Genomic DNA, 60,948 nt, shown 5'->3' on the forward strand with positions numbered 1-60,948 from the left:
TTATGGACCAGAGCTGAATAGTGCTGATGTCTTGACACTCTTAGCAAGTTCTTCCTGCACTGCTCTGCCTGTGTCTGTCTCTCTTTGCCTTTCAGCTTTACAAGGACTGCTGCTTTGGACAGTGTTGTGTAGGGGAGAGAGGCAGCAGGAAGATCCCTCAGATATATTTTCACTTTGTAACTTAATCCCAAATACTTCTGAAAAAACATTAAAGTAAATGAGTCAGCACATTTCAGCTCTGTCCTGCTTTTTTTATTCTCAAGTGCAAAAGCATGGGAATGATTTTTAAAAGATGGCCTGTGGTGTTGGAGAGACCAGCTAGTGTTTTTCCAAAGTGTAGTGTTATTTCAGAGCCTTAACCACCTGTGGAGAGGAAACAGTGGTTGTTTCAGCACTGTGCACAGTTGCACATGTAATAGCTGATGTTTCTTAAGGGCAATGTGAGCTGAGGTGTGAATAACATCTGGTGGGTTGTATAGCACAAAGAGGTTGGCAACAGATTGGTACTCCCACTTAATTGTTGGAGGTGGGACCTACTTTTACAGGTGAACAGCCCTACTTCTTTTCCTGAAGTTCTCCTTTGTGCTGCCAAGAGTTTGTCGTCTTTGGTGGACTCTTCCTCCCGGCAAAATAGATTATAAAAAAATAGAGTAGAAATGAGTAGACTTAAGAAAATATGTAGAATTTAAGCAATTTAAAAATGAGACAAAGCTCAGGTTGAAAAGAGAAAAATAAGATGAAAACACTGAAATGAAATTTATTACTAAAATAATTATGAAAATGTAACTGAAAATTCAAAGTACATTGAAATCCCAATAGAATAGTAAGTGAATCAACATGGCTATCGAAATCTGGATTTTTGACTTCAAAGGTAAAGTAATAAGCCTAAGAACAAGCTCCTAATAGTATGAAGACAAGGAGATGACTGTCACGTTTATCTGAGCGTCACTGTGCTGGAGTTACAAAGCCAGGATATTACTACTGTGAATGACACTCACACCACAGTTGTTAAGATGCAGAAAGGAATGCTATGTTCTGTGGTCAGTAGGAAAACCTCTTCTTGTGCTGCTCTTCTCTGCAGAAGTGCTATGGTCCACAGGTTCTGTGGATCTGGGAGCACAGATGGGTCCAGTGTGTACTTAAGACTTTGGTGTGATTAATGGTGGTGGTGATGATGAATGGGGTCAGACCTGCCAATGGTATCAAGGTGATGGTAATCTGCACAGAAAAAAAACATCTTTATGGGGTTGGTTTTGGAAGTCAGTAGTCAGGAAGACTTGCTGATGAGACATCACATACAGTGCAATAGATTTGGAAAAGAGAAAATGAAATGCCAAATCTGTCTGCAGACATCAATGGAAGCAAATGACAGCAAAATTGTTCAAGTTGACTAGAAATGTGAATCACTCATAAATATATACCAATGATTAATAGATACTGTAGAGAGGGAAAAGATAGCACAGAGATAAGGACTGAAAGTCTGAAGGGGAGGACACTCTTTAACCACTCCCCTTCCTATCTCCTAGGAGAGACATAAGGACATAAGCAGCTCAGACAGATTAGACCAAAAAGATTAGGCAGGAATCACAGGAGAAATATAAAGAACAACTGCATATAGAAACAGCAAGTGGTGAGAAAAGTGTAAAATAGGTCTTAAAAATAGGTGGTGACAATGTGTAAGCACACACTGTGGTAATTCATAGCCTTAGCCAGGCCTGAAATAATCTTTATATGTAAAATATTTTTAAGTGGAACCTGTTATTTAACTTGTGTGTCATGCAGAGTTGCCTCCATATCATCCCTGATTCAGCTGAAACAATTGGTATGTTTAGACTTAGATTATGCAAAAGAATTGTGTTCTAAGTCCCACTGCATTTAATACAAAATTGGCACATACTTCAAGGGTTTTGCTGACCCGTGTGTTTGTAAAAACAAAGTCAAAGACATAACTGCGCTGAATATTTCTGGAGTGGCTTGTACTACTGAAGAAAATTCTAGATCTAAAAAGAGATTTTAATGTTCTGTTTCAGAGTAGCAAAATTATTTTCTTACAACTGCACATCTTTTCAGGAATATGAAAACCAGTCTACTGCAGAGGCCAGGTTTGTAAAGGAGTTGGATCAGTGTGAGATGATACTGCAAGCATTTGAGTACGAAGAGTTGGAAAACACACCTGGCAGACTGCAGGATTTTTTTGATTCAACTGCTGGTATGACATTTGGACATCTTTTTTTCCTCTTTCATAAATGAAATATATAAATTGATTTTGTTTTTCTGACAGACTTTCAGAGCAACTAGTTATTTTACTCATTGCTCAAGTCCCCTAATATTTCTGGGGAAACTTAACGGAGTGTGAACATACCTGACATTTATCCGTAGGTATTAAACATGAATTTCATTTACGCCAAATTCCTTTTACGTCACTTTTTACCTAGAGAGAGGCTCAGCTTTCATTACACTTGCATGTGTATAAGGATCTCCCTGAAACATCAGAGGGTTGGTTCATAAAGGAGTCTTCAGTGTTCACCGATGCTCTGACAGCAGCTTGTTTCTACTCTGTCAATGTTTCAGGGACCAGTGAAGTAGAATTTGTTATCCCCACATGAGCTGTGTGACCAGCCCAGGCTTCCTGTGAGAACCACCTCAGTGAAAATGGTTAAGGTGCAACTGTGTTACTTTTTATTCCATCCACTGCTTTTCATCCTTTGCAAAATAAACTGGTAGTTGAAAGCAGAGATAGGTAAAATAATCATCTTTATAATTTTGGCAAGGGAGTTGAACACCAGAGGAGGACCGTAACTAACTCATCCTGTCCTGGTAAAAAAACTAGGGATGGACAAATTCTAGGGATAAGAGGACCAGCAGTCACCAAACAGAGTCCCTGACAAGTCCCGTTTATACTTTGGTAACTCCTCGGGGGAACAATAATCTCTGTGGAAAATTTAATACTTTGATTAGTGAAGGAAAAAAAGGACAACATGACGAAGCTGGGCTGCTTTATTTTCTAACTGACATCTTTGCTCCCCTACCAGAATTCAATAACTTGAGCTGGTGTCTGAGTAGATTCTACAGCATATACCCTAACTGCACCTGTAATAGTGGTTTCCTGTAGCACAATGTGTAATATCAGATTATCTTGGTCAGGGTGCATCCCTTTTTCCGCTCTTAGGTGTCTTAATAGAGCACAAAATACAAGTTTTTTTGGGAGAAGGGATGTAACTACTCTTACTCCATAGTTAGATTGAACTGAGAGCATTCATTTTCTTAAAAGAATAATTTGACATTTATTCTGAGCCTAAAGTGACACTGCTGCTTTCGTTCCAATGCCAGCCTTTCACACGTGGCAAAATGAGAGCATTTTTCATTAACCTTCCCTTTCTTTTGTTTTGCAGGAAAGTTTGTTCACCCAGAAATACTCCAGCTTGTATCTCTGATTAATACAGAAAGGAAAAAAAGAATAGCTGCCACATCTCATCCACATTCCTGAGGTGTTCCTAAATGCTGTAGCCATAATAAATACTTTGGTTTATATTCTGGTCATTATTTTTCCTCCTATAATGTCACTGATTCTGCTGGCAGACTTTTTTTCCTGTGCATTCACTGTGAGAATCCCAGGACCACTTAGAGAGGAGCAGGTAGTGTAGCTGCCTCCCAGATCAGCGGTTGTGTCAGGGAACAAATACTTAGAATTAATTAGTATATTTGGGTTTTTTCTTCTTTTTAATCAGTCTCTGATTAATGCAGTCTCAGTTACAAATAGATTCTCCACTGGGGAAGTTCAGGTACATTTAAAAATCAGTTGATTGCAATCTAATCTGTTCATGTAATGCACTGTGTGGGGCAGGTGGTCTTGTTCCGTGATTTCTAAATATGTATGGACTTAAGTACCTTCAAAATGGGTTAATATCCACTCAGTGCTACACAGAAGCGAGACCAGTGAACAGGTGTCTGTAGAAGCTCTCGACTAAGCTTAGAGATGAGATTTCTTTGGAGTGCATAAGCCTTAAGTGATGGTGGATAAAACTGGTAATCCCATTAATTATATTTTCTCTGTATCTTCCTTGTTTCATACAGCTTTTCCCCTGTTCATGTGTTGTATCAGGGAATGGTGCCAGTATTTCCATAAGGTCTGTATTCCTCACTCCCCCTCAGCCCAGCCTGACAGTTTTACAGACACCTTCACAGGCAATTGATAATCACAGAATCCCTGAGGTTGAAAGGGACCTTTGGAGTTTGTGCAATCTAATGCAGAAGCCTGTACAGTCACATAAAGCTTCTCCCTTCTTCAAGCTGTCACACACTGGTACCAGTTCTGCTGTAAATGAGTTTCTAGCAGAGGTAGTAACGCTAATGGAGAAGTACAGAATGATTGTGAAGTAACACTGTGGTGGTGCTAAATGGCACAGTGGGGCCAGTGTCTGCACACCCAGCTGTTGAGTTGTGCACAGCTGGAGATAAGGGCAATGCCATGATTACCAAATAAGCAAAATCTGCACCTGGAAAAGTTACGTGGTAGGGACCTGGAGTTCTCTGTCTTCTGCCTCATGTCAAATGAAGCAGCATAAAACTAAATTCAATTGTCATACCCTTTAAAGGTAGGTAATGTAGCTGAACACACCTTTTCAGGCACCGTGACTCAGGAGATGCTTTGACTGAAGCTCACAAAGCGCTCTGCAGCTGGTGCCTTTCCTAGAGCACAGAGTGCTGTGCAGAGATGCTGGGAGCTTCTTGCCTCAATGGCTGGCACAGTGCACAAAATCTGCGGTGTATTGGTCTGGTTCAGAGGAGATGTGAGATGCCCACTCTGCTCAGGAAATGCCCAAGGCAGCACTTGAGCCCTGTGCAAACCCTGGAAGAACAGGTTGGACTTCGCTGAGCTGATTAGTGGTTCTTGGCAACAGATTGCCACACTGCAAAGAGGGATGGAGTGGGGCCCACCGAGCTTTCATCAGCATTTTTATTCCACCTAGATGCACTCAAATCATAGTCTCCATTAGCTTGCACTGAGTGATGAGTGTGAAAGAGCTACAGATACATCGAAGGGCAGAACCGAGAACATTCTTGACAAACCAGAAAAGTGGCCTTGAAGAGATGTTTGGTAGAATCACCCAGCACAAATACTGCCCTAAGCAGGAACAGGCCATTCCTGCAGCACAGCAAGAGGCTTCCCCATTCTGCAGGGGATCAAGGGGACAGAGTGTGGAACCCCATGCACAGTAATCATAGGGTGGTTTGAGTTAGAAGGGACCTTAAAGATCATTTAGTTCCAACTCTCTTGGCAGTGACAGGGACCTTCCACTAGACCAGGCTGCTTAGTACTACTGGTAAACACAGAATTATAACAAAGGGTAAAAGAGTAAGAGATTTATTTTTAATATCAAGAACTTCATTTACACAAACTAAGTTGTCCATTAATATCTTCCATTTTAAATAAATTCACATTTATGCACCAAACCACGTAAAATAAGCTAGAAAATTGTCACAAGAATACTAGAAAAACAATTAGATTTGCTTCCATGCTAAAAATCACACTAAAGAGGCATGTGATATAAATGTCCAAAGTTAACTTATGTCCAATAGAACATTACAAAAGGACTTCCAACTTCATAAAAACTAACAAAAGCCACACAAGAGAAAAGGAAAATCACTTAAAGCCACGTTTTCTCACAAAAATTTAAGCAGTTGGTAATGTCAAACTCACTAACACTGATTTGAAGCTTTGGCGTATGCTCAAAAAAATGCATCCATTTTCAAAGTAGCCAGGCTCTTTTCCATCCTGTTTACTGATAACATTGTGCCCACCTCAGTGTCTGGTGAGCTGAGCAACGCACCATGCGGACTGACACGTGCTCACTGCACAGCGAGGTAGTGTCACAAACGTGCCACGCTTTCCTTGGAAAAAATGTTAAAGGAATGCAATTCTGAAAACATGCTGAACCAAAGCTGAGAGACGTCTGGCTCTTGGCGATTGAGCAGATACAATGCGGTTGGTGGAACTGCATCCTGGAGCGAAGCACAGCAACATTTGACACCAAAAGTGGAGTTCTTTTCCTGCGTATTCTCAGGTAACAGGGTCTACGCTAGCAGCTCTGAAGGCATGGGCTCTCTAACCTATGGCACGTCTGAAGCCAAATGCTGGGTTTGTATTCTTTCACTTAAGGCTGTATGTTGACTGAGGCTCACAAATACATCTTCCCTTGGTTTTGAGGGGAAGATAGGGAGGCAAAAAAACTAGACATTCCCTCCACTCCACTTGATTTTGTAATTAATTTCACTGCTGCGTCTTACCACGCCCGAGAGAGCAAGCAATGGTGCACATTTTGAAACTCAAACTTTTCCAGCCAAAATGACCATCTGAAATCAGCAGCTGTGATAGGTTCAGTTTCTGTATGAATAACCAGGTGGCTCTTCCTGCCCTCCTTAACTCTGCTGCCTAACGGGCATAGGGCAATGCCAGACTGTATCAGTGAAGGAGAAGCAACTTTTTGTGACAGTAAGTGATTTTAATTCTGTTAGGAAATAGATCATGTACCAACACTCCTGAGCAAGGGGCACCTGGTATGGATGGTAGACAGCTGGTGTATGGGCTACTGCTGGCAGTTGAATGCCTTGCACAGCTCTAGGTCCATCTGTCTGATGTGGCACTGAGAGGGAAGCCAGAAACCAACGGATAGAAAAGAGTAAACCAAAATAAATACGAAACGGAGACTGGGAGATTGTTAGGAGGGAACTCATATGTAGCTGAAAACTATTTTAGTCACTTAACACAGAATTTAGTGCATTATAGCCAGTGACTTGCATGTGGTTTTGATGATGTACAAAGTACCTGGTGATAAAATGGCCCATCTAAAATAGAAATAGGGAGAGGAAACATTTCTCCAACACAAGGACAGGATAGCAATTTTCCAAAGCTGACAAAACCTTGTTGCACAAGTTGTGTGGGCAAGTCTCTGAAGAGAGGCATTTGGGGCTCAGGAGGGGCTGCTTTTTAACACTGAAGCTCTTCTTCACTTTCAGGGAGTCGGGTGCCAGCAAGGGAGCTCTGAGCGCTGGCATGGGCTGTAGAGCTGAGAACTTCTTCAAAACTGCCTCCTGTGTGGCTTGTCCCACCAACCTTGGTCTGAAAAAAGGCAAAGACACAACAGAAAGTTCCTCTGCTCACATTGAAGCAAGTCCCATTTCCATTCCACCCCATGGCCATGGAGGGCAGGGAACTGTTCAGGCAGAGAACACATAGGGATGGGATTTTCCTAAGAACAGCAGCTATAAAACCAGTCAAATAAAGCAGCTTCTTTACTCCACAATTTCTAAGCTAGGCTGCCATCATAGAATCTGCCAGTGGCATGTCTCATATGCTTAAAGGAACCAGTCCCTAAGTAGATGCCAGGTAGGATCCTAGACCCTAGCAGTAAACCCAATGTGGTTGTTTACCTGAGTAGCTCACACTGGTTTCACTGTTTTTTCCAGTTCTAGGCAGGTTGGATTAGAGATGGATATTAAAATGAACTGGTTAATTTGCAGAGTAAAGTGGCCTACATGCCAGCAATGGCAACACAGCTGCTCGCAAAATACATAAACCATACTGGGATTTTGCACAGCAGAAGGAATGTAGTAACCAAAGGACAAACCCAGCAGCTTGAATCCCTTCAGGCATTTGTAGCTACCTAGATACTGGTATATAAAACTGCCAGCAGCATTTTCATGGGGGAAGGCAAGGAATAGGTACCAAAATACATTACTGAAATGTATCCAATGTGCTTGCACATCTGCTTCCAGAATGCTTCAGGTCACTGAATTTGTAATAAGTATTAAAAATAAAAATCAGTAAGACTAAATCTCTGAAGAATTTTCCTAACCAAGATGGAGCTGCATCTAAAGATTTGGAAATGACCAAGACTAAGTGACGAAGAGACAAAGCTGTCGTGATTAGGCTGTCTTAGTAAGAGAACATTCTTTTGTGGCTCTGCTTGCTGATATGTCCACTCCAAGTTGATTCAAGCCTGAAAATAGGACAAAACTTTTTACTCCATCCTAGAATTGCAGCAGAACTCAAAGACAAGCTGACATTTTTTCAGCCTTTCAGCCACTGAATGCTTAGGAAGATTATTTTAATTAAATGAACTTTGTGTTCTAAGTTTCCAAAGGGTTAATCCTATGTAATCCTGTTTCTTTAGCTAGCACAGCAGCTTACCTAGCTTGAAAGTCCAATAAAACATTTAATTCATCAGAGTTCAGATTTTCAGAAAAGTTGAAAAGAATGAGGCACCCTGGTCCTGTTTGATTTCCAGGGGAAAATGAACTAGTATACTCTCCCAAGAAAGCTGCAACTAAAGTTCAAACTCCAAGAGCAAATAAAATCTAAATGTTATGAAATCTGAACATTGGTTTTGGCTGACTGCAGAACATTGTAGGACCACTGAATATTTGTAGCTAATATGGGGGCTGGGAGGAAGATGATAAGACTACTGCTGTTCTTTTTTCAGAGGCCTCTCTGGGTAGTTCTCCATGTTTTGAGACCACAACAAAATCCTAGAATTGAAGGGTAACTCCATGATTTCTTCCCCCATCCCCTGGTCTTCCTAATCTTGGAAGCCTTGGAACAGAGGCAGGGAAAAGGAGGAGCAATGCTGAGACATTCCCGTTTGTCCACAGTCTACGCTGGATCCATGACTCCGTTCGCACAAGAAAATGAAAGAAAGAGAATACAAAAAGAAAATGTTTCAGAAAATGTCAGTGAGTTTGCCAATAAAGATGGACACCGAAAGTTTCATGAGAGGTGGAGGATTATTTCAGACTCAAAACTTACTCTACTGTCCTGCTTAACTACAGATTTCTTAAAGGATGATCTAAGAGCACTCTGAACACAACAGGCTGAGCTGGCATGACAAATACTCTCCTCTAGAACACCTTTGCTTAATCAACAAAATAAGATCAGGCTCCTCAAGCAGATCACTGAGAGGAAATGGTCTTCAGAGCTGTGCAGTTCGAATTACCTTCTTCTATTTCTGAATGACACATTGAGGTGAGTGGGAACAGACACTCCTTACCACCACTATTTTTGGTATTTCTGAGACCACTTGCTAACTTTGGCAGGCAGCAGGAATAATTTCGTAGCAACAAAGCAAAGAAAGACAATTTCTTTGCATATTGCCTTCATTTTCCATTAGAGCTCTTGCACTACCATGAAATTCTTGATAGAACAAATTCAGTCTCCTGTACAAATGATAGGGACAACTAAGCTGTCACACTTCAACACACACAGCCATGCAAGTCTGTCCCTAACCTTTACCTTAAGGCTTGTGACAGTGGTTTCAACCTTCTCCTCAAACGATTTGAAAGTTGGAGAATTCCTAGGAGAAAAGAAAAAGGTGAAGGGAGGAAAACGAGTCAGTTGCCAACATCATGGGATCATGCCACTGTTTGATCAGTTCTTACCAGGCAGCACTGCCAGGGCAGAATGAAGGCTGGCTGGCAGCACAGGGCTATGAACACTCACTTGTGCTCTGTCAGTCAAATCCAATTATGGTAATTGGATGAGTATTTTTAAGCTACAAATTTTCAAAAGCAGAACCTGCCTAGTAATTGAAACCAAATGATAACTGGCCTGCCTAATCTATGATACATTTGTCATGTTCTCAGAAGAACAACAAGACAATGCTGCCTGTAATGCTGCTTTTCTATGGCTTTATCCATTTGTATTGTTGCTGTCAAAAAATAAACATTTTTTTCAGCTGATAAGCAAGTTCATAACCTACATTATTAAAAAGATGCCAAGTTTAATGTCCTAAGGCTGGGAAGAAGGAGATTAGAACTACATGGGAAATGGGTCCCAAATGCCTTTGAGGAATCCTGACCCCCTATTCTGTGATTTTGTGACTGCTGCTTTTAAAGATAAAGACTTTAGATAGACTGTGTTCCTAAGGTGCCTCTCTGACTAAGCTAAGCTTTTCTCTGTGTTCACCCAGCACAAAGGAGACTTGGACAAGTCTAGCATCCATCATATAGCTGGGAGTTTGTTTTGCCCACATGTTTGGCACAGAGTGGGGATACTCTAAATACACAGAGTGTATTTAGAGGCCAAGGGAGTAAAAAGAAAGCTGGATACTAATTTTATTGAAAACAGTCAGAGCTTTACTTGAACAGACGTCAATATTTGGCTGCAGTCAAGTAAAGCGTGATTATAGCCATTAAAAATATGAAAGCACTCATGTAAAATCCCTCTGTAGGAGTGTGATCCAAAGCCTGTTGGAGTGGAAAGCATCTCTGACGTTAATGGGCTTTGGATGATGTTCTAGAGACAGCAAAACAACTGAATTTCAGCTTCAGTAATACAAACCCGATAACAATCAGCTATCCAAATACATCTCAGAACTGCTTCGTTTCCTCAAAGGCTTGTACAAGAGATTGAACAGTTAATACAATTAAAATGGAAAAAACCCACAGCTAGCCTGTCCTGCAGCTCTCATCTACATGAATAACCTTAATTGATTGAAGTGAGACTACACATCCAACTAAAAACTGCAGGATCAGGATCAAAGTATGCAAATCCTCCCTCATTACTCGGCTGAACATCACCACAGCACATAGAATGTGGGTAGCACATTACCTCATTGCAGGCATGCTTATGGAATGGCGAATAGAGTAGCTGTGGGATGAAAGCAAAACATAAGAAAAAAAAGCTGTAAAATCCAATTTCCAATATGATTATAGTGTATTTTTTAAACTTAGCTTTAAATATACATACACATATTTTCCAGATTGTTGGTGTTCTTCCTCTCCTGATGGCAAGGGATGTCAAACTCCAGCTTACTCTCAGTACTAAAGATCTTACTACCACATTCTCAGGTCAACTGACCTGCAATAGGGCTCAAAAGAATGATGCAAAACAGCTCCTGACAAAATCTATTTAAATGGTACAGCCCCCTGTTATCGACAGAGACAACGTGAGAGGGGCACAGAGAGCCACCTCCCTGTCCCGCAGTGACACAGGATGAGCTCTGTGTTAAGCAGGAGGGATATTTCAGGTTTGTGCACATCAGCAGAGCTGGTTCAGCTGACTCCCAATCTCAAATGGCTCCTGCACAACTGGCTACGTAAACAAGAGGTTTCTTTAACCAGAAAGGCAGCACTCACTTATCCACACCTCTCCAGGACATTTCACCTCCTCCTTCGCTCCTCAACGTTCCCAAAGATAGGGAGCTATTTTCCACAGCTCTCGTCCAGCTCTCCTTGTGACACTTCCCTCCTCAGACTTCCCAGCAGCAGAAGTACTGGAAGGTTGCAAGCAGAGGATGGCGCCTCTGCATTACTCAAAGATCCCCAAATCACGCTGCACACCTTTAGCCCTACCGATGCCACCCACTCTGACTGCCTGACTTACATGAGCCAAATTTTCCCACCTGAGCCACCAACTCTGCTTTCAGAGCATCACCTGTTCCCCGCTCCTGGGAAGCATCAAACTTGATCCAAGTAAGAATCTTCATTTGAAGTTTAAGAACTTTCCATAAGCACGTTTAGATCTGAGTGCTTTAAGTAAAGTGTGTGCTGCAAGAGTGTGTCTTTTTCCAAAAATCCCTGCACTGCTACTTTCAGTGTTGACTGACAGCTGCAGCCTGGTCTGACTGAGAACAGGGAGAGCTTTACTATAAGGGTCACCAACACTTGGCTGCAAGCAAAGCATGATTATAGCATTAAAAAAATAAAGCTCTCATACAAACAGCACGTGTGTTTGTTTTAAACTATACAAAATCAGAGCAGCACTGAGTCTATACACAGATTTTTTTTCCCCCAGATTAAAGATTCAGAAATAGGGTGGGGAAGGGATAGAAGAGCTATTTGGCAAGCAGGTGGAACATGAATTCTAATACAAACTGTTTCTTGTTGTGTATATTTTAAGGTTTCTGCTAAGATCAGATAGACAAGAACTGACAGCAGACAATGCAAATATTTCATGTTCGAGTTTTCACATAATTTTTAAGACTTATGAAAGATTAGCCCAAACATTTCACAAGTGCAGCAAATCTTTAACAATGCTTGTTAAATTAAGCAAGCATCCTTGCCATTTTAGTCTTGTAGCCCACAACAAATAGGCAAACATAGAGTTTGGAAGTATTTCAGCATAGACTGCTCCTCTTCTAATAGCAAAACATTCCAAATATAGAGGTTTAAGTCAGAAGATTAAATTCACACAGCTGAGAGATGGCACATGACAGACAATCCAAATATTAAGTGCACATTTTTTGAGTTCATATTTTAATTTCTCTAAAGAGGTAAGAATGCAAGTTATAGAAACAGTGCAAATATCTTCTGTTAGTACAAGCCTAAAAAAAAGACATGTATGTCTGTGATGGTGATCACTGCAGAGAAGAGATCCTTCATGACAGAGGTAGGTAAATATTACATTTTAGTTTCATGTCAGAGTGAGTTAAGAAGGTCAGCCTGTGCTGTACTTTGAAGTTTACTCAATGAAGTAAGAGTCCTTGTTAACATAACTTAGCTGAATGGAAAAAATGCTCTTGAGCTTTTCCATGCACTGAAGATACAAGGCCAGAGGGACTGGCAGGGCATTCAGGGCTGTTCAGCCTCTCTTCAGGGTGAACTGATGTAAAGCCAGACTGCTTATGGAATCTTTGAGTAGATATAAAATTTTTTTCTAATTCATCATATATTCAACTGCTTTACAGAATCAATAAACTCAAACTCTAAGTATAAAGAACTCTTTTATCATCTTCAGAACTTGGAAATTTCCCCAGGACTCAAGGCTTTTAAAAAATCATGACCAAGATACTTTTGCTCAATTTAAGAGGAGGTAATTAAATACTTCATATAATCTTTACAAAACTCAGCTGAATAGAATTTTTACTCTTTGTTGCTCATGTTCAACCCTCTGACAAAAAATATGGTTGAGAGAATGGGATTACATATCAGTAGGTTTTCCCAAGACCAATGTCTTTTGAATGCATTCATTATTTGAATTTGAGACTAATCTACTCAAGGCAAACACTTAGTCCAATCCTTCTCTTTCTACACTCACCACGCTGTAAAAATGAGGCATAACAGTTCAAGTACCATATGCTTTTATTCTATATAATGATGCTGAAAGGGAAGAGGTTACTGCATTACAGCCCATAAAACAAATCCTGTCAAACACAGAGGCAGTATTCAAGGAGAGTAATGTGTCTTACCCAATTGAATGCGATCTGTGGTGGATGCGCAAGGAAAGAAAAGCAAGAATTAAAAGTATTAGGCAAAAGCAATAAAATTAGACATATATATCTGTAGCATGTCAAACTACCCAAGGAGAAAAATAAAACAATTTGCATTTAAATCTTGATGCTGGAATTCACAGTAGAATGTGGATGAATTCATATCCCTCCAAAGCAAAAATTTTCACACAGTCCTTCTCTATGCAGTTACCTATACTGTACGCATAGAAGCACAGAAGTTCTGTCTACTAAATTTTGTGTTCTCTTCATTAGATCAGATTTAAACAATGCTAACTGGTTTCCTTCCCTCATAGCCTCCCTTGGTATCATTAAAAAAAAGTATAGGTGAACTGGAATTGTACATGTACATAAGAGCAAATGTCCTGTTTTCCCCTCTGAATTCCTTAATCATCTCTCAGTAAAGAAAGGTATGGAAAAAATAAGGAGTTTTTAATTCTTAAAATGACATCTTCTAAAATACCTGTTCCTATTGTTGAAAACAATACTTGAAACACTTTGAAACTGTGTTGGAGCTCACAAGAAACTTAATTAAGGCAGAACTGGGAGAGACACACTAATATACAATATTCAAAGAATGTCATTAATGTTCCAAAGTCAAGAAATGATGAGGCAGACAAGCCTCTCCTTCATCTGTGTTACTGATGTAGTCTTTAATTACAGACCACTTCAAGGGAACACCTGCCTCATGCAGCGAGCCAGATAGATGGTGCACACTTAATGAACATCTCTTCAAATACTTATTTTTCACATCCTTTCTCAATGTGTGGGGTGATGCATTATTTACTGTGCAGTGTTCAAACTTTGCTCCAAAGAAAAGCATTGATTTCTTCAGGTTTATTTACAGGGTTACAGACATCATCATGCATATAGGTGCTTCTCAAACATTCATGGGTTTATCTTCACAACACATTTCTGCTTAGACCCGTTTAAGTGATACTGTTGCCCTCCTTTTACTGCCTGCTGGCTCCCAGTAACAGCCATCCCCTTCTCCATGCCAATACAGATACTTGCACAGACATATGATAAGGAAATCTCTTACTGCAGACCTCTAAAAACCAGCACAAATGAAGGGGTAAATGTCTGTGGAAGTAAGAGGCAACAACTGCCTCATCCATCAGCAAAATAAATGGTTATGAAATTACGTTCTGAAGCAAGGTAGTATTGCTATGTCCTTTACAGGGGTATCAAAAGACAGAAAGGTTTGAGAAGGGTAGTTTCAGGCATGACATCTACAGCATCTGAAGGAATTCAGATCCAACAACAGTTCTGAGTGCCCAGAACATCCCTAGAGCACAGAAACCCTAAAAGGCTGTGCAAAAACTCCATCATCACCACAAAAAACAATGACAAAAAACCAAAACACACAACAATAAAGGCACACCAAAAATCAGCTCCCAAAGTGGTAAAGCAGATTAATCATACCTGAACCATCCCCCAAAAGATTTTGGCTCAACCTGCTTCTAGAAACTTTAAATAAGAGAGATTTCATAGCCTTCAGATATAACCCTTCTTCAGCTGCACCCATAAGCCCCCGGGCTAGACTTGCTAGCCCTTCTCTGCAAAGCTGCCTGGCCAGTGCCCCCCATCTCTGCTTTTGAATTTTTTTTTTTCATTTGTCAGTAAAGCGTATTACACTTTCCTACACTGAATTTTATAATTTAAAATAATGTGGAATCCTAATCTTGGTGCCTAAAGTGATTACATACCCTGCCACTGTAGTCATAAGGGAATTCAAAGTGATACCATCCTGACACCTTCATCTAACCCAGCAATGAAAATGCTGATGAGTAACAGACTCAGGACAGATGCCTGCAAAATCCTGCATTATGGTCAGCTACTGAGACCTATTCTTTGGATATAATTTTCAGTTCCCTATGCTCTCTTCCTGCTAAAATATAACACCTAAGCCGTATTTCTCCAGTTCTGCAGAAAGAGTACAGACAGCCTTATCAAAGTCAAGCTCTATCACATCTACCTCCCATCCATCCTCTATGACAGGTGCTGTCAGTTCAAGATAATTGTTCTTGACAAACCCTTTTATGTTTTTGCCATCATGCCATCTTCTAGAAGCTTAGAAAATAACAGGTTAATGCATTCCTCCAGTATCTGCTTTGTAGTTCCCAGAACTTCTCTTGCCCCTCTGGGGACAGATGAACTTTGCCTTTCTCCACCCCTCTGGTGCCTCCTCTATACCTTCTGTGCTGATCTCTGAGGAGCACATTCAACTGCCACACTCATGCCCCCAGGCTCTCTCTTGCTGCCCTCTTTTGTGTCTTTCCACGTGTGCCTTCCAATCCCTGGCAGGAATGAGGCATTATATTACCTTCATTCATCTTGAGAGCTGGCTCATCCCAAGCACTGAATTTGAAAGGGGTCTGTGTGATCATGTAATTAAAGAAAACGTACCAGACAGCTGAATGAAGGAGCTATACAAAATGTAACTGCTGACATCCTAATTTGCATGCATGCCTTTGTTAGCTTAATCTTTAAATACCTTTACTTCAGTAGCAGCAATGTATGTGGTAGCATGCATATAGAGTGTAGTGTAGGTAGTTTACTTTTTCTTTCTTCCCTCTTTTTTTTTTATTTTTAAGCAACCCAAAACCCAGAAAGTCTCTCACTTGGTATCACAACTTGTTTCTAAAAAGGTCATCAGCAGGGATGAAACATAGATCCATATAGACAGCTGCAGAAGCAGGGATGAAACAGATCCATATAGGCAGCTAAAGAATAGTCCAGCACTATAGCATGAGCATGAAAAGATCCAAACTTTAGCAGAAAGCAAAGGAGAAAGGGATAAAGATCCTCAACTTTATCCCTTCTGTGCTCTTCTTAGCAAGAGCCAGGTTAAAATGTTAGTGCAATCTCTTATACTGAGAGATCTGAGCCTCTGATCACTGCCCTGTGAGTGACCTGGGACTATCCCCTTGCCCTTCACCTTCCATACCAGAGAAATATTAAAGGAGACAATATGAGCTGGAGATGTAGGAGCAAAAAAAAAATCTTGCTGGCATATAATTAATCACAAGACCTATTAATGAAGAATCTATTATCTTAGCTATACTGCTAGTGTCTGGTTTGTATTCTAAAGCAAAAGTATCTGTACACTGGTTTTATATGCATTTCTGGTATTTCTAGAAACACGATATTAAATAGGATGCATTATGACTGTAAAGAGACCTTACAGGCACTATTAATTAATACAAAATGCAGAAAATGTAAAATGCTATTGATTATTCATGCACAAAATGAATTAGAGAGTTGTGACACTGGGAGGATGGGGTGGGGATGAAAGAGAAGCATAGCAGCTGCACGAAAAGCACTTGGTCCCCAAAGGGTGGCACCTCTGTTCTTTCAAACATGCAGAATTTTGTCATTTTTCTTTCTTATAGATTTTATCTTCTTGAATGCTAACACAGCAAAATAGCACATTCGGGGGAGTCTATCTGGCCTATTGTTGTTATATGATATTTTAGTAATATTTTTAGAGATCAAACAAGATGAAAATTAAGACCCAGCAACTTCAGAACAGAAAAACGTGTTGCACATAGTGCTCTGTACAGTGGACATAACAGGCAAAGTAGAAAACAGAATTTTGTTTCATGAAGAAGGCAGCCTTCAGTATTTAGTCAGTCTGACTACAAACCCTTTCAAAATCACCATCACCACAGGCAGGCAGTAAGGCTGCTGAACATACTGGGAATTATGATGACATCTGGATTTTAGAAATCAGCTTCAAGTTTCTGCTCTGAATGAAAGCAGAACAGGGATTTGCATCTGGATGTTATTGGTGACTATAAACCTTAATGCCTAACCAAGAGAATTAAGCTAGAGTCTAATGTTTGTTTAAAAGGGCATTATGGGAGGGGGTGGTGATAATCCATACACTAGATCACTGAAATAAAATTATTTGGATTAGCAAAAAAGCCAAGCCAACAATGACACAGAAAATTCTTGCCTCTTTACAGTTTACTTCCCCAAACGCAACTGGGATTGGAAAGGGAGGGGGAAGATTTTTAAAACCTGGTTATTTAAGTGATAAGGTTTGTAATGTGACCCTACACAGAACTGCACCTGCCCAAGCTGAGCCAAGAACTTAGGCCAGCTTTATTGCTCAGGGAAGCATATTGACCATCACTGCAGATTTAGGATGTGCAGCAGATGCAGAAGGCCCGAGTCACGCCATGCTCTCTATAACTATGGGAGCCTGGCTAGACTGCTTGCTGCTTCATCATTAAGCATCAAGAAAACTCTCCTAACTGAGAACTTAAATGAAAACAGCAAGTATCCACAAAAAAGGCAGCACTGGTAGTTCATATTTCCTGAAAAATTCCCAATCAGATTCAAGGTAATAATATCAATCAAAGAAAGCTACTAGAAACCAGATTTTTGATTAATCAAAATGGACTCAGCCTCTGCTCTGAGCCCTTGGCTAAAGGGCTAATGGGATAAATATCTCCCATCTGCCATGTCAGAAGCATGACTGCCATGGCATGAGGGCTGATACTGACAGGTAAGACAAAGGCATTTGGTGAGAGATTAATTAAGAGAAATATTAAAGGATAAACATGCTCTATTGCTTCAGCGCGCGTTTCAGCTGGGCGCGGCTCCATGAGCTGCACTCTAGACCAGTGAAGACAATTCTGCCTTTGCAGTTAATCTCACACCATGTGCAAAGCACAAGTAATAGGACCTGAGAAATCCTGAACTGCTATGTCATCCTTCCCTCCCATCCTTCCTCCCTATCCAGAGCCAGCGCTCAAGGTATTCACACAGAAACTCTTTGTCGCTGCTGTAGGATCTAAAAGGTGGAAACAGCAACAGGACCTGTTTGCTGAGCTGTGGGCTCATCTTTTTCACAAGAGGAAGTGTTAGGAAAGAACATAAAATGAAATGGAATATGTGGTGCCACATGCATCACACACATCTTATACATTTCTCAAAAATACAGAATACAACTATAAATGCAGGGAAGGCAGAAAGAATTAACAAAGGTAGCAAAAAGACTTGTGAAAGTGACTCATCCAGCTGGAGCCTGTAAAGAGGGAACGGAAGTGAAATACAATAAAACCACAAGAAATAATGAGTGAAATGAAGGTCAGAAGAACTCACTCACTGTTTCTCATAATGGAAGAGCCAGAAGGCACCAAAGGAAAGACCAGGGAGATTCCAAATAGGGAATGAATGAATGAACAACAGACTTTACCACATAAATTCCTATTCATCTGGGGAGACATGAGGTGTTATGAATTTCAAAATCTCATACAAGTTAAAATCAATTCTGAAAAAGATAAATTCATGAAGAAAAACCTTCAAGAAACATCTAAATGAAGGCTCAGATTTCTGTTTTTGAAAGTTCTCAGCTCTCAGATTTCTGAATGCTAAAAAAAAAAAATATACTAGGAAAATATAATTGCACGCCTGCTTATTCTTCTATCCTTTGATAGGCATATACTACTCAAGAATGTTTAACTGTATAAAGTCAAAAATTCTTAGTTATGTTTATAGCCTGGTTGCAAGTCACTCACTAAATTTCCATTTTGAACTGCAGTGTGGAAAAAGACACTGTAAAGCAGATGACACAGTAATGAAGATTTTCCTTCTTTAGTTTCACCTAGAAAAACATTAGTACTTCTATAGCGGATTTATTAAGCTGTATGTAAAAAGTAGGTATTAAGGGGGGATTCGAAAGATTTAAGATCCAGAATAAAAATAAAAAGTGGAAGAAAAGTTTTAGCTGCCATGAATTAAGCTTCAGCCATTTGCAGCACACACAGCTCTTAGGATATGGTTACCTCATACATTACAAAAAACCAAAAAAGGGAATATATACCAATGGGATAATATGCAGTATTAATAAATGAGACTGTAACTCCACAGGTCAAACAGTATATTGTAGAGTTACTCATGTCCATTTATTTCATCACAAAAAATCAACTCCTTCAAACACTCAAGAAGTTCTGTAATCCTACTACTTAATGAAAACTGGAATGCTGGTTTACAGTATACAATTTCTGTTCTCATACTGAGGAACTGTAAGACCAACACTTTAAAAGATACATCAACATATAAAGCCTGACACTGAAGTTTCCTTTAAGTGACAGCTCTACTGACCCCAACTCCTGTTACTTCCATCATATCTATTTTTATACAACTGCAGAACAAAACTTTGCAGTACATCTTGAAAAAAGGGATTAAAAATAGCCTGAAATATTTTCTGTTTTGTGACAAGCAGGTCCTAGATAGGCTTCTTTTCTTCAGATGGTATTTTTCTCCAGCATCCACATATGAATAAAATTGGGTTAATAAAGATCTAACAGCAATTTTTTGTTCCATTTTACTTGTATGTTTCTTTGAGTTTGCAAAGTTATTCCAAAAGGATTTCTGACTGTACTTTTTTTAAAAAAAAGCAGAACTCATATAATTTATATCTTTGGTCATCATTATGCCTTCTTTTCAGTTAAAACATGAATGTCAGTAAATACTCTCACTACAAACTACTTGAACCTTTAAAACACTAATATAGAAGGAAAAGAAGAGCTGACAAATGATTTATACATTTTATCCTCTAAACAAGACCAGAGAAGCAGCAGATGCCAATACCTCATATCTCCAAACTTCTTGCTGATAGCTGTTCCGACATTGCTGATAGCTGCTGTTGCTTTTTGCCCCGCATGGCTCAGGGTCTCGTGTGTTTTCTTGTAACTGGAAACAAAAAATAGAACAGAAATAGTGTTAAGTATTAAAAAAGAGAGACTAGAATCCCTGCAATTAATTTCCCTCAAAGTCCCAATCACTGAAATGTTAAGAAACATAGCTCAAAACAAAAGGTGAGGATGCCCATTTCTGCACAGCTTCCTAAGTGCAGGGCTCTCCAGAGAGCAATCCTTCACTAAGCCATCCTCTCTTTCCTCCTTGCAGATAACATCCCCCAGATGGGTCCATTCACACTGGTTAAAAGAAGAATGCAGTAATTTGTTGAATACCTGTTTGATACAACTTCTGTTTACAGAAAATCATATTTACATCAAGTATGTATTCTTCCAGCAGACACTGACCTTGTGGCAAAATCTGCTGTCTGAAGCACGAAAAGAATCACAACAAATACACCTCTGCTCTTTCAAGCATATATATATATTAGGTAAATTTAACAGATACAAAATGATTCTGTGATATTGACAATAGAAAAAAATTATCAAATCTGTCTCTATATGCCACAATTTTCCTTTTCTTCCTCACTTTTTAAAATTTCTTTAAAGAAAGAAGGCTTGGGGAAGGACAGAGAAAGAAAGATGAGGAAACCTAGATAGTGAATGCATATTCTCAGTAGGACTGAATTATTTTAAAAGATTTCACTAATTTCACTTATAGCATGCAGATTCAAACAGAATAATCTTAATTTACTGATCCAGAATACACATTCTGACCCATACAGACCCTTCAGTAAACTTGCACTCTCAGAGTAATCAATAAGCTTTTCTGCACAGATGATTTTCTGCTGACTAAACTAATTCTGAGCATGTCAGAGGCTTCCTTCTGAGTAACTTATCTGATACTCCCAGTGACGCAGACAAGCTCAGAATTAGAAGTACTGACCTAGTAACAAAAGGAGAGCACACTATAATCAGTCTTGTATCCTGTGGTGTGCGTTGGCAGACAAGAACTGAAGAAATGATCATGAAAAATTCAGAAATAAAATTCCAGTGATTCTCATTCTCCTTAGAACAAGAACTGTAGGATTGCAAGCATGTACCAAAATACACTGGTGACTGATAAAAAAGAATCCCACTGCCTAAGTCCTTACAACAGAGTATTTTCTCCTTATTAGTATGTATATGAAAGCAATAACTTTGTGGAGGAAGGAGGGGAAATAAGATTAACATTTGCAGTATGGCACATCACATTTTATGTCACATCCTTTTAGCCCCAGCAGTACCTATTGCTGAAAGTCCTCTGTTCCAGATTGTGTTTTACAAACCACTGGTTTGATGGCAGATGCCACATAATGCTCTGTTCTTTCAGACAATATATTTTGATTTTATGTTCCTAAACCCCAGCATCCTACTGACAAAACAAGTTCTTAAACTACCAGTGAATGGGCTCCTTCTATGAAGGTGCTTGTCTCTGTTTTCGCTGACTAACAAGGCAATCCACAGGGAGTAACTGAAGACTAGGGTACCAAATCTCTAGGAGTCTCCAGTTAGATAAGCTGAACCAAGCACATGCACAATGTTGAATGACAACAAGGACTAAAACATTGCAATGCTGGCAGAAGGAACACAAATTATACTTAGAAAGGATGAAGGTCATGCCTGTTTTATTTATTGTAGTACAACACAGAGAAGATGGAGAAGATTGGTTTTTACCAGCTCTCCTTTCTCCTTAGCCAGTCTGTCCTTGGACATAGAAAAATGCAATACCCATTTCACTGAGGCCTCGTCCTCTAGCTTTACTAGTTTAATAGCTCTGTCATTCACTTGCTGAGAGTAGATGTACTCTCATAAACTAGAATGGGATGAGACCCTATAATAAGGATGCTACAGCCAAACAATGAGCACGTAGTTTTTTGGTAAGAGTTGCCTATGAAAAAGAAGAAAACCAAATATTCTGTTGCCTGTGGCATACAAGTCTTAAAGTGTCTGCTAACAGAGAAGCTTCCTAAACCATTCATCACAAGTGGAATTTTGCTGATGACAAAATGAAGGCCAAGACTTGACTTCCAAGTCTAAAAGGTCCTTTGTAGCACAACCTATTTATGTACAGGTTGAATGTACATAGCAAAATACTTTTCAGATTGAACTGATTTTTTGAAATGACACCTTGGAGTTAATTTTATTCACAGGCATATTTAACTTTATGACAAAATGTCACCATGTCTTATCATGTTCTTCACACTGTGTAAAATGATTAAGAGAACAGTCCTAAATGTCCCATACAGCAGACAGACCTAAATTTCACTGAGAAACATTAGAGTCCCCTACATATTTCTGAACATTACATTGGTTAGAACACATCTTCTAGAAAGTGGCTGAAATGACACTGATTTTGACATTCCAACAATATTATGTTTTCTCTGTAAATCACATAAACCCAACATCCTCCAGTATGTCCACTAGCAAGAAAGACATGGTGACTGCATTTGTGTTCCTAATACTTTTGGCATTACATAAGAGTGTAAATCCAGCTAAAACTGTTACACAACCAGTCTTTTTTCAGCACCAACTTCAGCAAAAATGACCTATGACATGACCCCTCCTCCCTTCAGCAATGCTGAAGACAAGCTTTAAGGAATAACAAAATAACAAAGGTGAAAATTGAGCACAACACACAATACCTGTCAGCAGAGACAAGAAACATTAATTTCATCAATATTACTACGATGTTATTAATCAATAACACCTGAGCTCACTGATAGCTTAAAAATCAACCCCCTGCCCATTCCCACCTCTCCACAATTATATGTATCACTATGCCTTCTTCATAAATAATCTGTCCACAGAGCACATTGCCTCACTGTAGTTAGATATGCTCTGTGTTGATATTTTGATATATGATGCACAGTATTTTGGCTCAGATATTTTTATCCTTGTAGTTATGTCATATTTTCAGCATCCATTTGATATCTTGCCAAGCACTCTGGTAATAATGATCTCTTCAACACATTCTCTCTGTCACCTGGGAATCTGCTCAGCTGTATTTCACATTAATCATCTGACCAAGCAGTTTGCATCATCTCATGTACCTCAGATCAGTTTGTACTTTTGTTTTTATTCACTGAACAGCCTAGCTCATTTTCGGAAACCTTTACCAGCAGAAATAAAGTTGGATATTCCAGGTAAGAACTACAGACACATTAACTGGAAGAAGTGCTCTATGTATGGTTTAAGTCCTCCTTACACCACCAAGTGCTCTGCATGCTAAGTCATCTACAACACCTGTGCACTCTCATCCTTTGAGCAGCCACTGCTAGCAATCCTTAGGTGAGTGCTGACCACCAGCTCATTGAGACAGGTGACAGCACCTCAGCAGTCAGTCAGCCAGCAGCTCAGATTAGACCAGTGACCCCAAAACTTATAGGTGGAAATGCTCCAGCAAAAACAAACTCAGATAATTTAGGATACAGGGATTCAAGAAATAGCACCTTCCATCCAAGCCATGGTGTGCATTTTTACACAAATACATCATTACACTCATACAAAGGCACCATCAGCATTACACCAGGTACCCAATAGCATTAGCAAAAGCAGAAACAGGCTACTTGATTTATTCAGTTAGAGTAGGAATGCCTGCTCTGATTTTGTGGCATCTGAAAATACTCTGTAGCACAGAAGAATTGCTGGTAATGGTTAACAAGGATCATATTCTGTGCTTTCACTTAGCACTTAACAGTAAATATTTATAATGTATTTCATAGACAACAGGGATTAAATAAATAAGTTATATCAACCACTGTCTCAATTGTAAACTTGTAAATAACACTCACCTGTGAACACTTGAACATTATCTTTATATATGACATTAACCTAAGAATTTCATCCATCAGCTTCTGATTATAATTCTGTTTTCAAAATAGGGTATTTCTTTAACAGAAGCAATTATTTATAAAACTGATTATCAGAGGTTATCACAAAACATGCTGATATTGCAGTTATATTCTGATAACATGCCCAACACAATTAAAGGAAGCTTTAAAGATAACTCATGTCTCCAGCGCTATAACATACTATTTAGACAAAGTAGATTTGCAGCATATTTTGACTGCATTTTCACTTGACAGTTTCATATACTACATTTAGGTTATGCTATCCTGTGACAACCAGATCTCACTAGGTGATTTTTACAGACAGTGAAAGGAAATACAAGGAGATACTGTTTCATAAAACACAACATGTGAAGGAAAGAGTGCTTCATAGAGAGAACAGCCAAGCAGCAGCCTTTTAGAGAGAACTAGACATTTAAATGGCCAACATCATCTGCAGGACAAGACAGGACAATCATACTCATCTCATCCCAGTACAGAATTGCCCTTCACATGGCAGAGTTAAATGCAACCTTCCTTCACAGGTGCAATACATGGCCTGCTGACAGAAGTAGGCTACACATATAATATTTATATTTTGCATGTCAAGCTGCACGTTTGATCTACTGCAGTGAATTATAAGGAGTTTTAATTCAGCTTCTGTAAAATTAGTACATTTGCATTATAATTAGTACATCTTCATTCAGCATTGTGCCTCTCCATCAATGCTTGCTGGCAAAACGAATCCATTTGAGAAACCCTCGCCTGTGATAAGGCTCACAGAAGATGTAACAGAATGCAAACAATTAACAACAAAACCATACAGTAGAGCTGAGCCTGGTAGCACAAGCCATGCCCTATGGAGCTTCTTTTCAGTTTTCAAGCCATTAGTCAGCTTAAGAATGACTTTTCTCCAATCGATCTAAAGCATCTGGATCCCTGAGAAACTCTCAGCTAGAAAACTATTTTTCTGTTGCCTTTCTGGGAAAAACAGGGCTCAGCATTAACTAAATTATGCTAATACTCAAATGAAATAAATGCATATATGAATGACAGAGAAAATGTACATAAAACATTCTCTAAGAGCATTCTTAGTTGTCATTTTTGCCACAAATGAACTCTTAAGCTGTTGTATGTTTTTTTGTAGTTTGTTTTGGTGGGTTTTTTTTAGTACTCTCCTGAAATTCATTCCAACTTCAAAACCAAACAACAGACCTTTTTTTTTTTGTCATCCTTCCCATTGCCAGGGATGTTAAGAATTAACAGAAACTGCTGGCATTTGGATGGGTACATATGCCTAAATCTAAGGAAGTATGCCCCAGGTAGTTCCTCTCCCACAGAGAGAACTGAGGGAACTGAACCTCTGCAGGCTGCAGCCAGAAATCTGTGGGCAGCACATGGAAGGTGACTGTTCAATAGGCTGGAGAGAGTCACAGGTTAGGAAAGGTGCCAGACAAAGGTGGAAAAAATCTGGGATACAGTTGTTTGAAACACATTATTTGTGCAATGCAGCATAGAGTGGGGGGGGGGGGGAGGAAAGTGTGCTACAGTTACTCTCCAGGTAGAAAAGTCAAAACATGTTTGCTGAAGCACAGAGGATCTTAAGACATTACAGGCCAAAACCTGACAGTTCATCATACCTTAGACTGTATCAGTAACACTGTCTGTGGGCTCTGTACTGTACACTAGGTTAACAAAATTATGCAGATTAAACATATCCCAGCCTCTCTTTTCCTTTCTTCCCCTCCCTTTCTCCTTTTCATGTAGTTTTCCTCCTCTTTCCTTTCATGCTTTTTTTTTCTTTTTCCTTCCATTTCTCCCTTTCTTTTACCTTTTCCCTTCCCTTTCCCTTTTCCCTTCCCATTTTTACACTGACGCTTTCCTGGTTATTTTTAATCCTTGTCATTTCAGAGATTCTAACTGACATTCGGGTCTCCCTTCCCATCCTTACAATTCCATACACACACATACAGATAACTATAATACACATGTATATATTTTCTGGTGCCCCATGATAATGACAGTGGGTTTTTCCCTGAGAAATGAACACTGGAACAGATCACCTGAGCTTACTGTGGAGTTTCCATTAGCTGAAGGTTCTGGTGGAAACAAATGGACATACACCTTTTGGACAAGGAACAAAGAGAACAGATTAAGTTAACTTCTTGAAGCCCTTTCTCCTTATTACTCCACCCTTCCAAATTCAAGGCCAGAGACACATGCAGAAAATCAGCAAAGTAATTATATTTGAAGACAGCATGAAGATTGCCTGATCTGACCCCAAGAAAGCAAAGTCAGTGGAAGGGAGAGGCTCCTTTTACTTCCATATAGCACAGACTCACACACAGGTAATGTACTTGCTAAAGCAAACACAATTTCTTCACTTACACAACTGTTACATTTACTTGCAAATTTAGAGAAGAAAATGTCAAAAGGTGATTACACATAGCAATGAACAGAAACACCCACATTTCTTTTACTACCACTCATAAGAAGTATGTGTGTGGGAACACAGTTTACTTAATTCCTAGAAGTCACAGTAGGACTGTGGCTGTCCACAAATTATATCCGACTTACTGAAAAAACTTCTGAAACTTTGGAACACATTACTATATATTTAAAGTTGTATTAACAAAGACTGCCTGTACCACAGATTATAAGCCTAAAACACATGCAGCGCAACCGTTACTTTCTATTTTCTTATCACCTGGCAGAAATTTGAACTATAAAACATTAAGTTCCCAATAGCTGTTGAAACCTATGCAATTGTCCTCAGGTTTCCTATCAGAACTAAGCTTGCTCACATAGTTCCACAATAGTCAATGAATAGATCTTTATTCTGTCTCTGGAGGAAAAGACCAAGTCCATGTTGAATGTTCTTGTCCCAAATCTTAATTAAATATCACATGCAAGAACAGAGCAACACTGAAACCTTCCTAAAAAGGCTTGAAAAGACAGCTACAACCTAAAAAACAGCCCAGGGCCCTGTCTAGGAAACATGCTGTTTGGAGCCAGCACATACAGTTCTCTTGATTTTGGCCTCTAATTCATGAGCTTTTCTCTTTCTGCAAGTGAAAATTTTTTTCTGAGGGCAAAAGATGAAAAGCCATTTTGAAAACAACTCTGTCAGATTCCTATCCTAAACGTCAGTCTTGCGTGGATCCACTTCCTATCACATCAAAGGCTTCCCAGGCCCCCAGCTGGAATCACTAAACATATGGGCTTTGAGACATTTCACATCATTTCATTACTACAGCCCTTGAAGATATAAAGAGTTTCCTTTAATTTTTTAGCTATTCTAATAATTTATTTGCCATGTACTGCTGCTTACAGTGGTTTGAATGTCTGGAGTACTTCTCTTCTGGAAAGGTTTAGTAGCAAACCAAGCATTTTTCATCTCCGAAGCTCTCGCCATAGTTATTATTCCATCCATGGGTTGAAAGGTTAACCATTTAAAACAGAGGACGTTCATGTCTTATAAGAGTTGATAACATTTCAAGAAAGGATAACAAAGGAGTTTGTGGGAACTATTAGGCTGGAGTGAATTTATTGGTGTGTAATTTTACAGGTACAACTACTCCTTAGAATCTCAGTAGTACTGAAATAGATCCCAAGAGGACAGGACTATGACGTCTTATGTTTTTTTTCCAAAGAACTACAGAAGAGCACCAAATGAAAAGCTGAGGGACAAAGCTGAGCATGGTTACAACATATATGCTCAGCAAAGGGCAAGATCTCTTGTGAATCTATGTCTTTAGTGCTTAATATGAGGGACTAGTGAAAGAATAAAGTAATCCTTATAACCTTCTCCATATATAATGAAATGCAATTCTATAATTGCATTGAAGAATACAATTACTTGGGACTTGGTCTGAAAAAAAATGAAGCAACAGGAGTCTCAGTAAGCTCAGCAAAGGGCAATGCAGAGTCCTGCAGCTTGGGATTAATAACCCAGCAGAGGCTGGGGATCAACCAGCTGGAAAGCAGCCTTGTAGAAAAAGACCTGGAATCCTGGTAGAGAACAGACTGGACATGAGTCAGTGCCTTGGCAGCAAAGGTGGCTAACAGTATCCTGGGGTGCTTTAGGAAAAGTGATTACAGGGTGAGTGAAGTGACACTTCCCCTGTCAGCCCTGGTTATGGCCACACCTGGAGTGCTGGGTCCTGCTCTGGGCTTCTCAGTACAAGGCAGACATGGACAAAGTGGAACAAGTCCAGCAAAGGTCCATAAAGATGGTAAAGGACTGGAGCACCTCTCATATGAGGAGGCTGGGAAAGCTGGGACTGGTCACCTTGGAAAGGCTCATGGAAGGATCTCATCAATGTGTATAAACAACCTGATGAAAGGAGGAAAGAAGATAGAGGCAAGCCCTTTTCAGTGGTATCTAGTGAAGGTGCAAGAGGCAACCAGCACAAATTAAATGCAAGAAATATTAAAATGTATTAATATTTTAATATTTAAGAAAAATAAAAATGTTTTTCACAGCAAGGGCAACTGAACATGGAACACGTTGCCCAGAGAGGCTGTAGAATCTCCATACTTGAAGATATTCAAAACCTGACTAAATATAGTCCTGAGCACTCTGCTTTAGCTGGTCCTGCCTGAAAGAAGCAGTTGGACTAGAGAGTCTCCTGACATTGTTTGCTGTCAACACCTCAAATATTCTGTGATTCTGTATAAAACCAGGTCAATCTTCATAAACACTATCTTCTACCTTAATCCACTATACGATGAAAATCTGAAGTATGGAAGGTAAGGAGACCTGTGGGAACTTTACAGAAGCACCACCAAGAAGCTTCAACTAAATACAATTCCTTCAGGTTATGTAAAACCTTTCCTTTGTAGCAAAACGTTAATTAGAAAAGCTCAATTACGGTCTTTAGAAATATCCATGTAAAGACACTTGTAATAATTTCTTAAGCTAAAATAAATAACCTCAAACTCCACCAACATGACCCTGCTTCTAGCATCTAAATAAGAATGAATTTTCTATTTTTAAAATATAAAAAACCTGCATTGCTAGAAGTTGAATATCCACCCACCTCTGTTCACTGAAAACCCAATCATTAAAAAGGTGTGTGGGGGAAGTCATTCCAGTTGAATGCCTTACCACCAAGAAACCAAACCAATCTCAAGGCAATCATTTGCTCTCTAGTTGCTGATGTCCTCTATAGCAGAATCCTTTGTCTCCCCCAACACATAGATTATACTAAACATCAGTGCACTGAACAGTACAGGAAATTAATAAGGAACTTGTGGCCAACCATTTAAAATGTAAATGCTTTAAAATTATCAAAATCCCAAGTTTAAATTTAGTCAGTAGAGGTGGCATGCATCCTGTAAGTTAGGTCATGACTCTTAACTAGCGGTCAAACACACTTCACAGGACTGTTTCTGAGAGAAGTCAACCCCTCTTCCTTTAAGTCCATTCTAACCACAAGAATGCATCCCTAAATGGAGAGCTTAAAAAGAACAACAATAAGTGGACAAAAACTTTGGTGCTCTGTGGCTTTGAAAAATTCCCTGTTAAAGAAAAGTCATTTTAACTTAGAGGAAAGCACAGCAGCTAAGTGAAACAAAATTTGTCCTCTTAAAACGAGGTCATTTTAAAATTTAAAATGAGTAATTGTGGATTTAGAAACCTAAAGTACAGGCATGTAAATATTTTGAACTTTTTATTTTAAAACAGGCTTTTCATCCTTCCTAAATCAGAGAATCTTGGTGAATAATGCTATCCCACTGCTATTTTGGTACAGCAACAATGAATCATCTCTATTACTCAACACAACCATTCTTAAGAATGCTGGATTACCATGACTTGTACCAGCACTGGTGTTCTGGCATGAGTGTCTAGCAGAATTATACAGCAGTTGGACCATAAACATGAAAATTTTTAGGCGCACAAATGGGACTCCTGCTTCTCAGTTCCATGTAACTATTTCTGGACACTTATCACCTAATGAACTGTAGTTTCTGAAACTCATCTTAAATAAAAAGTAGCAGCTACCACACTGAAAAAGTCTCCTAAGTCTCTCTATCTTTGTGGAAAATATGTGAATGAAAAACTAAGACCTATCTGGGAACTTGCTACCAAATTTCAAGTAAAAATGAAAGTTTTTGTTTCAAAATTTTGCTAGTCTCTCCCAGTAATTCTAGTTCAGATGTCTTGTACCCCTCCTCTCTTCTAAAGCTCAGTGTCTCTAAACTATTCTCTCCTAGCACATACCAGACATCCTCACCAAGGCAACACTGATACCCCTGCTAATGACATCTCATGAGAAACAGGACCTAGATGAGAAACTGTCCAACAGTGAGAGACAGGAGACTTACAAATTGTATTTTTTATTAAGGGGTTTATTCCTTATTTGACTTCTCATGAAAATACAAATAATAGTTCTTTTCATGTAAAAATATACATTTTAACATACTTTACCAAGTCTCTGTCAGCACCTTGAATGCACTGAGAGGAACTGCTAACGCTTTTCCCCCGACTCCCCCGAGTTTGGCCGTTCAGGGCGAGTTCTGGCACTGCACAGCTGTGAAACCTTGGGTAAGACTGTGATGAAAGTGTTGTGCAAGAGTTGGGACAACCCTTGTTAAGCACCTTTTCCCTTCACTTGGGAGCTATACTAATGTCTAGACTGAATTTAAGACCAAGTCATATTACTGGTATGCCTGTGTCTGGCCAGGTACCTCATAGATCTTGAACTCACAGATTTGACTCCCTGGCTTAACCTAGGACCTGGCTCATCAGTAGAGACGCACCTGCAGATCTGAACTCTTGGCTTGACCCTCTTTGCTGTCATTGGACCTGGTCTGCTCTCTTGGTTCAGGTATTGTGGGACTTCTCCTTCATGGCTGATACCACTGCCCCCCTGCATTCCTTGCTGTCAACTCCCAGATCAGCTCAGTTGTGGAGAAGATCACTTTTACTTCTCCTTAAGTGTCAAATTCAGTTGTCAAATGAAGAGGGAAATAAAAAGCAAATGACTTTTCAGACAGCACTTGATGAAAGGTGGGTGGTTCTTTCTACCAATGTTGCTATTAATTCAGCCCAAAAACTTTTAGAAAAACATGGTATGTTCATATGTGTAAGTATAAAGATCAGTACTCACGCAGAAGTTGTCTGCATATCATGCCAGCTTTTGCTAAAGTTCTGCTTCAGTTCATTCATCAGACTTATGCCAAGTTTTTGTTTAATTTCAACCAGGTGCTTCTCTTTGGCTGCTAGCACTTGCCGCAAAGTTGAAATTTCATCCTCTAGCTGAGGGAAACAAGGAGAAAGGAGAAAAGTATTAGCCTGTTCCCATAGAATGATAACCACATACGATGTTAAAAGGCTAAATGAATCTCACGAACTTGTGCTTTTCGTAGGTAACTAAAGAAACAGAGTCAAGTGCTTGTGGAGATCACAAAGGCATGCCCAGAACAGAGCTGACACTACATTAAATTAACGCCTCAAACTGTGTCACCTATGTGCACCATCACACACATGCATTTGATAAGAGAGAGAATTATCCAGTAAGGAAGCAACTTCACCCAAATCTGCCTTAGGGCATTAGGAGTCTCAAACACCAACTTTTCGTTCAATAGTAAAATGGGAATGGACAGGACAAGAGAAGACTGGAAAATTCAAGCAAATATCTGTCTTTGAATGCACAGGCTTTTAATGTCACATTTGCAGATTTTTAGTCTTCTGGTCCTGAAAAAAACAGATGCAAACTCCTAGGAGCAGGTTAAAAAAAATTAGAAAAATTGCATGATAATATATGACTTGAGAGTTAAATATTATATCCTTGTCATATGAGTTTTATTTATGTATTTTAGGCCCTACATATTTCAAAATTCTAACATAAAAATTTATAGATGGTCTATTTACATGAGCAATCAGCACCAAAAGCATAAAAGCAGTCAGAAGACAGAGCAGATTAGTCTTTCCAGACATCCTAGTATTTAACAAAATTCTGTGATTTCAAGCTGTAAAGATGCCATCCAACCCAAACAGAGGAATGCAATTCTCCCTGCAGAAGACATTTCTTTGAAACATTTAAACAAAGACAGTGTTTTACCAAGGCAAGAACCAGAAGACAGGTCTGTAAGAAGTCTGTGAGAAGAGGGACTGCAGAATTGTCCTGCCATTGGCTCAGAATCCTGCTCCTTGGGCAGCACTCCTGCAAGTGAGCAGGGGTTTGCATTCTTCACCTGGAAGCCTCCCAAGCCAATCTACACAAGCAGCACATAGAGATACTGAAGCTAACAAGGGCAAGTGACACCAGAGCAGCTGCCTTTCACTTCGGGTTTACAAATTCCCTTACCAACTGTATTCCTACCTCCATATGTTAGTAGGATAACATATGGCAACTTATCTGATTACCATATGTTAAGTTCCCTGGAACCCCAGTCTCCCTGTGATTTAACTCCATAGGCTGCAGGGAATGATGCAAGAACCAGCTGAAGCAATGCTGACCTCTAAGGCTATATTTAGGACATCAGTACCAGCATTATTTTTATTTTACACATTCATGCATTCTGATTCACTGTAAAACTGGCTGCAAGCTCATTGTTCTTGAAAAAGTTTCATCCTTGAATCCCCCAGCTATCAGTTTCTTTTCTTACTACCTGCTATTTAAATATTCAAGCAACTCAGGAATTAAGCAGCAAGACTACGAAGACTAAGGAAAGCCATGACCTGAGTGAAGCAGGTATCAGTATTCACCAATGCCTGTGATGCCAACACTTCACCAGTAAAATACACAACAATCCAAATGGCTTTACTCCTCCCCATGTCCTTTATGCTCCATTATATTCCTAACCTGCAAATGGAATACTGTCAAGAGGCAGCTGTCAAGAGTCTGTCTTCCGAGAGGATAACTGGTTAAATGCTTATAGAAAGAAAACACAAAAGTCAGCATTCCTCAGGCAGTAGTACAGAGCTCCTTTTAGTTGTTTCCCACCAACAGCAAATCCCTTAGTGCACAACTGCCTGTTCAACACTGCTAAAGAAGTTAACTTAAACTGATGCCAGGACACTCATGGGCCAGCACTAGGCTGATCACTAGGTTGTTGGATACATAACCATTTCAGGGCTTCTAATAAAATTACTTTCCATCTGTTCCACTGAATAGACATCTAAAGCTGTGAAGGCCTAAGCAAGCATTAGCCATGTGCTCAATGGCATAAGTATGAGCAACCTTTTTGACTAAAGAAAAGTAATTTATTATTTATAACATAGCAATCAGTTTTGAATTGACAAAATCCTCCTCAACTTCCATCATTTTGAAATAATGACAGATACAAAGCCGCCCTCAAGTACTCAAATATCACTGACTGAAGACTCTGAAGCAGGTAGAAAAGATTGGGGACTTACAGTCTTGAAAAGCATTTAAGCACGTAACATAGCTAACTCTCATGGAAGTTAGGCATCACCCGCTTAGGCATTTTTTAAAAGTCCACTTTTATAAATGTAGACTCCATTATAAAGCTAGAGCTTAAGTCAGCAGGAATACAAGCTTCTAGTTCTCATGCTTCCCTTCTTTCAAAGTGCAACAGAGTCAGAAGAATACAGATACATCATACAGGGACAAAGTTCCCTGCTCCCGTAAATTTGCAGCAAAAGGTATTAGCATCTTTCCTCAAACTGGCAATGAACAGTAACACACACTGCTGAACCTGTGCATCAGCTAGATCAAACCAGATAGCTGCTTCTGTGAAGGTGTGGGAGGGGGAAGACACCAAGGAGTAAATGACTACTTTCATGAGTGTAATGGAAGGACAACTGACAGCAGTGAGCAAGGTAGCTCAAAATCTCAGCCCCCAGGATGACTCAAGAGTCACTGTAAAATGCTCCTCACAGTGAGGGAGGTGGCAGGGCAGAGGAAAAGGGAATCTGTTCTGCTAACAATCTTCTGGCTTTATGTGAAGCTTTTGGGCTACAATTTTCTCCTATTATTCTGAAAAGTCAGACTGACCTCTGTAAATTCAAATCACTGTTAGAAGTTTCTGTAAGAGTTACTCATTGTAGTTGCATTGTACAAATCCTAAGGCTTGATTGCAGTCAGAGCCCTGCTGTGTTAGCTAGGCTACAAGAACAGAGTTAAGTTCATGCTCTGAGAAGCTTCCAGTAAAAAGAGATTACTAGCAGGAGAATAGGAATAGAGGATACAAAAAAAATCTGCCAGAAAAACAGCAGTGCTTGTTCCTCTCCTAATGTCAGAGTGGGAAGGTGGAAGAAAACAAAGAATATATACATTAGACACACCACACAGAGATGGAACATACATTTTCTGCTTAAATAAATGCATAACAGGTGCTCACAAAGAGATCCCCATTATATCAACTACTGATAGCAGAATTAAGGATGATTTTTACCTCTCACAACAATAAGAGAGATGCTTGTTCCTACAGGCTCAAACAGGTATTACGTAGCACATAAGGACATGGAAGAAAACAAAACTATCATTGGTGGAGCAGAAAGGGCTTGTAAGTAAAGACAAACAGCTTTTCAAAAGGAAACATTACCCAGTTACCACATTATCAAATTTTTCTTTCTGAAGGAGGCAAGGTCACACATTTTTTGCAGACTTTTCTAAGATAAGCCTCATTTAAGTTTAGACTTTTTTCACTCTAAATTCAAGTTTTCCAAACCTTTCTTAGTATAATTATCAGTTTTATTTTGTTTTTAGGCATCAGCTGTATGCCAGTAAACTGCTGTGAGGAAGTCAGAATATAATTCCTAGGTCAGTCAAGATCATAGTATTTGACAGGCAATCTCTCACTTGAATGTTAGTACATTAATTAAAGCATGTCCACAGCATGAGCGACTGAGAACTCTTTCTCCTGTGGCAATCAGTAAGCAGAAAGGACACCCAGAAACATCTGAGATTGATTCTGCTGAGAGAGGCATATCATTCTCAGATGATTACAGTAAGTTCTGGCTTTTTTTCTTCCTTGTCTCTATCTGCCTGTCAAGTCCCCTTCACCAGAGAAGAGAATCACAGAATGCCTGAGGCTGGAAGGGGGACCACTGAAGGACATCTGGTTCAAGCCCTACCTAAGGATGGAGACTCCAAAATGTCTTGGAGTACAGTGCTCAGTCACACACACATTAAGAACATGCTTCCTTATGGTCAGGGGGAACCTTCTGTGTTTCAGTATGTGCCCAGTCCTGATGAAAAGCCAGTGATGAATATGCCAACTCCTAACTGATGTGATAAACCAAACATGTAAACTTTCAGCTTCCTCCTGATTGTTTACAGATGTGACAGGATCAACAAAGAAGTAAAAATTAACCAGTAACTCAGAAACACAAGGACTGATAAAATACTAAAGTGAAGAAACAGTCTTCTGTTTCACTTGAAAATCCTAAATCACACTGCAGGTAAGTAACTTGAGAGTCATTAAAAATGTTACTTCTTAAGACTACATTGTACTACAACTTAATATCAATTTAAGTATTCCAATTAAGGCAAAACCAACTCTTCAACGTCATACAGCTGTGATTTGTTATTTGACTCATATTAAAAATAAGTAAACCCACAGTTTTCCCCATTCTCTCATTTTCCATTTCAGAATTTCACTTCTTTTTCTGCGGTATTCAGCCCCAGTAATTAAAACTATTGTCTAGATTGTAGACCAAATCTAGACAATCTCTTTAATCTTTCTAATAAAGAGATCACATGGTTCACACCTTTGTCCTCCCATCTCCTTATTATTTTTAAGCCTCTTCACAGTGTCCTGAGTTCCAAACTCCTGAAAAAATATTACCTTCTCAAAACATATCAAAGGAAACAAAAATGGGATAAAATTACTGTGCTTGTTGTCATCAGTCTCCTCTGTAACCATCATCACTACCTTTTCCTCTGACCACCACAAAAAGAATCTTTTCTATCAGGTGGCACAACCACTGTAACAACAATACCACAGATCTAATGAGAACACCTTTCACTTTTTTTCAAGGAACATTTATAAATAAAGACATGTCTTGACTAAGATGGGAAGATGCATTTGACTTTCACTGTACAACCATCAAGTAGAAGATATTTAACCTTTGAAATACAGATACAAGAAAATTAATTTCTTTACATGATTGTAGCCTAGAATAGTTTTACCAAAAAGGAAGGGCATACCTTTATGATGTATACTTCATCCTACAATTAATAGCTTCCAGTTTACCGAAGTAGAAACAGTAACACTCCCAGAAATTCAAATTCATTACCTTGGCTAGCTCAATCTTCAACTCTTCTTTTTCTTCTTCAGAAATCATATTGCTGAAATCAACATCAGTGACCACATCTTCATCTGCTTCATGAAGTGACTGAGTTTCCAACAGGCCTTAAAAAGTTAAAAGGTCAAGACAACCATTATTAATTATTTCAGTTATGGTACTGGCCTCCCCTAAAATCTAAGAATGATATAATATTCACCCACTAGGAAAAGAAAAAAATCAAGAAAAAACAACCTTTTCCTTCTACAATCATTTGCATTCTGCTCCTCTTTGCTTCTGAAAAGCTATTGGAAGTATCAGAGGATAATGTCTGCACAGAAGCAGTTTAATATGTGTAAGCACCACTCATTCCCAGAAATCAATCACCTTGGACCCTACTAATCCCTGATAAGGCATTTTCTTCCTTCTAACAATACAGAAGAAAAAAAGCTTTTTCTTCTAAATAAGAAAGCTAACTAATGTGGATTACTGATATGAAGAGTAGCAATAGTACACTGAATAATAAAGGAAGTCTATTACTGAGCCAAGTTTTCTCTAAAAGTACCTCCAATTGCAGCAATTTGAAACCTTACAGACGAACACAGTTTGCAGAAGCAAATGCCACACCTATTGTTCAAATTTTCTGAATGTTAGTGAGAAGCATTCCTTGATTGCTCAATCTAAACCTGTGAAGAGGGGACAAATACACTGGACCTCCAGTTACTTTCTTCTTTTGCATGCCCAAAACGAGGGTGAGTATGTGTAATAGGCAAGATAAGTGCATACATAAATGTTTGCAAGACCTGGGCCTGCCTGGCATAATAGGTACTGATGAAACAAAATATTTCCTATCCCAGTAATTCAGTGAAGAGAAGATTGCTGGGGCTCTGGCCACTAAAAGCCTCTCAAGACAATGCAAACCATGAGGTAACAGAAAACATTATTGTTACTTTGGAACTCATTTTAAAATTCTAGATCTCCTTCTGTTGTGGAAGAAAAATCTCCTCCAGGTTACACCTGGGAGAGCACTTTTCTGTTTATTTCAGTTGCCTAGCAGGGTAATCAGCCATCTCTGCTGACTCCTGACACCCGTACACTGCTTAATATGGAAAGGAACAATTTCTTTCCTAGCTCCACAGAGGCCTGTATACTCTATTATACAGAGATTAAAATACAACTTAGTTAAGTTTCAGCATAAAAGAATAGAGGTTACAAGGAACAAGTCTGTTGAAATTAAGTACTTTACATTTTCATGCAGAAAACTAAATTCCCTCCAGCCTTCTGCCATTTCCTTCACCTAGAGTCCCCCAGTGTACCTGGAATTCCTTCTGTTTAACAGAACAGAACTGATTTGATTCATCCCATCAACTTCACTGCAGAATACAATGGAGTGAACTCAGCCTTGTTAATTACAATCTTCCCTGAGTAGGAAGACAAAAAGCAGCAACACAGGTGCTGAAGCCCTGCCTGGCACCATATGCAGAAAAAGATCACCACCCTCAAGCACAAAACCTTTTAAAAACATGAAAGCATATAGAAGTAGTTGATATCTTAGCTATTACCCAAAAAGCAGCTTGCCAGGAAAACCTAGATTGCTGAATTCACAACAAAAGAAAAGCATATTTATTCAGTAGGAACACTCCCAAATCACCTTTATTAACACCCCTACATCTCTAAACACAATTGTTATTTGGTATTTGTTTGAGGATTAATTGCGTTGCTATGGGACTCAAGCTAAACTTAGTCTGCACAATCTTGAAAGCAGTCTCTTTTTTCATGGATGCAGGAACGGCGTTACAGGACCTCCACATATTCATCTAAAGCACAGGCTTTCCAAGTTTCATTTAAGCAGGCCACTAACAGGTAAGGCATGAGGATAGAGCCTGGACACTACCACTTATTAACATCTGTTTTCTTCTCCTGCTGTGCCTTACACAGATTAAGTTAATTCTGTTTCTCCTGAATTTAATTTCAGTTGCTCGCCTGCCCAGAAATTCTATTACACTAAAAAAAAAAAAAAAAACAAACACAAAAAACCCACACAAGAGGCGTCAATGGAGCAGAAGCTGTCTTAGAACCTGTTCCTTGAACTTCCCCTCCTTCCTCCTCCATGGTCAGCTAAGGAGTCCACATTACCTATCCCCATCTCACCACTTCTTCCATTTGCAATGACGCTCAATCCAGAGCTTAAGCAATCAATCAACAGTTAGCTCTGGGATAGGCTGTCACAGGACTGCCCAGAGACAGATGCAACACCCAGCCCACCTCCCTCACTATCTCTTCCAGACAGCCCCTCTTCTTGTGGTGTGGGATTGCTGAAGACAAGACTGCAGGTCCTATGGTCTCATACAACCTCCTGTTGCTACAGGAAATTACACTAATAATATACTCAGGTGTAACTCATTTATCCTCCACAAACAGGCAAACTAGTAATTGTCTAGACATATGTTACTTCAAAATAACAAAAAAACCCCTGCCCCCATAAAGTGTGGGAAATAATATATTAGGTTTGAATCAGTGCAAAAAGCAGTTTGGCTTCTGCTTTAAAGAAAGTTTTAGTACTTACTGTCACATATAATTAGATAAAATATGAATGAAACATTAAAAATATGGGATTATCAGTAATTAGGAACTGCAAGTTGTACAGAAGGATCCAAGTTGAAACAAATAAGCAGAAAACTCTTTGTATTAGGAGATTTATATAGAAAGAAGTAGGAGGTGGATAGCTGGGAGAACACATTTATTGTGTTCTAAAAGATTCATACAACAAGATAATACAACAACCATAAAAGGAGTTCCAGTGTGCTGAAATGGGCATTTTCCTCCCAAAGTTCATGGTAGTTGTGGCTAATACTGGTGACCCTAATTCTACAGTCTTCTGTTAAATCTGATTTAATGCGACTGTTTCAGCATTGATCAATACCTGTGCATATGTTTGCCAGTAGAATTGTAGGGATGACAAATTAAATAAGCCACTTAGAATCTAGAGGATCTGTAACTATTCTGCAATTTTAAAACAACCAAATAATACAATGATAAAATCCATGACAGATTTTTAGACTTACTCAAGTATCTAAAGATTAACTACACGAAGATGTTTCAATTAGTGCTTTTTAATGTATTTGCTCTGTATTTATCTCAGACCCATCTTCTAGAGTAGTATGTATCAGACTATTTTTGTATATTGACTGTTTAAAAAAGAAAAGCAACTCCAAAACCCCCAGAAGACAAACAACATGAATGAAAAGGTCACACTATATTAACCCTAATGACAGCAAAATTCAAGAACATCAAATTTCTGTTTGTGTATATTTTCTAATATTCATTCAGGGAAATATATAGATGATACTTTGTTTAACAAAACATTTAAGAATTGAAGTGCTTTTACAGCTCTGCTTTTTTGTTTTCCAACCAATTAAAAATACCATATCTACCTTATTATCTAGCATTCACATCAAATAGTGAGAAAACAAATTACATAACCCTTCTAGTATGCAAAATGACTTGTTACAACTTCCTTTGCCTTGTCATTAGAGTTCCTTATTTAAATCTGGAAAACGCTTGTTTACAAATTTAAATTGCAATTAAATCTTCAAAGGGATGACATGGTAAGTAGAACAAAGGAACTGTCCAGACACTGCATTAGTGTATTTGATCTTCTTTATAATGTAGTCTTAATGCCAGATATAGAGATTAGGGGGAGAGAAGGGAGACTAGAAGCATGTACTAAGTAACTAAATTGATCAGAAAAAGCTATCAGAAGTTGCAAGGATTTCCATACCATTTTTTCCACTACAAAGTTATTATGGGAAGATCAAAATAGGAAAATGTTACCATTTAATCCACCTAGAAAACAAACTACTGAAGGAAGATCTTCCCTTCTGTGTCTGGTTCTAACTGTGGACAAGTCTAAACTTGTCTTGAACTTGCTTAGGCTTGAGCCTAACAATCACTTTACAGCCTGACATTCTCCTACAGGACTCAGAATATAAGGTTGATTTTGAAGTTATGATTGAAAAACAAACTCACACAGGCTGGTTTCACCTTGGTTCAGAGAAGGAAAAATTCAAGATGCACAGGTGATGTAGATCAAAAATGTAAGCACTACAGAAAAATGTAGGTTCTACTTTCTGCAACCATGTGGGCTCAGTCTTCTTGCTCTGAGTATGCTCCTTGGAAGAGAGAGATGGATGGGCAAGTGTCTTCATTCCCTCTCTCTACTGAGCTTTGGGTTGGGGGTACTGTCAAGGAAAGGGAGGGAATACAGCTTTTGAGTGTTCAAGAGCTCTAGGATGTAGTCTAAAATCTTGGAGTAGGTGTCCCTACTGGTCATCCTGGAGCAGCTTATTACTGACTTTATTAAGGCTTTCCCTTCCATCTCTTAACCCTTGCAAACCAAGCGCTAAAAAAATCTATCCATAGTTATGAGATAGATTGGCAGGTTTCCAAACAAAGGAATGCTTTCATTTGAAGCTCCTGGATAAACAGCTAGTCGTACTGTGATTCTTTTCTCTGTTTAGTATAGTAAGAAGAAATTAATCATACCTTGAGGATATCTCTACCTTATTTTTCCCCCAGAAACCCTGACACAACTGCCAATCTATACCAGTGAAAAGAGACAATCTACACACAAAAAACTGGCAGAAAAGAGACTCAACTTGACCGCTGCACCAAGAAGCCATACACATTGATAAAGAGTTTGATAATCATCCCAAAGATGGAAACACAATGGATAAAAGTGAGAATAGCAATAACAGTAAAAAAAAAAATACATATTACTTACTTCAACCTAAGATTTCAACCTGGGAACTGATCTTCCAAGCAAAATAATTATCTGAAATGTCCAGGAATGCAGGGATGATCTTACACATTTTACCCAATAGCAAGCTCTCTTTGCATAGAATAATAATCCTGAATGCCTGGATAAGACAAGGGTAACATTTTCAAGCTGTAGCTATGGAAAAACAAAGCAATTGCTGTGAAATGTAACAGCTTAAACACAGTAGAAGGTTCCTTCTATTATGTCAAACTGAAAGTAATGACAGCACTGTACCACTTTCTGTGCTTTCTATTGATCATGCTGCACAACTTTCTGTGAGGTTAGTGGCAAGAAAAAAAGCCTCAAGTCGAGGAGTTGTCATCTCTTTCTCTTTCTTTAGGAAGAACAGGGGAAAAAAGGAAAAAGATGAAGTCACAATGGAAAAATAGGGAATGAGAAAGCAGATGACACTACATCACAAAAGGGGCTTGTTCTCCACAAACAAGGTACTCCAGAAACTGTAACACACAGCATAGAACAAACGAAGGAATAATGCATATATAATCAAACTAGAGAAAAAGCAGTGTAGGGTAAGATAAGAGCTATGACATGGAAATGCTGGCAGTCAGAGGTGGAAGTTGTCAGTCACATTTCTTAAACCCACCCTTTAATAATAAAAATACATGAAAGTACATTTTTCTCATCTCTCAATAGAGAGGCACCTGGGGTCCCATCCTCAGCTGGTAGAAGTGACGGCAATCCCGTGAATTGTATAATTAAGATCACGCATCTGCTTCACTGAATCAAAATCACTGAAACTTAATGGCAGGATTTAATAACCTTTCTCTCCTAAGAATGAATCAGTTTATTGTACTTTTCTAAAGCCAGGTGCAAAAGAATATAATTAGATAGCAATCTAACTGCAGTATAATTAAACTCACAAGCCTCCTCAATTAACTTCCAACAATGTAGCTGCACTGTAAGAAGTAATAAAATTATATATTTTTAATTATAAAATAAATTCTTCATGTGTCCTTCAGATTACAAAACACATAACTAACAAGATCTTTAAAAGTGTAATTTAAAAATGAGCAAAAGCCTGCTGCAGCCAGCAGGTTGCTTGCTTTCCCCACACTGCCATTCAGCTATTTCAACATGTAAGGCAAATGTGTCACTCTTGGTCCTGTAAATGTACTAGGGAAAACACACAGGAAACAATTATAAATGGGTACATGATAGATTCTTCATTCTCTTCAGGTTCAAATTCATTACTCCCATTGCTTTAATACAGAATAAATGTCTCTACATTGTTACATATACTGAAGTACACATTCGGGAATGCTGGGAGAAAAGGGACAAATTATCTTTCTCCTCTATGATCAGTGTCTCATACTGGGAGAGTAAAGATCACAGTTTTAAAGGAGCAGGACTGCCTTTTTGAATCCTGTTTGGCACACAATATCCATAATCTGTGACTAAGCTTTGTAGGCAGCATAATTATAAATTAGCAACAATAAATCACAGAATAGTTTGACTTGGAAAGGATTTAAAAGATCACCTAGTTCCAACCACACTGCCATGGGCAGGGACACCTTCCATTAGACCAGGTTGCTCAAAGCCTCATCCAAGCTGGCCTTGAGCACTTCCAAGGATGGGGCATCCACAACTTCTCTGGGCAACCTGTTCCTTTGCCTCAGCACCCTCAGTGTAAATGGTTTCTTCCCAGTATTTGATCTAAACCTACTCTTTGTCAGTTTAAAGCCATTTCCCCTTGTCCTGCCACTACATGCCTATTGCAGTGCATGTGGCAGTGGCCACTGCAGCAGAGCATTCAGACAACCAGTGCAGAGGCCTCCAGAACACAGAGGTCTGATTCCCACCCCTGGGTTACGGCGAGTTCTCACGTTCCTAGTAGTTCTTAGTTTACATGTTTTAAGTTTATTGGTTCAGGAATTCTCCACCCAGTTTTATGTATAACTCATATTTATGTTTTTCCCTTAGTTACTTATGCATTAGTTCTGGAAAGTTCTCCCTTCTTCGAAGCCCCATTGGTCTACTCATATAATTCCCTCCCTTTACGTTATCCCTATTGGATATTCCTGTTATCTCCTCCTCCTCAGTCGATCCCCATTGGTTGTTTCCCCTTTGTTCCTCCTCCATAGAAAATAGTCTGTTCTCTTTCACTCCTTTGTCCCTGGACCCTCCACTGGCAGTAAACCAGCTGGAACCTACACAGGGACCCCTCTCTCATCCTTTGCCTCTGCCGACGCTTTTACACCACCTTTGTTTGGGGCTCGCTGCTTTCGAAGGAGCCAGCTTTCCCTGCAGCTGGCAGCTTTCCCTCCTTGCTGCAGCTGACTCCTGCCTGCAGCAGCAGAAGCCAAGGACGTCTGCAGCTGGACGCTGTGCTGCCTCGGGCAGCCCCAACAGTGTAGAATGCCCTTGTGACAAGTCCCTCTCCAGTTCTCTTGTAGACCCCTTCAGGTACTGGAGGGTGCTGTAAGGTCTCTTCAAAGCCTTTTCTTCTCCAAGCTGAACAACAAATCTCTCAAACTGTTTTCATAGGAGAGGATCCAGATCTCTCATTATCTCTATGTCCCTCCCTGTCTTTGTTAAGTTGGAGGCCCCAGAGCTGACATCATTCCCTAAGCTGGGAGAAAGGTACAGATCCTTTGCCCAGAGGTTTTCTTAATTTTTTATGTTACATGATGTAAAAGCTCATGGCCGCCAAGATGAGGCAGTGAATCAACACACTTCTCAGAGCAGACATGTCTTACGTGTTGTGTCTTCCTCCTTCCCAGCCCCCCATTTTTTAACCACCACCTGCTTCACCCCTTTAATCCTTTCATAATTTAGACTAGCTACTTTGCACCAGTGCACTTTTGCCTTCCGGGGGGGGGGGGGGGGGGGGGGGGGCAGGAATTGTGTGTCATATGACACTGGAAACTTCACTAGTCTTCCCTAAATAAACGTGACCTACTCCTGGATGCATCTACCTGCAACACAATGGTATTCCTATTTTAAACCAATAAAAATAAAGCTCATTTATATGAATATTGTTTCAAAACAATGCATTTTAATAGAGACAATGGCCGTGTATTCTGTTGCACTGGCCTGATATTCAAGATGAAAAAAAATACTATTTTTTAAAGGAAATATATCTATACTGCAAATATATTTTGAAGAATAGGTATTTCCTTTAATATATACTTCAAATATATTGACAAGCAGCTCGCGTGAGTGCCACTTCACTTCCTGCGAATGCACTGCCTTACAGCCAGGAAGCATTGCTGCTGTGGGTTGCTCTGACGAACCTGGAATTTGGAATTAGTGTGACAGTAATTCTCTGCACACAGGCCACACAAAATGCTTCTCAGTTAGAACAGCACCATCTATCTGGGCCTGTCTAGCTCCAAGTTTCATTTGTTTTTCCAACAAGCTTTTTTGCCAGCATCCTGAGCTGTGAAATGAAGCACTTACTATTCTGCTCTTAATGTTAAGCTCCATGTTAAGGCCTTCAGAATTTTTGGCATCATTAATTTCATGGCTTTGCCCACTCAGTGTTGTGTAAAATGCCATTACAAAGAAATGTGTTTATTTAGTGGGGCTCTGAGTGGGGGCACCTGGGGTTTAGGGCCCTGGCTATCTGTGTATTTCCTGTAGAAACAAGTGGCATGCCCCATGCAGCCATCCTAGTGACACAAAGACCATGCTTCAGGAAGAGAGGCTATTTATTGGACCAGGAGACAGAGACTGGCACTTCCAGCTACACCATACAGTCTCAGTCTTTGAGGTCCCTGATTCACCCTCAAATACCAGCACAAAATGGTAGCTGCCACAGGCAGAGTGTGGGCTTTTTTCCCCTTGAAGATCAGCTGGGAAGATAAGCCCTGAACCAAAGAGGGTGAGCCTCCATGACAGCTGTTGTGGGCACAGGCAGTGGCAGGCCAATGCATAAGAGAAGGAAGGGAATTAGCTAAGCACATGGCATGAGTTGCTATGCCCCTGAGGTTGCATTAGACCGCATTCAAGTGGCAAGAATATAATTCAAAGCTCCAACCTAGAAACTTTACAGATCACCCAGTGTGAAATAATGCCTGTTTTAACTCAGTACCTTAAGAAGGTCTAGAAAATGAGCACAAGACAGTCTTTGTCTTTTCTTCACTCTCCCACTACCTTAAGTTAGAATATTTTATTGAGGAACTTGTTGCAAGATGGACATAACACAATGTACTTTTCTGAAATAAACCAGAATTTGAATGCTTGCATCTCTGCTAATAACTTCCATTCACATCTTCATCCCTACTCAACTTAATCGTTAAAATCCCTCTCTCTTTTTACCCTCCCCATCCTTCTTACCCATCCCCCATCTCACATGCAGCATATAACTATGACCAAAATACTGCAGCTCCCTTTCCAGGACATGCCCATGCTTCATATTTCTGTGCAGAACTGGACACAACTGAGAAACCTTCTAATTCTGGCTCTAGGTCTAAATCTGGTTCCCATCTTTGAGCCTCTCCCAAATGGGTACAAGCTATTATCATTACATACTCTTCTTTATTCCTTGTGCTTACTGCAGGCTTCATCTATATTGCTGATTACCTGTGCTTCTCTGGTTTTTGAAGCAATTTAAAACCAAGAGAACGCATTTTTCCTCCACCTGTAGTATTTGACTTCCAGTTTCCTGATAATATCTGTTATTTAGCTGTGCAAAGACCTTACTTAAGTCTTCAAGTCTGCATTGTGATTCACTTTATAAGAATGTATGAATGACATAATTCAGCAGGTTTTTTTTTTTTTTTAAGTCAGTCAGGCTATTCAAGTAATTGCTCCTTCTTCACCGTCATCTTTTCTTTGCTATCAAAGCTTCTGAACCACCTGTCCCACTACATGACTGAAGGATTTTCTTTTGCAAGAGCACATGGCTTAACTGGTTCGTCATATGCACATAATAGTGCACAGCACTGGTTAGATAATTACATGGCAAACATCATTCTCTCTGATTATGACTTTGATTCCTTCCTCCCACAATAATAAGTTAATAGCTGTTATCTACCTAAAATACTTCGAGCACAAGATAATCTTCTGTTCCTGGCATAATTGCCCCTCTAGCTCTGTAATGTACATACATTTTACTAGTCTCTAAGAAAAATCTGGATGTGTTTAAATACTACTATCTCTGATCACTTTTTAATGAAAATTTAGTATGCACCAGCCCAACATGCACCAGAGAAAGAATATAAAGCATCTAAGGCCTTCAGAAGATCTTCTAACTAGACACATTTGCTCCACATCATCCTCTAAAAATCTGTCATAGCGTGACCTGAAATCTAGTCTGTGCATTTAAGAATATTTTAATTCAGTGAGAAATATAGAAAGAGGAATTAGATAAGCACCTAAAATGCCTAAGATAACATCAGCTTGACAAGTTACTACTAAATCCACCAAAAGCACAATGAAAACAGTTATTCCAAGGAAACCATGCAGAAGTATTTAAAAACTTGTACAGGGTTATGAGCAAGCTTTTTGTAACCACAAACCTGCATCACCTTAGTCCCACCCAGGTGGCAAGGCAATTTCCTGGTGAAGAAACTGGTGAAAAGACAATTGAACAAACAGGTAAACACAGAAAAATCTAACTCCTTACTGAAGAAGCAAACATAGAAAGCATTACCTCCCTTCAGCTACCATTTATAAATATTTACAGAATATAAATCATGCAACCTTTTAAATTCATACCATATGTAGTTTTAAAATATGCTTTCCATGCTTTACTTACAATTTATATGTTAGTAACTTTAATTATTGGGCAATTACTAAATAAAATTTGAAAGCGTGGCACAGGTACTAAAGAGAGACAACTTATGTATTTGGATGGCTAAAGAGGAAGGGTGTTTCACAAGTTAATGCAAAACCCAGAGAGAAATCAGACTGTATAAATGCAAAGAAAAAACAGAAAGAATAGTTCCAAAATAGAGAAAGAAATAGATTGGAGAGGATCTGGTCCTAACAACTTCATTGATCAACAAACAAAAGTAGCCCTTTCAGCAAGAAAGCACATGAAAATAAACCATGCTGCCTGCTACGTAAACATTTTGTGCAAACACGTTTCACTGGGAAAATCAACACCGTATCTGTAGGCACTTCACACTTGTATGAATATCAAAAATGTTTTCCGAGTGTAGCTTTAGGTCTCTCTCTGCCTACAGCACCACTAGAGCTCCTGTGCACTTTTGTTATGTTCTTGGTGGACAGCAAGGATAATTGCAGGCTAGAGTATATCAGTGGGGATAGCAGGACAACTTTACATAAACCAGACCCCAGAAGACCAACAAAAAACCCCAGAAGTAAGCATTCTTCCTGACAGCCCTCCTTGCTTCAGAAGGAACTGACTGCTCAAGACATAGCATTGCCTTCCATTTCTGGAAATGACACAAGGCATTAGACTTCCTTCAGTTCTTTATATCCCCAACCTGCTTCTCTGAGCTCCCTGGATTCTCCTTCAGTGACTAGAAATGCAAAGATGTAAAATAATTATCCAAGAACTGGATCCCTGACTACACAGCTCCTAAGTATCTGAAAGCCCATTAGTTGGACAGCAGACTAAATGGGAGAAGCTATTTTATCTGGCCATCAGATACGCACACATAACCTTGACTTTTCCTTTTCTCTGTAAACCTATCTTTATAAATTTTACTGTTGTATTATTATTTGGCTGCTGTAAAAGCCTGGAATTTTAGCTACAAGCATGAGATATCTTTGAACAACCAGCTTACATAAGAAAACATGACAGATAATTTGAAGAGAATACAAGAAATTCCTAGTACTTTCTAAAGATATTTGCAGTGGAGTCTTTCTTGTCTGCTTGGGGATCCAGTAGTGGATCCTTCACTGTATCATGCTGTTAACCCATGACATTAATATAAACACAATAACATTTTGCTGGAATAAGTAACAAAGAATCAAAAAGTTCTGATCAAAAAATCTGACACAGAAGTCATTAATTAGCAAGAGCAGCCATTTTAGAAGCCCTTTTTATTATCTAGAGATTTTAAATCCTACCAGCACAGAAAAGGTAAAATTTACCCAAGCGGGAGAGGGAAAATTGGAGACACTGTAAGACCTTTATCATCATGGTAGGATGGCACTTCAGGAAGTACCACTTCATAATTGTGGCATTCTTGCACTTGTTGTACACTTTCTGATAAGAACATTTGCAACGAGATCCTCACTGATGCTGTTCTCTTTCTTTGTATGAAGTGAAAAAGGGAGAGACAGCACAAGAGAAAGAAAAGGGAGATTCACTGTTAAAGTACAATACAAGCACTTGCTAAATATGTCTTTTACTCACCTGTTGCAGTTACTCACCTGCAACACTGAACCACATCATGGATGTAGAAGGGAATGATGATAGCCTAGTTAGATATGATTTTAATCCACAGACCTCAAAGATGGCCAAGTAATTACCTCTGTCATAAAGAATCAGTTTTGAAGAAGGTGACTGTGACATCTGATACTAAAATCCGTATTTGTCAGTCCTCTCTCACCATTTCTCACACAAGATGGGTTAAAAGCATGGAGCAGCCAAAAGGCCCAGTTTAGACAGCAGTGATATGACTGCAGCATGCTAAATATATAAAATTTGCCATTGCAACTGTGCATTTCTATGACATACAAATAAAATCAGATAAAACTAGCCTGCCGAGATCTCATATTTATCTATTACCTCAAGAGTTATTTTCTAATTAGAAAGAAAGAATTAATTTTACCCTGAAAACACTTTCTGAATCAAAGGCTGAGTACATTCTTTCTAAATACAAATTCCAGGATTGCACTGAAACAAGCTACTAATTGATACATAAACTTCTAAATATGGCAACATTCCTTCAAACCTCCTGCAATCTTTGGCCAAGGTTGTGTCACATCCTTCAAGCAGCACATGGCCTAAGCAAAGCACCTCAAAGTTCCACACATTTCTGTACTGTACTAGTCCGTGAGGGCACATCAGGACAGCATCAGCAAACTCATCTTTCCACTAGGGCACTTTTGAAACAGAAAGCAGACTCAGATTATACTTGTACTGCTTTGTAGGACTCATACCACCAGCCCTGTCAAAATAAGAAGATACAGGAGAAAAAAATAGAGCAAGAATTTAAAAACATGATTTGCGGTTAGATGTCTTTGTTTTAGCATGTTCTGCATTTTATATCCTCATGGCTGCAAAACTGTCGATGTTAAAAAGCCTTGCAAGACTGGCCCTAGATTTTAGAGGAGGTCTCTCTTTTGTATCTCATTTCCAAGTCCCACAGTATGCTATTTTCAGTTCTCAGGTGTAGCATGACACCACTCAAATTTTCTCAGCCTCAGCAAACTGAATTTCAACCTGTGACAAGAGTCATAAAGCTGAAAACAGTACAGGTTCAAAAGTGTGAAAGAGAAGCACTACTTTTGATTTCAGACATTTACTTGCTTAAATCTGATATACCAAAGAACTCATTCCACGCATGCATTTTCTCTCCTTGTAGTATAAAAAGCATGAAAGAGCTATTATTTCGAGCTTTGTGCACTTGTTAAATATTTAAGAATCCTATTATAAATTACAACCCTGCCTTTTTCACTTGACCTCCTCTTCATGTGGTCTTATTAATGCAGCAGCTAAAACTTCCATCATGCAGTGAAATAAGCAGGTTATCACTGGCTGGTTCAATTATTGCAATATCCTCCTGACCCTTTGCAAAGTCCTCTCTCCTGCTTTCCATAGCAGGGCAATGGTGAGCTCTGGAAGGCGGTACAGAAACAGCACAAACCCCTGGATAACTAAAGTGAATCCTGATGCCTCATAAAGCACATGTGGATGGGCACTTCTCATAAAACAATTACACTTTATCAGCTCCAAACCAGCAGCTTTACTCTGTCTTTAGGGAAAAGGTGAACATAGAACAAAACAGTCAGTGCTCCTTGGTAAAGCACCAGCCTCAAACACAAAGGTAAGGAAGATGCTGCCCTCTCCAGCAAGACACTGCTTTGGTGTGATGGCCACAGCACTGCTGCTGCAGTGAGGTAACATCACCATGTGTTCTCCATCCCCACCTTCCCACTGCAAGATTGATTCTATCCAGATTCCTGTCTGGATTAGTAACCACATGGGTAGCTAGCAAGGACAGAGAATGCTGACCGAGCTGCCAATGCCATTTTGGCAAGTCTTGTACACCATATCACAAGTAACATAAGTCTTCCTCACCACTGCCTCTCACCATGGAGACCTCAGACCACCTGACTCTGAGATAGAAGGTGCCACTGTGGCAGGGAGAGGGCACTGGGCTAATGTTCTGACTTCCAACGATATTCCTCTGATCACAAGCTCCAGTCTAATGGCACATGCCAAGGTGCTGCCTCTCTGCTCTGTAACATCACAGGGCAGATACAGCTGGCTTGAGGATTCCAGAAGGAGCGTGCCAGCTGCACGCAGCAGAAGGAGGAAGTGAGGTTCTGCAAGCCTGTGAGACACAGGCCTCGAGAAGGAGTCATCCAACATCTGAACTAACCACAGCTCTCACCACAATACTTGACTGGGGTGAGTGTAGCTACCACAAGCTATTATGGCTACAATGAACAACTGGCTGAGGATGCAGAACATCAGCAACAGCTCTAAGAAGAATTTCTAGGACAGGGAAATGCCTCAAAAACCCTTTTGGAGGCCAGGAGTGCAAGCAGCTGGTTGAGCTACCTGTGTAGGTAAAAGGGAGCAGAAAGCTCCACATCAAAGCTTTTTATCAGAGTAAGAATCAAGAGAGGATGTGACAGGGAAAGAAGGTACAATTATATCTGGATGCATGAAGAAATGGAGAATTACTGCAAAAGGAGAGAAATGCATTTTGAGCAAAGTTCCAGTGTTAAAAAGTCACATGGCATTCTCAGACAGAGTAAGACATCCATCTGTCATTATTACAGGACATTCACAGTTTTAAACTGAAAAGCAGGACTACACAGGATAGTCACTTAATCTGGAACTGGAGTAGAATGAGTATGATGAGAGGCAAATACACAGTTCTGATCTTCCTCTCTTTCAAAGAGAGACACTGTTCTTCAGATTTCCAAACTTTTCACTTGAGAAATGACTGACAGCCATAGGAAGGAAAACAAATATGCTCTTATGAAATTTTCAGCACCTAGTACAAGTATAGCTGGTGTGTTCCTGGATCAGCTCTTCCATTAAGAGCAAAAAGTAATCAAAGAGAAAAGCACTCACAGGCTTAAAGAAAAAATTTTGTAAAGTAAAATTTATTACTTTTATTACACATATGGATTTGTTTACATGGAACATATGGTTATTTCTTTAGAAAATAATTTTAACATTAATTACTATTACCCTCTGTCTGCTTGACTCTCTCATCTAGTTCATTCACATGAATGCTGCCAGATATATTCAATATGTTTAAGTATAATGGTAATTCCTTTTCAGTCCATGAACTCTCTCTACTCCTTTAAAGTAAATATCAGAGCATTTAATTTTCACAGTCTTTGGGGCATGGACAGATATTATATTGTGTCTTGAACCACCCAGAAACTCGTGGTGTTTAGCTGTGACCTCTACCCAGTACCTTGATACATTTACACATAATATTTTTCTTTTGCCCACAGTTGCATTAAGATTTATAGAGTTGACTCATGCTGCTGTGTAAAAATAAAATTATTTTCCTGCTCTGAAGAAATCTGTGCTTTATACTTGCATGTATTTCTTGAACATGAAATTGTGCTACTCAGGCATAGCATGCCTTAAGGACAATATAAAATGGCACAAACACAATTATGTAGAAAAGTCTTTTTGAAGAAAATCTTTTAAAGTGTTCAACATGAGAAATTCAACAGCACTTTTAAATGCATAGCTTTTACTCCGTCTTTTCAGCTGGAATACAATATCCCAGCAGAGCACACTGGAACATACCATTCAGGATTCCTTTCTCTGTGGGCATCTGAAAGTTTTGTAGAAGCAATTAATAAATTCATTCAAATGTATATATATTTCTCCTGCTGCTTAAGGAGATATTGGAAGTAGAGCAGTCTTTCAAGAAAATTGTTACTGTTTTGTTAGTAAACTCTGCTGTAACTGTGCTCTGCAAAACGTGTAAGTGGGATTGAAAACTTCAGATTTCTGGCCAGTGCTTGGATGTGCTTAATTGAATTTGACAGTATTAGACACATACAGGTTGAATTCTTTTTGCCAGCAAGGCTCCATAACTGCAGTAGTATGCACTAAATGAAGTCTAGAAGGAAAGGGAGGGTAAAAACAAAGGTTTGCTGGCATGCAAATACCTTCCACAAAAATCCTGGATTGCATTGGTAATTTATCAAAGCAATACTTTTTTTTTTATTATTTTTAGTAATGGGACACTGTTCTGAGAGACTGTAGAAATAAAACACACAGGTGAAAAACTGAAGAAAAAAGCAACTAAAGAATTGAGTACAGGTAAAATTTTACATGCTCTCACTAGCCAATAGATACTCATCCAGAAGAAGAATTTATTCAAGACCTGGGGAAGTAACAGAGTTCCTGATCCAAATACACATTAGCAAAACACATTTATTGACCTAAATTTTTAACACATACTGAGAATGTATTTACTCACCTTACTAGTCAGAGAAGGTACAAGATTCACATGTACATATACCACTATCCAGCTAATCAGAATCCAATACTGTTTTCCATCAGTTCTACAAAGCAGGAAATTATCAAAATTCTGTATCATGCAAAGTTCCTGTTTAAAGAACAGGAGCTCCCATCATAGTACCTATACAGATGTATTCCAAAAAGTAATTTAAATAACAGCCTGATGCTGTAGTCTTAATACTAACTTTAAAAATACCCCGAGAACTGAACCCCAGATCAGTTCTTGTGGTTTTTTAAATTTTTGTTTTAATTATTGAAATTTCTTTTTTTTTTTTAATTATTTTGCCAGGCAGCTTCAGCCATGCATCCATTGGGACAGCACATACACAACACTTGCCAGAAAGGCTCTCATTCACAAGCATCATGAACTCAAATTTCCCACTGTATTCCTTTACATACAAACGTATTTGCAGGCAGCATTGCCTTTTTTAAGTGTATTTGTTTAAGGCAGATTTTAACTATCCTGGAAGCCTGTTTTTTCAGTTAGTTTCTATGAGCATATGTCTCTTGCTTATTTCATCTCCCTGTTTTATAGATGACATAAAATGCTTTGTAAACATTCTGATTTTGCAGAAATGTTTGTACCACGTGCTTAGTCCTGTGTGACGAAGCCATGAGGTTCTTTAGAAAACAAGAGCAAGATTATACAAGTGAGCAAGACCTGTCTATGATAAATCTCTTCGGTTGACCCAAACATCATTCATAACTCGCGTGAAAACTTTCTTCTGTTCTTTGGAGGCCAATTAATTTTATCCAGAGAGAGGTACGAACAACTAAGTAAGCCATAACTGGTGCAATAGAAAATGCTCACTTTAAGTGAATGAATGCCGCGTTTGCAAAGCTGCAGAAATATTTTAGCGGATCCAATTTTAAGCGGCTCTCGATGGATCCAGAGCTCTGCTGGAAGCCGAGTGCCAGGGTCCCTGCTGCTGGAGGCGGCTCCCGCACTCCGGCAACCTCCAGGACGGGGGTCGCGATGTCGGCTCCGGCTCGCACCGTCCCGCTTGTCCCCGGGAGGCAGCGGCCGGAGCCCGACCGGGGTGGGGGACGGCCAGCGGGGCAGGACACACAAAAACACCTCAAACAACCAACAAACCCCTATGGGACTAACTTAACACAGAGTTGTCAGCCAGCTACCTGACCGCGAAATGTCTAAAGCCAGCAGGAGGAGAAAGCGGCCGCCAACATCACAGCCATAAGGAAAGCCAACGGGATCCCGGCTCGGGATGGAGGACAGGGGGCAGGGCGAGGATACCCCGCGGGCCGGGCCGGGTCGGGTCACGCCGCTCTCCCCGAGCTGAGCCGGGGCCGCCACAGGCGGCGGGCGCCGGGCAGCGCCCACGGGGAGCCGCTCACGGGCACCGCTCACCGCGCTCCTCTCACCGGCCCGTGCCCCGGGCCGCGGCTCCCCTCGGGCTCTCCCCGCCCCGGGCACCCCCCGCCCCAATTCCCGCTGTCCCCGCGCCGGCTCGGCCCTCCCCGAGGGGTGAGCGCAGCCCCCGGCGGCAGGGACGGGACCCCCGCGCCGCTCCGGAGGGCTCTGTTCCCGCCGAGACTCACCGCGTGCCTGCGGCTCCATGGCAGCGCGGGGCTCAGCCGTCCGTGCGGCTCGCAGCCCGGCTCGCAGCCCGGCTCGCAGCCCGGCTCGCAGCCCGGCTCGGGCGGCGCTGACAGCCGGGGCCGGGCCGCGCCACCGCCCCCCGCCGCTCCCGCCCCCGCCCCCGCGCCGCCGCCGCGCGGCGCCCCCTTGCGGCCAGGTCCGGGCGGCGCCGCTCAGCCCGGGCCGCCCCGCGGCCGAGCCCTGTGCCCGCTGTCCCGGTGCGCGGGCCCTGTCCCGGGCCAGCCCCTCAGCGCCAAGGCTTCCTCAGCTGCACAGCTGCTCTTCGCCGTCTGCCCCGCATTCCACCGCAGGCTGTCACGGCTGTCCCCCGCTGAGGGGAAGCAAGGAGCCGCAAGGCACCGGCAGAACAGGCTCGCCTCGTGAGCAAAGGCGTACCGGGTGTATCAGCGACACAGTGGAGTGGCAGGTGCCTGAAATGACGGAGTTCATGGCTTATCCGAGCACCTGTGGATGCCAAGTTCTACTCCCTCCTATTGCAGGAGCATGGAAATACATCCAGAGGAATGACAGAGTGTATGCTGTCATGTGTACTTATCAGCTTAAGTAAAAATTACATTTTTTCCCAGCACGTAGGTCTGTACCCTGCTGTTACTGTGTGGAGTGGCCATACACAGTTCACACTGCAGCACAGATTTACTCTAGGTTTGCTCATGCCAGCGTAACTTCCACACTTTGTTACCAGTCCACATTAACTTCACTCATGGATGGGACCAGAATACTTGTTTTAGCAAGGCTGCCTTCTCCATGGCTCATTATCCGTGTATTTATCAGTCAGACGCTGTATCTAATTTGAGTATATGATACCACTGAATGATACAGGACACACTGAGGATGCATAGCTTCTCAAGGCCCGTACTACTAAAAGTAACAAAGCAAGACAGTAAAGGCAGATGAAATGCGTATTGAGCATTTGTTTGTAAATTATACAAATGGGTATTGATTGAAGCAAAATATCCAAAAGAAAATGATTATGTGGTTTGCTCAAAGAAAAAAGAATATTTATAGCTAGAAAACAAGAGTTTATTTTTTCCTTAAAATTTTGTAGCAAAGCATCAGAATTACTTATTTCTCAACTTTGCTTTTACAAAAAAATAGAAAATGAAGGCCACAGCAGCTTTAATTTGTATATATATAATGAGGTTTTGCTTTAACACACACGTTTGTGGGTTTGAATTTGAATTACTGTAAGGTGTGAATTATCATTATTTTTTCCTAGGCAAACCTCTCTTCATTGTGATTTGACATCTCCTTGAGCTGGAATTTACCACTGACAAAAGCAGAACAGAGGTTGTCAGAAGCATAAATTCCTGCAGTCATGTAATTTCAAATGCAGAGACATCCTACTGTGACAAGATTTGAGCTCAGAAATGCTATCAACTTTTTACATGAAAAAAACACAAAGCTAAGTCCAGCCACAAATGCATGAAACAGCTCTCACCATGTGAAACTATCAGTATAATTAGAAAATGTACTTTTCTGCAAATATAGGCAGGGCTTTTTAAAGCAGCCTAAGCAATTCCTATGAAGCATGATGAAAACTCAGCACCTAATCTACTTACAAGAGTATGACAATATTAACAACACTGTCTATGTACAAGCCTAATTAAAAATCTTAAAGCAGCATGTGCTGTTCAAATTACTGAACAACAGGAAATTTTACCAGATGTTTACATGCTGAGTTTGATTTATTCTTTATATTTAGATGCATTACTTCTTTTTCCACACCAGGAATGCCCTCTACTGTAAAGAAAATCCAGCCAGTGTTTTACCTAACAAGTATTGGCAAGCAACAAAACTAGTTCTACATTTAAGAGAGCCCTAAATAGGAAAACAAAGATAAAAGCCTTGAGTTCCACAGTAACATGTCCATCTCGTGGCATGTTTGACAGGAAAAAGAAACTAGTCACTTACAATATCCTCCTGCAACATGCAACGAAGAAATCAGCATTTTAAAGGTGGATTTTATTAGAAAATTAATATCCCATTGAAATCATGCAATTTAATTGTAAAATAGCTGATTCATTTTCTACCTACAGTACAACAGGATGCATTTTCATATTGTCCCACATATATCACTGATTTAGTGAGATCCCTCATCAAATTTGCCTTGCAAGAGATTTTGTTTCACTTCTATGTCTGAAGAGACTGACATAATTCAGACTTTGTTTTCTGTCTTGGAAGGGCTCAATCAAGTTGTAGGAGCTTAGTTGTTGCTTGAGAAAGGTCATTGTCTCTCCCATCATGCTGAAATTAAAAACAGTTGGGTTTTGTTTGGTTTTTAAGAGGTCAGACAGAATAAAACAAAAGCCAGATTATTTTGTTTTTGAAACACTTATGCATTATCACACACTTCAGATTACACCATTTTCACAACAAAACAGCAGTAGGCTTCAAATAAATATATTATGTTTATGTCATTGCACTGACTGGTTTTTTTCCTCTAACACAAAAGTGACAAGTGGATGCCACAAAAGTGGATGTCTCTCTGCCTGGAGGGAGTAACTACATGCATTTTGCAGATCGGGATTAAGGCAGAATTCTGCATGATAATGGGTATCCTAAACTCTTACTGATTTTCCATGGAAAATAATGGGAAAAAACTGTACTGAATAATTCAGAGAAGTGCAAACCATCTAAAAGCTGTGAAATACCAGTGGAATCTGTTGGTCCTTAAGGCCAAATGATTGTTTTGCAGGATGAACTATGGCATGTGCATACACGCACTTTGGAGGAAAAATGGCAGGCTGCAGTGAGCACAACTTTCCAGTTGTGATACAAAGTTCGATCTCCAGCAGCAGGTTAAATCTGTAGTAATGTGCCATGAATGGAAAAGCCAAGGATATACTCTGTGTCTTCTTGTACAGGTTCAAAAACCACACTGTCGTGTACTGACAAGACATCACAATTTACCTCCTTCCATTCAGATGTTGTTGAGTTCTTTGCCAAATGCTCTATGCTAAATGTTCAATTCTCAGAATATTGTGGGTTCTGATATTTGAACAGCATTGAAAATTAAAATAGAATACGCTCAATCTTCTTTCAGAGTTTTTCTTTAACCTTTAGTATGTTATTTTGATTTTCATCTCTTATTCTTTGTATACTTAATGTCTAGGGCAATGTTGCAATTTAGAACATGAAGTGTGAAATGTCAGTGTTACTACAGCATACAACAATGAGAAGATGCTACTTGCATTTTATATTTTACAGACGGGGATTGCAGTTTAGCCTGCAGTTTCATACGGTGGGATTCTGGCTCCATGGGTCAAAAGGTACTAGAACAATACTAGAGAGATACTAAAAACAGTATAAAAAATAACACTGAGCTAAATTACACAAATACATTATTAGAGAACAATATTACACACACTAGACCTTACCTCTTAACAATAAGTAATACTTTAACTCCGTTTTCCACTGGTGCTAGAGTGAAAGGGAATGTGTGACTGCCTAAGCATCCTATAAGCTCATGAAGGTGAACTATGATGGGGACTCTACCACATTCCTCAGGAGATTGTTCCAGTGATTAATTACTCTCATTGTAAAAAATGTCTTTCTTATGTCGAGATTAAACCTCTCCTGAAATCTCTTCTAAAATCTCCTTTACCTTCTTTGGTAAACCTTGCTAAAAAAATAATGTGTAGCAGAGGACAGGGCTGCGTCTGCACACATAATGGAAATTATACTATTTTTATCACATGTATGTATCTACCATGGGACAGTATTTGCCTTTTCACGTGTATCTGATCCATAAGATCGTATTAAGAGATGACAGTTCTGCAAAACAGAATTTTGGTATTGGTTTAGGAGATGTTCTTAAATTTTCTTACAGGCTGTAAGGATGCCTATATTAGGAGCATGCAGAATTATGTGGAATACAATCTAAGCATGTATTTCTTTTACCTTCATGTATGTCATAGTAACTCTAACTGGATGTCATGCCAGGCCTGCAGCAGAAGACAACTCTTCAAAAAAAAACTCCGGAAGAGGTTGCTCTTTAGTGATTTAATCTGAATTTGAAATCTTAAATTTACATTTTTATCAGCAGATTTTCGTGATTGTCCTAATGGTTCTGAAACTACTTTCCAAATTATCTTAATGGTCTAATGATAAAGTAGTTTCTCTTTTTCTTTTCCTACCATGAAATGTTTTTTTTCTCCAGCTGTAGTTAACAGAATGTAAGAATGAAGATACAAACCTTGTGTGCTATTTTTGAGTGTGTTTAACTTCATATGAAACATGCTCTGTGATGGAATCATGAGCAGAATTTTTTTTTTAATTATTGATATGAATTAAAAATATCTGCCTGATTCTTCTACATCTCTGTTTTCCTTCAAACATCCTGACTTCTCATAACTGGGATCAGTGGAACTGACCTTCGTATCAGCTATCCAGCATTGATCACTATGCTCCTAATCTCAGAGAATCTGAATTAAGATCCTTTTCTGATGCCAATATCTGTATTATAATAATAAACTTCTGATTACCCACTGCAGTAGTCTTTGATAAATATATAACAGGACTGCCAGAGACATTATTACTCTGTGTTTTTACTACTCACAGAGGTCATTTAGAATATTTTTGAGAAGTGGAATACTTTTTTCCCTCATTACTCAGCAGATTTCTGACTGTCCTATCAATTAAGTATCTCTTCCCCTCTCTCTGAAACGTTTTTTCTGGTTTGCCTGGGATGAAAAGGGATAATGTGAGGTGAACAGTGGAGGATGAGCAAGTGGGAAGGCACATCAAACGGTTCACCACAATCCAGTAAAACAGAGAGAGAGAGATAGACTGAAAAAGAAGGTTGGATCAGACTAGAATTTATACATGAAGTGATTGCAAACTGCTGACACACATTCTGGGGCTTGTGGATACCACAGTGTGAACATGTGTTGTCGTTAAACTTTTAGGACTTTCTAAAAGATATATATACTGCCATAAAAAATTCAGCATTCATTCATATAACTTGTGAAATAAAATACTCTATTTGTTGAAATAAAGGCTCATCTCTCATGTTAAAATAGAAAAGAAACCCAGCATTTCTAGGTGTGGGTTCATGCCACCTTGACACAGAGCTTTAGAGTGATTCAGATTAACTGCAACCGTGAGAGCTTAGAGTTGAGCTTTCTCATGCTATCTTTCAACACCAGATGGCACACAACTAAACTTAGCTGCCTGAATGAAGAAGGCAATTAAATGTCTACACATACATTCATAGAACCATTTCAGATGTCCCAAAAGACCTGAGATACCCACATGAGCTGGCATGTATCACACAAGGTCTGTGGGAGTTCTGTGAAATGTCATATTGGGACAGGCAGGATACCCTAGGACTTCTAAAATACTAGCAGATATTAATGTTAAGAACATGAAATACTCAGTACAGAAGGCACTCAGTTACCTCCAGACAAACATCCAACACGACTTGTGGGTTCCTGGGGAGTCTGAGATGCCTTGAGAGAGCAGAGAGGTACAGCACAGCCCCAGTGTGAAGCATGCACTGCTCTGGAGCAGAAGCATCTCCAGACCAGGTGAGGCTCCTTGTGATATCTGAAGTGACAAGGTAGCCCCTGCTTTTCATAAAACTGAAACTAAACTGCTTTGTGCAACTAGGTGTGGGCTAAATGTCTGTAGATGGAGTCCTTGTTAAGATGTTCTTAATGTCATGTTGTGTTTGCAGAATTGTTGCACGTTCAGCAAGTCTGCCTGACAGTGTGCATCCACCACTGCCACCATCACCTCATTCCTTTTAAAGAACATCCTTGTCACTTTATGTCAGCTCTAAATATCCTGGTTTGTAGGTCAGGTTGCCACTAGGCTTTTGTTCAGATCAGCCATTAACGTTTAACAGCTTCAGTGGTGGTGTATGGAGTGTAAAACAGTGGTTTTATATTCCCAAAGCTTTCCACCTCCCCAAGAGCATAGCCAATATATTTCCTTCAGAAGTAGGGCATGGGCATTGCTACTACACATGTCAGAAACTAAATGCTGGGCAGTAAGTTTAACTCATGCAGATGAAAACTTTGTGCAAAGCCATTAACCTGAGGACAGGGAAACACACATTGCCCCTGCCTGCACCCTGTAATAGACTCACAGGCAGCTGTAAGTGCCCCCATGGCTGTGGCAGAGAGAGCTCCTTCCCCCAGTCAACCTCTGTGAAACTTAAAAGTGCAATTTCTGATTCCGAGGCCCATCAGCTGATTCTTCTGGTTCATATGGTCTGGTTTTGGAATCCTTTTTGGAATCCTGCACATGTTCTTTGGTGACATTTTGTTCAGGTTTTTCATTTTTGCAGACAGCGCTGCCTCTGTCCCACAGCACAACACAAAGTACAGGGGCTGCCCCAGTGCAAGCATCAAGTATTTATACCCAGTGATGAGAATCCTCCTGAGCCTTCAAGTGGAACAGTCCCAGCCTTCTCAGCCTTTCCTCAAATAACAATCTTGCAATCATCTTCATCGTCCATTGCTGCACTTGTTCCAATATGTCCATGTTTTATCGCTTTCAGGATCCGGTGCTGGACAACCCGGTGTGTTGCGACCTTCCTAGAGAAAGCGTCCCGCCAGGGAAAGGCTTTTCCAGAGGCTTTAGCAACTTCCCTGAGTGACAGGTGATTTCAGCAAGTGTAGCAACTTCTCTGCTACAAGTGATATCAGCTCTTGTGATTCAGCTCTTTGTGAAATCACCCAAGGCAAACTCGGGGATAGAGAGACAGGAGCCTCGTTTGTCAGTTCCACAGAGGCAGCTTTTACTGTCCAGCAGCCCCTGTGAAGGGAAGGCCAGAGATGAAAACTCCCCCTTATCAGGGGTTGGGGCAGAGGTTATATGGGGAAGGCAGGGGGTGGGGTAGAAACCAATTAGCCAGTGGGGTACAGGCTATTACCATAAAGAAGCAAGGCATGTTGCGAGCAGCTCTTTTAGTCACCATGGCTTGATGAAGGTTGATTATCTCT

At 39.9% G+C, this 60,948-nt stretch overlaps 2 protein-coding genes across 2 annotated transcripts in view; one reads left to right on the forward strand and one right to left on the reverse strand.

The window, feature by feature from the left end:
- Positions 1-3,529, forward strand: part of HDDC2 (HD domain containing 2) — a 9,474-nt gene extending 5,945 nt beyond the window's left edge. Inside the window, exons 5-6 of the mRNA XM_082302676.1 lie at positions 2,071-2,209; positions 3,393-3,529. Of these exons, the coding sequence (XP_082158802.1) occupies positions 2,071-2,209; positions 3,393-3,487 (234 nt within the window). The 3' untranslated portion in view covers positions 3,488-3,529. The remainder of the gene's footprint in view (positions 1-2,070; positions 2,210-3,392) is intronic.
- A 3,459-nt stretch (positions 3,530-6,988) lies between these two features.
- TPD52L1 (TPD52 like 1) lies at positions 6,989-48,807 on the reverse strand (the record flags this gene model as incomplete). Its single annotated transcript, XM_082302583.1, is given in 9 exon segments — positions 6,989-7,120; positions 9,290-9,350; positions 10,607-10,645; positions 13,185-13,199; positions 19,830-19,931; positions 30,861-31,009; positions 35,960-36,075; positions 48,734-48,758; positions 48,760-48,807. Coding segments are annotated over 9 exon segments (687 nt in total).
- Positions 48,808-60,948: the final 12,141 nt, after the last annotated feature.

Source organism: Coloeus monedula, assembly GCF_965178545.1.
Source record: "Coloeus monedula genome assembly, chromosome: 2".
Classification (NCBI taxonomy): domain Eukaryota; kingdom Metazoa; phylum Chordata; class Aves; order Passeriformes; family Corvidae; genus Coloeus; species Coloeus monedula.